The 72089-nt window shown below is 42.2% G+C and overlaps 1 protein-coding gene across 1 annotated transcript; it reads right to left on the bottom strand.

Annotated features, from left to right (window-relative positions):
• Window positions 1-13416: 13416 nt before the first annotated feature.
• On the bottom strand, window positions 13417-55986 carry SLC38A1 (solute carrier family 38 member 1). The gene is made up of 16 exons (XM_041411310.1): window positions 55784-55986; window positions 46999-47204; window positions 39050-39125; window positions 38364-38479; window positions 33370-33443; window positions 31685-31777; window positions 31310-31391; window positions 30057-30139; window positions 29085-29143; window positions 28259-28378; window positions 26030-26109; window positions 24819-24919; window positions 21549-21667; window positions 20856-20997; window positions 20649-20746; window positions 13417-19622 (listed from the first exon to the last, which is right to left on the bottom strand). The coding sequence occupies exons 2-16, from the start codon at window positions 47115-47117 to the stop codon at window positions 19521-19523; spliced, it is 1464 nt and encodes a 487-aa protein (XP_041267244.1). The 5' UTR covers window positions 47118-47204; window positions 55784-55986; the 3' UTR covers window positions 13417-19520.
• Between the last annotated feature and the right edge of the window lie 16103 nt (window positions 55987-72089).

Below are 72089 nucleotides of genomic sequence, written 5' to 3'. Positions count from 1 at the left end.
TTCTTTGCTAGTTTTTTTAAAGCATATTTCTAATTTTTAGAGGGAAAACGTGAATTTTCATTTGATTCTGAGCTAATAATTCTTGAAAATTTTAAATGGAAATAAAAACTGCATGTGCTAACCACAATTGTTTTCTCAAACTATAGTTACCTAGATAATTGTGGGAAACGATGCAAAGTCCTTTCTGAATAGGACCTCTTCCCCAGCTAAGCATTAGGATGAGCAGTTGGAAAACCCCATCAGAGAAGCTTCCTGGGGCAGGTCCTGAAAAGCTATTGAAGCAAGCAGCTATTGTATGCCTGCGGATGCAGAAGATGCCCATTAACATAACCAGCCGCATGGTGGAGCTTGGTTTGAGGAGACAGAGGAGCATCCCAGGAGATGCTCCTTCTGGCTTGGGAAGAGAGGTGCTGGCTCCCAGAGTGCTGGCAGGTTTCCTGTTTGTTGTCTTCCAGACATAAATGATAGTAGGCTTTCAAAGAGAGAGCAAACACACAGAGAAAAAGCAATTGTCAACAGGGAAGAGGTTTAGCAAGCCTTTCAGCAAAGCTAAATAGTGAGATGGAGTGCCAGTGAGCCCAGGACCCCGGCTACACACCTAACTGCTGCAGTGGAAACATAAGAATTTAATTTCCTAGACGTTGAATATCATGATTAATTTCCACCAAGAAGCCGTATTTAATCAGGATCTAAAACACAGCCTATGACTTGGAATAAGGCTGCAGTTGTTTCTGTGGACACTGCTGCTGTGACTGGGAGGTTCAACTGAGCAGTAGCATCCTGAATTTCCAGGAAAAAAAAAAAAAAAAAAAAGAAAAAAAAAAGAAGAGGATTACTGCAGCAACTCCTTTCAGACAACTTTTCTGTCCACTGCAACGAAATCAGTTCAAAATTAATTGTCATGTTAAGTATCAGTAACCACACCATTTGAAGGAGATAGGGAGTTGCTCTCTTCTGATGGAATTTCCCAGCCAGGCAGAAGAAGCTGTAGGGGGCACCATGGCACTCTGCAGGAGGGCAGGCTGGTGCTGGCCAGTTCTGACTCATAACTGAGCTGGTGGAAAGAAGCCACAGACTCAGTGGAGACACCACTTTTATGTCATGTTGCAATCTCCCTCCCTACAGCAGCTCTCCTGGCCTCTATACATTACCCATCCCTGGCTTTCCCCGCTGGATAACCACTTATTCACCCTCTTCCTTCCACCCATCACAAACACTTCATTGCACAGCACTGATACCACTGGGTTTTGCGGGAGTTTTATTCTGGTTATCCTTTTTTAGAGGGCTAAAATCTGTGATTGAGCACAATAACTCACTTAGGGAAAGGGATAACTAAAAATATTATTAGTTCCTATTAAGTGGCAATGCCAAAACTTCACAGGATCAGGTTTTATATGACCGGATATATGTAGCAATTCAGCAGTACTGTAAGTGAGGATGTGCATCATTTCCTGGGATTGTCAAACCTTTGATGGAACTCTTGGAATGCAATGAATAATATTATTACAGTACCGTACTTTCTTAGACATAGTGGGCATAGTTAAAGTCCCACCCACAGAGGTCAGATCCATCTGACTCACTATTGTTAAGAGTTAAGAGACTTCCATTTATGTTAACAATGGTTTGTTTAGAATATGAAGTCAGTGGATTTCTTGCCTTTGTAGAAGGTGTAATTTTGATATGTCAGGGACAATGTGGAATTCTGGAGTAAAGCTATAAATAGAGTACAGATGCTATTGGGTCTGGTTGTTACTTAACAAAAGTTAAATCTGGTTTGATTAAATCAATGAAATAATTATTTGCATCAGGGTATTATCTGGTCTAGTATATTTAGAATGGGTCTATACCTTTAAAGGTAGGATTGCTAAACCAATAACAGTGTATGAAACAATAACACCTTAAAAATTCAGGTTTCTCAGGTATTTTGCTTACTCCTTTCATTACAGTGAACTAGTTTAGAGAAAAAATTATATTTCTCATTTTTATGTCAGTTTTACCATCTGGAGCTTTTGCAGAAGCACAGAACTGATACACTGTGTTTGTATCAAGCATTGCATTGGGACTTTTAAGGGGATCCTATCAGGAGAAAAAGAGTTTAAACTATTATTACAAATAACAGCAGAATAATTATTAATGAAAGCCATTAGCAAAAAGCAATCTCTATATTTTAGCTGATTAGTCTATGGATTTGATAGCTGTCTGTGTAAAATTAGTTTCAGAGGTTTGCTGATATGGCCACTTAAATTCAGATCTTCAGATGTATTTCAGTTGGGAAATCCAGGGCAAGCCTGGTGCTTGTGTTTATTATTAGGAGCCTAAATAACTTTGTGGAGTTAGAGGTCCTGCTAATGGAAACACATTAATGCATACCTTGCTCTGTTACTGTGAAAAGTCTGGTTGTCAAGCTTAGAAAGAAAAACAGTGAAAACCAAAACTTCTTTTTTGCTCTTAAAATAAGGAAAGAGGGCTAAAATGTTCCATCCAGCAATAGGAACGATAACAGCAGGTAAGTGGCTTTCCACTTAGAAGCTCATGCTCCTGCAGGTGCTTTTGCAGGGTAACATACCCACGGTGCAGGGCAGTCAGCAGCTGCAGTGGGGATACAGGTGGGCACCCTCCTCACCCTCTCAGGGAAAGAGCCACAAAGTGGCAAAAAAAGCAGCAATTCCAGGCAATGCATCTTCTAGCTTTCTTAAGGCAAAGAACTGAAGCACCACAGAGACCTGACATCTGTAAAGGAGATGTTCTGTAACCCTGCAAACCCAGTCTGCTCCACTGCCCGCCACGTGTCGTCCCCATAGTTTCGCCTGAGGAAGCTTAGGGCTGGCAGTTCTTGCCCCATGTTTTTGGTTGAGCAAACCATTACCTTACTCCTGACCATATTTACTGATAACTGAATGAGGAGCAGATTTAATCAGCTGGGGCTGCAAGTACATGTTATACTACTTTTCTTACACACTTGCATGAGAGAAATACATCAGCACTTATTACTGCATGTGATACTGGTGAATGTGCTGGGTAACCAAGGCAGAAGGTGCTGGCAGCATCTGGTGGTATGAACAGCCAAGATGCAAAGGGGTAGAAGGGACAGTACTTCAAATCATTGTACAGATCTCTGCAATTTTTCTCCTCAAGCTAAAGGCAAGAAGGAAGGGTTCAACACAACACTGGAATGAATCTAGATTTCATTCATGATTGATTTTGCTGTCTTGCTTACATAACCCACCTAATCCTGCCTCCTAGCTTGGTAAGTCACAGCTTGCAGTGCTCTTCTTAGGCATCAGCCACAAGGATCATGATGAAAAGCAAATCTCATTGGCCATCAGCAGTGTAAGACATAGAAAAAGGAAAATAAAGAGAATTATAATGTTGCCACCTCAATGGAATGAGTTTTATCTTCATTTTTATCCGGTATTAATTCTCAGATACACAAATGCACTGTTCCAGGGGCGTGGTAAATGAGGTAGGAATCAGAGCACAGGATTTTCTATTTTAGAGGAGCCCAGATTTCAGGCTGAAGGTGTGGGATTAGTGGGTCAGGGGCCATGCTTATTCCAGTGTCCCCAGTTAAGCCCTCAAGTAAGTAGGCAGGATTTACAGAGATATTGAGCCTTCCAGAATAGCACTCTCACTCACATATCTTGGTCAATAATATCAATGTGAGGCACTTAAAAGTATGCTCTTATTTATTGATCTAAGCAGGAGATGAACTCTTCTTATAATTTTTTTCCCAGTGAGAAGAAAAAGTATCTGAGACATCTGACCTTGTACACCCTGCCTTGGTACTGGGGAGGTGCAGGTTTGCCTTTCATTCTTTTGTGCAAAAACAAAGAGAGTGCTGCAAATATATGGGGCAGGAGAGGAGGGTGAGGTAAGGCTGCCCCTAATTCAGTCACTTCAGTCACCGAGTTATATGGGTAACTTTGGTCTTGTTTCTTCAGACAGTTGGACTTTTATCTTACAGTAATTTGCTGAGATTGAAGAAGGATATGGCCAAACAGGCTCACAGGGAGGAAGGGGAAGGGTGAGCAGAAGAAGCACTAGGGTGGCAGTCATTCATAGGAGCCTTTCATCCTCAGTGTCTGAGAAGTGGTGCTAGTTAAATATTGGCTGTCCAACAATCTGCAGCTGGAATACTACCCTGCTGGGGAAGGGCTGAACTAGGTGTTCAAAGCAGCCCCTGCAGACCTCAAAGATGAAGTAAAGTAGGGTCTCCTAGGGACACAGCACCATCTTTCCTAGGCCCTCTTTCACTGAAAGCTGAATCCAGCCCTTGACAAATCAGGGACACAGGACCATCGCTCCAGCCTGCAAATGACAGACAGAAGCAATGCTGTCAGAGCGCACATGACCCATCTCTCTTCGACCAGTTCTGATTGGGAACCTTGTGTTTTGCAGCAGTAGCAGAACAAATGCAGTCAGGAAGGCCATGTGAAATCAATTTTATTGAATTATTCATTGCATATTTCTGTGCTGTACTGAGAAAATAATTCCAAATCCTATAGTACACAGCTACTTTCAGCTGCTTTTCTGAAGGCAAGCATGTGACTCTGGTTTCAATTGCTACTGTAAATATACAATTATTTATAAACTACCTCAGAGGGACCATATGGTCCCCTTTTGAATAAAAATGCACAGACGGAGCTGAAAGACATCAGTGAAAGAGAGGCATAGTAAATTGATATGTAGGAAACCATCTGCTTCCATGTGCGAGTGATGTTATAACAAACTGCAGGAGGCACAGTTAAGACAACTGTAGAGAGCCAACTCCTTCTTGATGTTTGCAGATCTGCTGGTCTTCTACCTTCAATTTTGTGTTGTCATTTGCTCCAGTAATACACCAGGAAAGCTATATTGGTTACCTTCTACGTGCTTGGGACTAATAACACTCTGTGGTTTCTCTTACATATGCCTATGCAGTGAACACACCTCGATTTAAATTGATCTGATTTTTGCTAAATCTATGAAACTAATCAACTGTATCACTAATCAACTGTACTAAAATTAAAATGTTTTGAACAAGGTTCTGTAAAACAGTAAGAAAAGTAAGAAATCTTATGTAGACCTAATCTATTAAAATATTTTCTAAAAAGGTCCAAAACTTACTATGACTTTGCTTGGATGATGTCATAGTAATATTTGTGTTAGGTCTCAGTTATTACAAAGGAGCTGTGAAAGCTGCAGAGATCTGGTTTGTGTCATTGCTATCATAATGTTGGGATACCATAAGTACAGGTGCCAAGTGGGAGCATTTTTGATGTCACTTGGGTTACGGTGCAGCAACGTGAACCCTTCAATGGGTTGCTGGCTCCGCAGGGAGAGGGTGGCTCAGTCCCCGCACAAGAGCGGCGTAGTTGGTTGTGGGTGTGAGCACATTGTCCCACACTTTGCTCCATTCAGTGTTAACAGGAGCTTGGCTGCTGGCAGTCCCTTGAAAGCACAAGGGCAGTGGCTGAAAGCTGAGGGTTTGTTATGGCAAGAAAAGAATGACAGGCAGGACAGCAGTCCTAGCACCCACCGCATGAGCTGGGAACAGCTCAGTGAGCCGGTCTGGCACATGCAGTGAGTTACTTTTGCTCTCCCATGGTTTGTGAACTCAGCCTCTTCCTGCCCAGCCTCTGAGAGCAGGCAGGCAGAGATTGAGGATCACCTCTGTGCAGGAGGAAAGGAAGTCTCAGGTCAGGTCTCAAATGCCCCCATGAAAATCCAACTGTGGCTACACTGCCTGGGCAAGGGGGAGATGGAAGACACCTGAAAATACTTAGGATCTTTATAAAAACACAAGAAAAATATAATTTTCTTTAAAAAGGCAAATTGAATGAACATTTAAAGAATATAAACAATGCACATTTTCTGAATTATTATAGTTATCTTAATAATGTAACAATATTATGAATGATATACACATCAGTATTACTAAAATTCATTCAAATGGCTTGTGTTTTTTGACATGGGAATTCCATCTATGGGGCAGAGACTGAGTCAGACAAAAAAGGACAGAAGTATTAAAAAGGGAATTATAAATAAACTGATTTGCCTTATTCTCTTCCCCAGTCCTCCTCAAGGCTGTCAAACACAGGACCACAGTCAAAAAAATCTTCCGGCCAACATCTCCTTGCCTGGCCAACTCTGAGGAGATGTTGAGTCTCCTGGGGGCACTTTGTTCCTTTGCAGTGTGTTTTGTGCCTCTCTTCAGAGTACATTGAACAGAGACTTCACCATCTTGACTGTGTATTGGGGGGCAGTTGGAGACTCTCTCATGAGAACCAGCAGCAAAAAATGCTGAGATGAGAGAGCAGCACATTACTAAAAATGAAAGCATGGCTCATCTAGAGACCTACATTTCCACACAAAGCTTTCTGGACTTCTGTCAATATTTCCTTACTTCAACCAGTAGTAAAATTATATATGTGCAACCTTGTCTTTTTATTCCCCTTCTAGCTTTCCAGATGAGGTGCAGCTTGCTGGAGCATCTCTTTACAGAGTTAACCAAACTTCTTTGGCTGTAAGTCAGTTCTTCTAAAAAAGATAGTCCTTCTAAAATCACTATCTTCTGACTTGAAACAGAAAAAGCTGTAGGCGTACAGTGTCTTGCAGAGAAGTTAAGGCTGTCACAAGCAATGTCAACTGGGCTACTAAATGACATGCACATTTAGTGCAGTGATATGACTATTTTTTTTTTCAGCTGTTGAAGCAAAACACGTGACTGTCTTATCCCAGCCCTAATGGTTTGAAAAATTATTCCCAGTGAGGCTTGTGATTGCTCTTCATTAACTTGGTTGGGTGAGGTGGATTTGTTTCATGGATCATCAGAAGCTTGAACATTGGAGTTTACACACACACTTCAGTTTCTATGTGTTCAGATTTAAAGCAATGGTGAAGGAGGAAATACTTTTGATGACCCAGATTCCCTGGAGCTGAGAACAGATGTATTTTCTATAGCATGCAGTATTGCTGCAAAGTGGTGAAATGCTAAACTGCTGGTGTCTGTGCCTATTTGCCTCCTGACTTGGATAAGAATGACAAATTTGTGTTAGGGATTAGTCTTCATGTGTAGCCCGCAACGGCAAATCCTATAGGCAGTGATGGTTTTGCTCTTCTGACTGTGGAGATGAGAAAAAATAGCATCAATAGCTAAGGACAGATTTATAAATATAAGTGTGTATGCAAAATAATGTTTGCCACAAGAACAGAGAGGATTTTGGTGCCTAGTTGTGCAATTCTCAGTAGCCATCACTAGCCATGTTGATTATCTCCTCACAGCTTGGGCCTTGTGCATTGGATGGTGTTTCACTGAGCTCTATTACTTGCTTGCACTTAACTTTAATTCTTTTTTTATTCTCAGTAGAGATTTGAAGTAATATTGTACTGAGAGACCTGAAGTTCATGCAACTCCAGTGAATTTTCATTCCTAAAGATATTTTCCTCAGTAGTGCTGTCTGTTCTCCTGGGTTTTTGTTGACCGTCTGCATTGTTTAGAGTCAGTTTACATACTTTTTCATTTCTTACCAAGGTTGAAACAAATCCTTGATCACCACTAAAAGATACAAAGGCTTGAAGCTTATTTAGCATTTCTTCTATCCACTTCAACTCCTCAAAGCAATTAATATAAAACTTAGTAGGAATCCATTAAGGCAGTTCTTCAGAAGAGTAAGACATTTTATCAGGTTATATAAATCTAAAACTGATTCCATTGATTGCAGTGGACCTCAATCATTTCACAGCAGGGTGTGAACCTTGGAAAGTCTGTGGAACTAGTGCCTGGAAATAGCTCTGTCTATCTAATTAGCAAATTAGTCTGGTGTGCCTACCACTTAGTAGTGCTTGCTAGTACGCTTTGTGAAATAAGCTCTGGACCAACTCAAGATGTTTGTGGCTAGATTTCTTTGCTCATAAAACTTGGCACTTGAAATTCTTGTGAGGCATTAACTAATCCTTTTTAAAATGCTCAGCATTGGTATATGGGTGCTAAATAGCTAATCTGGCCCCTTGTAACTAGGCTGTGGGCTTTCTGTCTTGGACTCATCCAGATTTTCCTGGAAGGCCTCTGGGATTGAAAATTTGCTGAGGTGATCCATAGCAAGGATATGTGAAATCTCTTTTGTGGCTTTGAGCTATGGAACGTCCCAAAGTTGGTACTTCCCAGCAAGGCAGCAGAGGTGTTACCAGCTGTGTGTTGGAACAATGCTGCCTTTGCTGGAGGTCCACTGATGCAGCACCTATAAAGGTGTGGGGCTGCAAACACTGCCTGTTCTTGTAGGTAAATGCCCTCTTCCTGTCTGTTCCATTATGAAAAGTACCTCTCAGAGCTTTGATGAATCCTGCTCTTTGTGAGTGTTTTTTCCTGTCTCGACTGTGCTAACCACGTTGTTTCCTCAAGGGTAAGTAGGTAGGTAAAGAGTGTGTTGCAAGACTTCTTCTCTAGCTATTAGTTTTGACCTGTTTTGTTTATTGGTATCTGGACTGTTTGTCCAGATGTGAGTAAAATAAAAAATACCCCAAAAAAGATGCTCTCCAATTTTAGACAACTGTTTTGAGCCCTCAGAGTGGTATTCAGTTGCCTGAAAGGAAGTATTGCTTATTTCTGCAGTAAACAGAATTAGTGGTCTCTTGTGCTTGACAGAGGTTATAATGTAAATATAGAAATGTTCTTGCTTGAATGAACTGATTTATTACTGTGCTCTCTTTTAGGATAGTGAAATTGTCCCCAGAGAGGTTAAGGTGTTGGTGATGTGCTTGCCTGAAGTGCTGAGATGGAGCCTCACTTGCTCAGTGCTTTAGCTGCCTGTGTGGGGTTTGCAGACTGCACGGGGTACATCTGCTCTGGTACACCTACTCATCATGGTACATCTAAACTCATACTCTGGTCATCCACAGGGACAAGCTTTCTCCTCCCAGTTGTCCAGAGCATGACTCCTACCAAGAGCTGAACTTGCCCTGGTGTAATTTGTAGCAGGCAGGGACATGCCAGAACACTACATGAAGGATGATAATTAGGTGGCATGCATTTATCTGAGCCCATTTCCCAGTCCTTAGAGAGCACTCTGCATCTTGGTGGGCGCTGGCAGCTTTTTGCAAATGATTTCAGGCTGGTTTTCATACTTTGGCCCAGAGCAGGGGTGAGAATATCATCCCCTCTCTGGGTGAGACTGGTCTGAATGGTACAGCCAGTAATCACATGCTACTTTAGAACATCAGCATCCTGTGTGAGGATGACACATCTGCTTTTGTAGTGATAATGAATGTGTTTTGAAGCCATCAACACAGCAAGGACTCATTTATTTTGTCTTTTTTTGTCAACTGAGTTTAATTGTTTAATAACCAGAGCTCTTTGAGAAAACAATTTCTGCATCTCCTAGTACCCACATTCCTAGGGTTTTTCCATTAACTACAGGGAATGTAGATTCTGGTTAAAATAATCTGCCTCTGGAAATGGAGAACTTGACCCTGCTTGTTCTGCACAGAAAGATGCCAATTAGTTCTCTACTCAAGTCAAAATTCAACAAAGACCTGAATGTTCCTGCGCTTGTCGCTTTACAAGATTGTTTATCAGTTTACAGGGAGGCCACGCTGCCTTTTCAAAGTGCTGCTGGAGGGCTGCCAGCAATCGTAACAGAAACTGTGCTCATTGTTTAAGTGCCACTGGATGCAGGAATGGCAGACTGATGCCTGCTTTCCTTTCATTTCGTGATGATCTAATTGCAAGAGATATATAATTCCTTGTTATGTCAGGGAAGTTGTTTCTCCAGCATCTGGTACTTCTCTTATTATCTACAGACGGTATCTGAAAATTAATAGGAAATCCAGCTATTATGTAAGAAGTGCTACAGGGAACTGCTGCCTGCACTAAGCCCAAGAAGGCTTCAGAGGCAGCAAGAACTGGCTGTGTCAGTGAACATTTTTTTTTTTTTTTTTTTTTTTTAACATCCTAGTAAATTACAGGCTTTGGTTATGGTTTGAAGAAATGTGTTCTACAAATGTTGTAGCATCTGTATGCTGCTGTTTTTACTGCAGCCATTATACAGGTCATTAATCTGATCCCACATCATAAAAATTTCTCCACCCTCTTCATGAGTTTCTTTGTTATCCTAACACTTTCCAACACCTTGACGCCTGACTCTGCTATGTTCCCTTATAATTACCTGGGGTAGAACAACAGTTTTTTTATCCTCAATGCACTTGGCTCCTGCAGTGGTACTCCTGAGCACCATGCTCACCCCATCTCTGTAACAGACTGCACATCCAGCTCCAGTGAGCTGGAACCAATGGCCAGGGAGACATCTGGGCAACAGACCCTCCTCTCTCATCCCCTTCAGCTGCTTACCAGGATGAGCTCATGACATGAGCCTGAAGAGGAGAAATGGCAGCTGCAGATACTCCCACGTCTGATACTTGGTTTTCAACCCTGTAATCACTGTCAAACAACTCTGTGCAAGGGTTGTTGCCACCCAGTGCTGTGCAAGGGGAATGGTTAAGCAAACTCTCCTAAGCAAGGTGAGGGGAGCTGGCAGGTGTGCCAGGACTGTGGGGCAGGTCTGTAGCAGGCAGTAACAAGGATGGTCCAGCTGTTGCAAAGCTTAAAGTGAGCACTGCTGGGAGAATAGTGGGGTTTGGAAAGAATAATTTTTGGGAACTTACCTGAGCATGAGTCCCAAAACGTGTCCAGGAAGCAAGACCACATGGGAGCATGTCAAGGGCATGGTCAGTACTCAGTACATTTAAGGAGTTTAGTCTGGAGGGATGATCTCCACCAAAAACTAGGTAAATTTCACCAGCTTTTCATAACTGGCAAGATGACAGTGCTTCAGGTTTGCTGTCTAATGGGCAAACATTCTCCCAAGGGTACATGTCTCCTAGGTAAGCCAAAATGCTATTGTATTCTGTATCCGTCTGTGTCCAAAACATCAGTACTGTCTGTTTACAGCCCAGCAGCACAGCCAGAACCGCAACTGTGGGATGGTCAGGGGCATGAATCCCTTAAAAAGGCTCGGGTCTGACACTGTTTTCTCTCTGTCTCCCTATTTGCAGTTGGCAGTGGGGACTGCTCTCTTGGCAGGGGGCGGTACCCTGCCAATTTGGGTGTCTCTTTGCTCCTATGGCGTTTGTGAGATTTAGCAATTGTGTATTTAGTTATTATTCACTGCTATTTTTTGCCTGTTGCTGTTTCACTTGTTAGTAACTAATTTTTTCCATTTGTATCTATTGGTATTAGTCCTTTATTGGTGGCAATTGATTGATTTGAACTAAGGGGAGGTAACTCATTTTAGAGTGTCTGCTTCTTTAAATTGTCTTAAACCAAAAAAATATTGCAGGCAGGAGGAGGGGAATCTGGTTACCTCTGGGAGAAGGACCTGACATTTTAAGCCAGATAGCATTTTTAAGGAGGGATGTGGTTCTTGTCTCTGGGGTCCATCCTGACTCATGCTGATCATACACATTCCTCCATTTTTCCAGGACAGCAGCTTCCATGGGCCCATAGCTCAGGGAATTCCCAGTGTGGCTTTATCTGCAGATTTTCTCTCAGACAGGGCTGGCCTGTGCCACCCCAGCCTTCATGGTTTACTTTCCCAGCCATATTGTCTAAGCCTCAGCTGATCAACATCAATAACCTTACATTTTTCAGGCAGTGACCTGTGACAAGGTTGAGGCACACTAAGCCAGCAGCACCATCCCTTGCCGGTGCCATGATATTTAGTAACACTGACAGCTTTAAGAGTCTCCATTTTCCATAACTGTAAGCTGAAATTCATAGCACTTATAATTTGCAAAACGCAGGTGATGCTGGGTTTCTTGAAAACTTCTGTCTAGCCACACTGGGATTTGTGTTAGGAAGTCAGTATTTCAGCCAGATATCCTTAACACAACTGACTGCAAAAAAAAAGGGTGCTGCTCTCCTGCATGGGGCTGAGAACAGGGAAGGAAGTTTCCTCACAGGAAACAAAGGCCATATTAAGTCTGTGGTCAGAAAGTCTTAGAAATGGACTTATCATTTGTGCCTCTTCCTGCCATCTCCACTTTCTCCACACTTCCTGAAGTTGGCATGAGTTCTTACTCCCAGCTCTCAGTGTAGTGGAGAATGAGGCATCTTAACAGTGGCTTGAAGACTAAATGCAATTTTACATGAATTTAAGTCAAACCAAGACCCCAGTTGAACCATATGGAAGAATGTCTTCCTTCAGATGAAAGCATTGCTTGCCTAGGAAGTAGTAATTATTCTTTTTTTTTTTTTTTTTTCCCACTCACAAACAGAGACTGGTCAGATGTACTCAAGAGATCTGGCTGACTTTGGGGATACAAGCCAAAAGTAGAAGCATGTGGCTGGAAAGGAGATTGGTGTTTTTAACTTTGGCTCTGAGGTTTTAGGTGAACTTCAGGTGAAGCTGTCAGACTGCACTGCAAAAGGCAACAGATATTTGTGGTAGTCTCTGCAAGCAAGGAGAAAAAAGAAAAGTAGTTTCTCTTTTTTCCTTTGCTCCATAAATTATGTTCCTATGTCTTATGATATGGTTATGAGAGGATTAAGTTTGGCTGGATAGAGAAGTGTGTGCAAATGTATGCCAAACAGAAGAGACTATTAGACCAGTCCAGTGCAGAAGCTTGTTCCTCTGTGCTCCCAGGTTTATGGCTTCAAGATACATCCCTGGGCTTGGGGACCAGACAACGACTTTCAAGGATCCTCTGATACACAAATGGTCTCATTGCTTCTCCTGCAGAGGAGCCTGGGGAGCTGTACTCCTCCCGTGCAGTCAGGTACGCTCTTCGGTTGTTTGGACTCTAGCCAAGAAGCCTTTTTATAGGTGGTCACTATAATCTGAACACTAGTAAAATTAGTGGTCAAAGGCAAAAAAGGTAGCACTTTCCAAACCCTTTAAAGCTTTGACAAAGGTACTTTGGCAGAAACCAGCTGCCTGAGACATTGCTGTTTTTAGGTATCCTCCTCATACATCTGCTAATGGCTTCTGCTTCCACAGCTGAGAAAAGTCTGGCAGGGGTTTAGTCACTTCAGGCACCCGTTGACATCTTAAACCCAACTTAACAGCAGCCCTTTAAGTTAAATTGCCTGATTTGACTTTGAAACAGACTGGCAAGCACTGAGACAATCTCTAGAAGCAGGCAGAAACAAGTACTGGCCTTGAGGAATGCTGTCATCTTCAGCAACTGCAGGCTGTAGTAACCATCTGTCCCAGCTTCAGGTCCCTCTAAAACTGTTTCAGAAACTTCATTTTAATGTTCCATAACTGTTTGTTGATGCTTTGTTCTATATACTGCACCAAATCTAATGTAGTTGGCTTTGCAAGAGCTGCATGCCCTAAATTCTGTGAAAATGCTTGGATAAAGAGTAAGAGAGGATTTGCTGTTCACGCCATTAAAATGATACATCATCATCCCTTTGGAAGAATGAGTATGGTCCCAACATTAATTTCGATACCAATTTTAATGTTTAAAAACTAAGAGGTAACAAAGAGATCATAGAACTTGGTAAGATTTTATTTACACATAGAAACTGAAAAACTGTGTTGTTTATTTGGATATGAGCAGCACAAAGTTAACAGGTGATGTTAAAAGGAGCAAAATATTACCAATGACTCACTTCAACAATCTATTAGACATGAGTTTGTATGAAGCATACATTGTTCAAACAACATTGTTTATACTGGATCTGTGTGAGCCTTAGCATATGTTGGGACACTAAAACCAGGCTTCTATAAACAATGTAAAGTTCAAGTCTAGTGGAAAAATACCTTTTCAGTTTATATTTTGTTGGCTATAACACTGAAAACAAAACATACACTGGTATTAATTTGAAAAGCTCTGTAGAACTGACAGTATATAGGGTTTTCCCCTCAAATTTGTGCTCATGATAAAAGCAAATGTTATTTCAAGTTTCATTTTCATCCAAGCCCATAAAGTAAACATGGAAAAAACCACAATTATTTTTAGATGCATTTCTTAACCTCCATTTTTCAGCAGTCCTGAAAAAACATTTCCATGCTTTACCAGTGAGAAAGTCTATGCAAGGCCTCTGATGGATGCACTCTTAGGACATACTCAGCCCTCACCCCTGGACACAGCTATCCAAGGACCTCTGCCTGTTCACAGAGTGGGATGTGCAAGCAGTCCCTGGCCAGGAAGGCTCTTGGCAGCCTCAGGTGCCAGCATTTTGGTCGCATGAGAGCAGCAGGGTCTGAGGCGGAGCAGCCACACGACGCTGCAGGAAGGGAGGGGGCTGGAAATGGCACCAATTGCTCTGGTTGCTGCTGACCCCTGACTTGTCATACTTTTTCTTTCTGAACTACTGGCGTTTCTGATGGCTGAAAATGGAAATGCAGAAGCTCTGCCCTGACTTGTGTTTGCACAAGTTGGGTAAATACATGCCTGGATACAACACGGCATAATGCTAGGTCAAATTGCTGGCTGCAGTTTGCCATGGTTTCTTCCATAAACCCTTCTCGGCACTTCACTCCCAACTGACCCCAGAGAGAAGGTGAGAGGTATCTGGGTGCCAAAGGGGCCCTTTAACAAGGGAGATATTTTACCCAACAGGAAGACTGGCAGACTTGCTGTTGAGAAAACTGGGAGTCATGAACTGGAATTAATCCTAAAAATTTAACTGGACCTTTTGTTTCTCTTTTTACTTTAGGGATGTAATTATAATTTCAAGTTTAGGATTTAACTTGTGAACTCTTGGGAGAAAGAAAAGGATATATATTTTGCTAAGAAGCTAAAGTGTTTGTATTTCTATTAAAATTATTCTTAATATGCAGAGCCTATCTCAACACTTCTATTCATAGGGGATAACCACCTGCAAAAATATACAGCATCCTATTTATTTACAATATATATGTACATAAAAATGAAATTTCCTACAATACAACACAACTGCATAGATTTGTCTTCAGAAACATAGGTATGTGTACAATTTGTGAATTCTAGACTTTCCAGCCCTGTACCTTTTATTAATTCATTATCTTTTTTTTTTTTTTTCACAGTTTGTTACAGAAATCCTTACATTAGATACAAATAAAACATTCTTTGCTGTACGTTACAGGAAATAAGGATTTTCTGATGCCAAGGGCTCTGGGGATTTGTTTATGAAAGCACCATGGTGCCAGCTGATAAAGCTGCATGGAGCTGCTGATGGAGCTGAGTACATTCTGTGGTGCCTTTCTCCTACAGGCACTGGGGTGGGGCAGTAGGACTGGAGGTGGGACACCACCACATGAAAAGTTTTGTTTTGACCAAGGTGCTCTTTAGCCTTAATGTAAGGTTCAAGCAAAGAAATGTATAAATTTAAAGATAAACTAGACATACCATTAATTGTTACTGTTCAAAACTCAGTATCAGAGAGCTGTGTTGCGCTTATGTATTGTAAGGCAGATGTACAGACAAAAACCACACACCATCCAACCCACATTTGCATGTGTGACCTATTGCAGGTGGAGCACAGGCTTTGGGTTCATATGTGGCTCAGAAGAGCAGCCCTCGGAGTGGATGAGCATCCCCATCCCTGACCTCGCAGGATGACACCAGCTCTTGTGCCCTAGGCTTGCACATGTGCCAGGCACCCCTTGGTCCGTGTCAGCTCTACAAAAGGTCTGTGCTGGGGCACAGATTTGGCACTGGCCTTCTGACAAGGAGCACGCATCACCCAGAGAGGTCACTGCCCCGAGATATTGTTCCTAAATAACAATTTACTGTGTTTCACTACCTAGGCATGTTTGCCGTTGGACAGAGAAGGGCAGTTGTATTACGGTTGCTGTAAGCCCATAACTATTTTCTTTGCAATGTGCTGTGGACTAGGAGAGGCAGCAAGGCTGTCTTTTAAGTGTAGGATTAACTCTTGCAATCTTATTAGTAATCCCTGCTTCTAATTAGTCCTTCCTTGTCCCTCACCACACAATTGTTGCTACTACAAAAATGAGAATTTAAAAGTTTTTTGTTGCAGTTATTAGGAGCAATTGTGCATCCAGTCTATGACACTTGCAGTGCTCACAATAGTGATAAACTCTCTATGAAAAGAAAGCATGCTATCACCTACTAAGTAGATATGGTACTCTGGATCCTATTAATTTTACAACAGAGAAACTCCTACAGCATTTCACTGTGCTCTTAAAATCCTAACTAAAATGTGGGACTCATACAGTCGTGACTACAGGTTCACTATTCCAAATGAACTGAATAACAGCAGTACATTTTACAGATAACCTCATACAAATATTGTCATCCATCACTGATGTTGACAGTTACAGCAGGGTCTATTGCATTCTGTTAAGAATGTATAAACCTGATGAGAAAACAAAAAGCACGTTATTTCACGTTCATTACCACAGACATCAAAAAACACATGATTCCTTTCCATAAATATCTATAAATATGATGCCAGTAAATCAGTCTAAGTAAAATTCCCTCTTCTTTTTTTTCTATTTTAATTTTTTTTTTTTACTTTTACGAGACCCAGAAACAAAGTCTGTTTAAAGACTTAATACTTTGGGTATCTATTTTTCAGTATATAAGACATGCTTTGGTGGTTCAGTACCTTGGGTAATTTCACATCTATGCACACTCAGCTCATTCTCCCTATTTATTCAGTAAAACTCCAGTATACAAATAAACTGGGGAAAAGGAGAAGGCAGAATAGCAAAGAGGAGAGAGAGGAATAGTGATAGAGGAGATTTAGGAAGATGAACAATCAGTGACCCAACAGCCTTTCAAGTCGAAGGAAGTTGGGTGCCAAAACTCAATGGTTCGTATTTCAAACAGCAGACTACAGACTATTTGGGGGGGAGGGGGGAGGAAGGAGGAGGGAGATGTCACATATGTGACCCTGCTGGAATCCTGTGCAGCAGATCAGACCTCTAGCTCCTACCTGGATACTTGAAAATCTTTACCAGGATCTTGTCTCTCACAACCCCCCAGTGCACAGCGCTGTGCTGCTCATTAATCAGTAGTAGAAGAAAGACAAAGGGGGAGGAAAGCAGAAGAGCCTGGTAGCATCTTAAGGATAACACTGCACAGCATTCTCAGGTCTGAGTTAGGTTTTTAGGATAAGATCCAGAGAGATTATAAGGCACCTCAAAACCTGAAATGCAACCTTAGCAAGCTGAGTCAGAGAATGGAGTGAGATGCTGGGCTTCTGCTGCAGTGACCACTGAGGGTTGGGTGCCTGCGAAAGGAAAACCACAAATTTACATCCCAGGCTGAGAAGATGCCTGGAATGAGGTGCAAAGAGATAGGAACAAAGCACAGGCTCTTCTCCCAAGCGCTTGCCTAACACCTGCTCTTGTAGGCTATGGTATGGACTTCTCTGTGAATAAGGGCAGGGATCACTCCCATAAGGGGACAGCGCAGAAGGAACGGGTGACCTGCACCATCACAGATAAGGGTCTGAGACCACCCACAGGAAAGTACAAGGGACCTTAGTGCAGGGGTCCCAGGTAGCTCAGCAGTTTGTATGTTAAAGGCTGGGCTAGGGGATGCTTGGGAGAAAGGATGATGCATCAGAGACCTTGCTGGGAGGTTTCCAGTTTTTTTCTTGCTACTGGGCTACTCCAAGTACTTTGGAAGCTTGTGGAATCCACTCTGCCTTATTTCTGGATCACTGTGAAGTAGCATCAGAGGCAAGCACCTCACTGTCTATGCTGAGGTACAGATCTGGCAGTCTGGGCTTAGTAGGCTTAGTTTCTGCAGCATGAACAATCTGCATCTCAATGCCCAAATTTCTAGGAAGGCCCCAAACTAACCTCTCTGGATGTTATCTTTAGAAACCAACTTTCAGGGTCCTGAGATGTATTCTATGATCTCAACTCTTAGTGACTTCAAGCAATGGTAAGGTGTTACATTACAAGGTAATGGCAACTGAGGCAATTCAGTAGCTTACAGAAATCCCAAGATCCCAAGATACTCTATCCCTAACCTTAAAAAGAGTAAGTTGCAATGACAGGTTCCTCACAGCTGATGACAGTCTGCTTCCACAGTTAGAAAGGGAGCTGTCAATGAGAGGGTCACTGCACACTGACAGGTATGGCTCGATCATACCAAGGGCACCACAGCCCTTGGGCATGAAGCGGGGCTCCCTCTAGCCATCAGTTCTTTCAGTGGGAGCCATGTTCACATTCTGACACACTCTTTAGCTCACATGGTGAATGACATAAAGTGAACACGTTTATGCTCCTGGCAGTGCACTAATAGAAGATCCCTGCTCAGGATGGTGAGTGATCACCTACTTAGTTTTTGAATCTCTAAATGTGGTTCTCTACACCAGCTATAAGGCATTAGGCAAATGCTTATTCTGTGGACAATTGTTGCAAGTTACTGTGTTTCTGCTAGTAGAATATCTTGTAATTGTTATGCAGAACTAATGAAAAATGTAAATGAAATCTTTTAAATACACAAAGTATTTCTGTTCGTTTAAAGAAATGTTGCAGATTTCAATTTCCATTAGAAATCTAGTAGTTTTGGCAGAGTGAGTCAAATCCTGCTCCCACTGCTGTCAAAGACCCCACTGACTTCAGTGGGAGGAGGGTAAGATATAAGAGAGGAGCCAGTCCCTACAAGGTATGGAAAAGGCATGAGGTATGATTAAATGCGTAGGTTTTGATAAAACTGGAGCTTGGTATTTTTTTTCTGAGACCAATGGGGCATTACTAAACAGTTTAATGCCGAAGAAAATGCAGACTTCTTATGGAAATCTCCAAATGTCTGCTTCTCTTCAGACTCAAGTACTCATGGTTTGGGGTCAAGTTCTGGTCAACCTCCAACTCAAGTGTGCCAGAGGAATAGTGGCTGGTGGTGGTGGCTGTCCTTCTCCTGCTCCCTGCTCCACATCACAAAGACACACACACAGACACACACAGTCTGTTCCGCAGAGCCATGAATGGGCCAAGCCCTGGGCCTGGTTTGCCCCCCAAAATATCAGAGAGAAGCACCGGATTTAGGACCCACGCTTACACAGCACTCAGCTACGCTCTTGTGGTGCTTTTCATGCCTGTATCCAGAATGCTACATTTAACCCAGTGAGGAAAATGGTGCCTGGAACAGCAACAGAACAAACAAACAAACCAACAAACCAGATGCATACAATTAGAGAGCAGAGTTTTGGCTAAAAGAGGGGGGAAGGATGTGAACGGACAACACTCCAGTTGGAACTGACAGCAACAGGCACTGCTGCCTTAAAGGAGCAGAGCTTGTGGCTGGAGGTCTAAGGAAAATAATGGAACAATGCAATTCATGGGTGGAAGAGGGGAAACTAATTGTGATGAATGTCTATAAGTGATGCTCTATATAATCTCATGGACAATTAACACAGACTTTTTGCTGATCAGAGAGTGATAACACCTGCTGGAAGAATGGGTCTGTTTTCAGCAAGAAAATACTCCCATGACAGTATTTTCAGTACTGGATAATCATTATTTGGATTTGATTGAGTAAACTCACAAAAGGTGGAATAGATAACAGAACGGATGGTTGCGATTTTGGTGTGTAGCAAACAGGGGTATCTTCTTTTGAGAAGAAGGTGAACTTCAGTGGCCTTCGGCACTGCCTCCTGATTGTACCCAGTCATAGATGACCAAGGGAATGCTCACTAGGGAAAACAATACCCCCAGTGCCAAAAAAAGAGAAGCCTGGAAAAAAAGGAGAGAAGATTAATGAATAAAAAGAAAAGACAATTAATTCAAGTATGTTAACTTCTCTTAAGGAGATATACAAGATGATGTATTAAAGTTATCAGAGCTAGCACTTCTGGTAAAGACAAGACCAACAGATAATTAAACAGATTAGCGTCATTAATAATTACTCTCTGAACACCAAACTATTTTTTTTCCTTTCAATTCACTTCTTAAACCCTGATCTCCTCTAAAGATGATTAAGCGAGTCTGTTTTTAGGACTGATCAGCTCTGCTCTTTCCAAAGTCTCACAGAAATCAGTATATTCTTCCCACTGGATATGTGTTCATCTAAGTTCAGCCCTTTTGTCGTGGGACCTGTGGATGCAGCCAAAGTGAAACATGTTTTCTACCTGTCTGCTCAGAGAAGAAAGGTCTAACTGTACAATGCTTCCAGTGCATGCCCCGTTAGACAGGGAATACCCAGGAGTGCTGCATCTTTCAGCTGCAGCATTCTCTGGGGCTCAAAGGAAATCTTTCCAAGGTTCATCCCTATTTGCTCATGCATGCCAAATGGCTAACATAGCACTTCAGCTGGCTGCTTCATGTGGAACCACCCTAAGTCTGACTCAGGTCCATTAAAACAATAAGGAATACTGCAAACGGAGCACTTTGCGTGCTTTCTGGATCAACACACAGAAGCAGAGAGAGCTTGCTGCGCTGAAAGGCTTGTTGAAGTGGGCTGGAGGGCTTCCCGTAGCCTGCTGACAGCTGCTGCTGCTTGCCAGCCAGGGAAGTACCTCATCCCACAGAGAAGGGCCTCCCCAAAACACAAGATGCTGTGCATGGCTTGGCCCCTCCACCAGGGGACTCCCAGGGTAAGCAAAGGAGAAGGTCAAGCACAGCCGCCAGCTGTCTGAAGTACAGAGGGAATGTAATGTAAAGGAGCTCCCACACACGTTCAGATTAGGTCTGCTTCGCACCCAGCACATTAAAGAGAACGACAAGATGGAGGAGTTGCATTGATGGGAATGGAATGCATACCCAAATCCTCTGAGTCAACTTGGATCCATCCTGCTGTGTAATTTTTAAATACAAGGATGAAGGAAGAATGAAGATCAGCATATTGGCAGAAGTGACCCCTGCAAAATTCAAATGAAAGAGTTTTGTTAACTGTCAGCAACAGCTAATTATTGTGTTGCTGATTAGCAACTGTTTTTTCATTAGTAGTACAAAACCAGGATACTCTACCTACAACTCCAAAAATATCCTTCATGGATGGGATAAAAATGACTAACAGGTTGATGATAACCAAAAGAACAAAAGTAACCAAAACATGACGGCATAAGTCAAATTTCGTTTTTCTGGCCATCTCGAATAATGATGAACGCACCTGTAGGGGGAGAGAGAGAGAGGCAGTTTTCTGTCAAAAATAGTCTGTGGGCCAATTCAAAGCTTCCTGTGTTTATTTTAATTGGTTCTTCATGTGACAAATGCAGCATAGATCTGTCAGAAATTTTGGGTTGCCTGAAGTAATGTCCTTTGAAATACTCCTTAAAATTAATTTGTTATTTCAGAACTGTAGGTACACGTGCATGTGCAGCAGGATAGTCCTCTCTTTTTAACATGCTTTTTTGAATCCTTCTGCACTTTAAAAAGAAGTTCACCTCTGAGCCTGCTCCACTAAAGTGATATGATGTAAGAAAGGACCCTTGTGGATTCAATTTAAAACAGATTTAAGATCAAAAGTGATTTATTTATTTATTTATTTATTTACTGTATAGAGAACTTCTCCAGAAGTTAGTGGGCACTTGGCCCGAGAAAAGACTAATCCAAGCTCAAGCTCTCAAGCTGTAGTCTCAGCCACCATTGGATTGTGGTTTGAAGAAATGTGCTGTGCACAGCTGTTATCAACTTCCAAACCATGCAGACCTTTTTACTTACAGTGAAAAACAGCACTGGCACGGTGAGAATCACCGCCACGATCACAGCCAAGCGCACGGTCAGGATCAGGATGTCATCTTTGCTCTGGTATTTGTGAAGCAGATCTGACTGCACATTCTCTATGGGAAAGACAGTAAGGTAAGTGCTCTGGCAAAAAGGCAATTAGTCCACAAAAATCATTGCTTAACAACAGCCTTCTTGAACAACAAGTGATTTATCTGTAAACAAAAGAGTATGGAATGAAACATCCTTGAGTTAAAACAGCACTTTGAACAAAATCCTAATGATCCCATTATTCCAGATTAATCCTTTGGAGGCCTGATTTAGGAATGCATCTCAATTCATGACAGCACATGCCTAAGTCTAAGGTAATTTTCACTGTAGAAAAGACAACAGTGAGACATACACAAAAGCTTGCTTACATATATACATTTATACAAAAATAGGTAAAGTGAAATCGGCTATTTTTAATTGGTTCTGTGGACTTTTTTGGAATTTCCAAATGATATAAAAATAAACACAATGCACTGCAATGGCTGAACTTAATATAAACTGCAAGGTCTTGAGCTAAATTCATCTAAACAGCAAATAAACTTCTAGCAAAAAGCAGTGCCCCTGCTCTCAACTGAGAACAAAGCCTATCTCGGGTCAGCTCTCAGCAGGACGCTCTGACATTTACACTCAAATCCTTCAGCAGCTCCTCTGAGGACTGCCAGCAGAGCCTGCAGCTCAGCTCCACGCTGGCCAGCAGCCCCAACAGCCAAGACAAATCACAGGGGGTGCTTAACAGGGAGGTGCTGGCAATATTTTAATACAACCTCCTGCCAAAATGTTTCCTTGAAGCTGTGATAAATACTGCAGAGCAGGTCTGCATGTACTAACCAGCAGGAAAACCAAGTTGCTGAGGGACCTACATGTTTGCTTTGTAATTTTTAAATATCCAGGAGCAATAACCTAAAGGGGTGGCTGTTAAGCATGCCACCAAATACGCTTGCTGCCCCTTTTTAGGCCCATGCTTTGTTTCTGCCTGCTAATCTTAGAAAGCTGGTGGTAAAACATAACAGCTCTTACAGGGAACTCAGTGGCCACGTCTAATTTACCATCTTTGGCACTTGGGAAAACCTCATGTATTCCTGGAGGCAGAGGGATCTGTCCTGTAGCAAAATGCCTGTACTCCCCCCAGGGTGCCCTTCTGGGTAGAGACCACAGGTCAACACCACCTACACAGTGCCTGAATCCCCACCAGGAGAAAGAAAACACTCTCCCACCTCCCTGCAGATCAGGAGTGGGGTTTTCAAGCCGGGCACATGCACAGCTTCTGCAACACAGAGCTTACTCTGCTCCTGCAAGCACAGACTGCAACTTCTGTACCGCTCACGGGCTGCAGCCAGGTAGGAAGTGAAGGGCAAGGCTTACAGTTGAAGGTCTGTTTTCCTTTCAGCTAGATACACCACAGAGCCCAACCACACTGTGACCTTTTAGGGGAAGAAAAACACCTCTTTTCTGTAATTCTGCAATGTAAATATAGTCATCACTGCAACACTTTTGAGAACACAGCAAACAGACAAGTACTATTGGTGTAAAGAAGAAATGGTCACAATAAAAATACTGTTCTTACCCAGGTAAGGGTAGAGAAGAGGGTTAGAACACTGTAAGTGAACATATGAAAGGTAAGGTCTTTTCGGTCTCAAGGGGAAGAATGAAGGAATTTTATGGAGGAATTCTATATTCCCTCAGTGTCTTTTTTGCAGCCTGTCACTGCACTGACACTGCAGAAGCCCCAGCAGAGCTCTCCACAGCTCCCACCTGTGGGCTGTCAGTGCTGGAGAGCAGGGATGCCTAATGTGGGGAGAGGCACACAAGACACCCCAGGGATTCCTCCGCCATTCCCCCTCAGGAGGGCCAGAAGGACGCAGCCCCTACCTCCTCCATGGACTCCAGACCCTCGTCCTTGAGGGATGTGGGAGATTCCCAGAGAGGAGCGCCACAGATCTGCCTCCTCAGATCCCTGGGGCAATCACATCAGAATCTCCTCCCTGCCAAAGCGAAGGGGTCCATGCTGATTTACACCCACTTGCTCCCTGGGGCTGCTAATTTGATGCATCTCTACAAAAATGTGTTAGATGGGAGCAGCTGGATGAGAACGGCTGATGCTGTTGTCACTTGCAGCCTATTTGTGGGTTTATTGGGAAAATTAGAACAGATGACCTCAAGTTACTTCAACACATGTATACTCAAGGCCTCATAATCAGAATGAGAATTTGAGAAAGCAAATATGAGATAGTACACCTTTGAAAAAAAAAGCCACATTTCATATTTACTTATTTTTTTTCTCTTGCATTTGGTGGCTCACAAGGGACATTATCATGAATGAGGAGGTTGTAACAAAAATGCCATTTAGAATAGGTGAAGACTGATGGGTGACCCTGAGGTAAAAGGCAAACATCAGCTTTGTCACCTGTCTTGTAACCCCTTAACAGTCCATGGAAAAAGACACTACTTTTCAACATTCTCATGATATTGGAATATGGGAGTTCCATGAGCAACATTCCTGGGAGTTCCTGGGCAACATTCATATTTTATCCTACTTTACTTGACAATTGTGCCTTTAGGGCATACATATTGTATCCTTTAGTGATACAACATAATTTGTTAACTGAATTGATGTGCATGGAAAGAGACAGGGTGGGAGTCTCAAACACTGAGATAATCATCCTTTGGTGTCTGAGCTGGCACAACACTCAAAGCTTCCCCATCTTCACTGCCAGTTTGTTTAACCAAGACCTAAAGAGGTCAGCTCTAGGGACACAGGGAAAACATTTGATCTGTTGCCTCTATGATGAAAGTGTTACTAAGAAAGTGAAAAAGCTGTGATGGCCAATTTGTTACTCATTTCCTAGGACCTGCTCTCAAATCTGTCTCAATTTTTGCAAATATGCATGCTTCAGCCATTACCAATGCACACATCATTCAGGTGAGGACCTTGGAATAAAATCTTAGTGGGGCCCAGCTAATCCCCAGTTCTGTAAAACAAATCTCTGCCTCATATATTGAAAATGCTTTTTACAAATAATACTTCCTTTCTGTGCTTTTCATCCACAGGGGAAAAGGAGGAAAGGATTTATACCTTCAATATGAGAACTACAAGGAAAATTATTTGGAAAAGTATTTTAATATAAGTGGATGGATTCTTCCTTTCCAGCTGGGATACACTATTGATTTTACATGTATCCCCTTTCTACTCCAATCAGTAAAGAACTGCATACTTACCGTAGAAAGTCAAATAGCCAAATATGGCAGTCATAAAGTACATCAGAAACATGGCAAAAAATGAGATATTTGAAACCAACTGCATTTTTTTCTGTGAACGGCTGGAGAAAGAACAAGAAAAGAACACATAAGAATGGTTGGGCTGGATTTTTCCATAGCTGTTTCAAAATGTATTAGGTGTTTGCATAAGCATAGTAATTCTGGGGAGACTCATGAATGCATTTTCATTTAAAACAGAACCTCACTGACAGCTACACAAGGACGAAAAGGACTGGGGAAAAGGACCCTTCTTGGGGCTTGAGTGAAAAAATAGTGGGTGTGACCTGTGGGTCTGCTCCATGTCTGTACCTGCTTAAACAGTAAAGCCATGTGGAGAGAGGATGACCCTGAAACACTTTGATAATTAAATTAAATTAAAAGGTCAAAATGAAGGAAGCATAAAATTATACAGAGAGAAAAAAACAACCCAACACGTTCTAAATGACTGCCAAGAAATATTTGTGTCCCCATGGGCAGAAAATACTGGATTTATGCTAACCTGTAAAATAGGTTAAGTGTAAACATTTAATGTTTAGATATTTATTCTGAAATATTCACACTCCAGTACCTAAACTCGGACTTTTAAATCCACACAAGGTTGCTCTAATAGGTACCTGGGAACCTGCTCAAGTCACTTGAAACTTAAAGCACCCAGCAAGTGTCTGAGGGCAGTCATGGGTCTGACTGACCCTGACCTCTCCCCTGGGGCTTCCCCATGTCCCAGGACCCCACTGCAGCTGCCCAGGGCTGTCAGCAGTGTCACAATCTAAAGGTCTTTTAGTATCAGTAAGGCTGAAAGCACTTTTATTCTCCTGGTACTGCAACAGACTTTTAGTTGCACGAATGCTGTGGAACAAACACTGCTAGCGGAACACACGCCTCTCCTACGCCAAATATCAACCAGCAGAACTTGGCTCTCCCCCGGCTGCTGTGTACTTCCAGGGAAAACTCCCAAGTATTGCATTATTCTCCACCTCCCTCGCCCCTGCTCCAGGGGCACAGCACGCCTGGGAGGCCAGATTTCCTAGCTGAGAGCCACGCTTGATGAGTGTTACTAAAGCCCACCTCTGAATGGTACAAATGACTCAGAGCACCTCTGAGCTAACACTTTCCATGTAAAACGGTTCAAAACAATAAACTATTAAAAAAAAAAAAAGAAAAGAAGGGCTTACTCTTTAAGTTCGCTGTAAATCGGGAGGACTGATGGGTGGCACACAAATGCAAAAGCAATGGTGGGCAAAGCGTACACGGTCTGTTCAGAGAGAATTTCAGAAAATAAGTTAAGAAGTATTTTCCCCAGTGGTCTGAAGAAATGTTCCATGTTCAACTACCTCAGCTCCAAGCTCTTCAACCAAACACTGAGAGCCTTTCTGAGAAGGCAGAAGACCTGTCAATTAGCATGTGTTTAATGAAATGTGGAAACCAGCGCGCTTTCAACAGGAGGACAAAGTCTTGCGCTGGCGGCATGAGCGCAGCAGTGACTGTGCTCGCAGAGCACAGAGCTGGATGCCATGCTGCTGCTGGCTTTGCCCCCTGGGATGGGTTTGCCTGCCAGCTACTGCCACCGTTACTAGCACAGTGTCACGTGTGAAAGGGACGTGTGGTGGGTCACCGCTACGCTACCCTGCCTTGGCATGGAGAGGGGTGCGCACCCATGGTGCTAAGGCTGAAGTCCTGAAGAGGAAGCCCGTATCCAGACTGTAAGAAAAGAGAACAGGAATGCAGAACTTACAAAGAAATGGATATTTCAAGGTACCAGACTGAATCCCTTAATTTCCCAGGCCATCAAAAGGACTAGGAGGGCTGTGGAAGGAGCATGCTTTTTCTTGGGGAAAGAGAAAGACCATTACGTCACCAGAAAGGGCAGGAGGCCTCCAAGTGGGACCTCAGCCCCTGAACTTGGGTGGGTTTCAGTCCTCAGGCAAACTTCAAAAATGGTATCAGTGCTCAGGCACTTCCATTCTCCTGAGGGAACAGCTATGAGCAGAGGTCACATATCTGAAATTATAGGTAATTATAGGTCATCCTCTAAGGACAACATGAGTCTATTCTACATGCAGCTCTGTCCTGCCCTCTGAGATCTGCTTGTGCTGGTCACAGGCATCCCACACAAGACATCCTGGTGCAACCCAGGCCTGACAGACTCAGTAAATGTGCTGGTTGCTCTCCAGAGGTCCTTCCTTGCCCAGGCCTTTGCCACCCCTCCCTCACTCACAGCACAGTACTGTTGTGGTGTCTCCATCTGTAGGGATATTCAGAAGTTGCCTGGACAAAATGCTGGGGGGCCTTGCTTCAGCACAGAGGTTCGACCAGGTGATCTCCAGGTCTCTGGCAACCTCAGATATCCTTCTGTTCTGTGAAACTGTCCTGTCTCTCCTCTCACACAATGAAGTTGCTAAAATGACTGGCAAACTGTTGGCCCATAGGGCAAGCCTCTGGAGTTCAGCTCCAGTGTGCCTAATTCAGAGGGACCGACCCTTCTGAGGTGCCTCTATTGGCTCTGAGGCAAATGCTGACATTCACTGCCGAAAAAGACTACTCTTTAATGCTTTCTGAAATATACCTACACCTAAGCTGCCATGGCACAAGTTAACTAATTCTTGGTCCATCATGACTGATCTGGGGTGATGGTTACCCCCGACCAAAGAAAAGTGCTTCACTTGGCTTCTTCAATTGAAGCTGGTGGTTTAAATTTTAAAAAAATACTTTTTGCACAGCTCTGCTATAAATGTGCATTCCCTATGAAAGTGACTAAGGCCCTGAGGACCATGCCCTGAGGGATAAGGTGCTGTTTCACTGAGAGCATTGCATCCCAGTGCACTGACAGGAGCCATTCTCCTGCTCCTACAGTGAGAGAAGCTGCCCTCTCACATTCTCTTAGACCAACATTTTCTGCAGCTGTGTGGTGATGAAGGGAATCATCCAGCTGAAAGGCAGCCAAATTTTTGCTGGATTATCTTGCAACCATATCCTTTTCACAATCCAGTCCACCGCATGGCTACAGAAACGTGTATCCTGTTAGGCAGAAGTGGTTTTTGTGCACAAGGACAGAGGTTATGGGCTTCGGATGCAGATGTGGCCGACAGCCTCTACTGAGCAACAGCCTAAAGGCACAGTTGCAGCACAGATAGTAAGCAGCAGTGGAAAGGAAAAATCTCCTGAAGAGAGCAGTCATTGTCCTTAACACATCTACTACCAGGGCAAGACAAGACTGCAAGGAGACACATTCACCATGGCATCTCTGTAAGAGCGGGCAAGGACACCCGTTGTGCATTAACCACTGGATCATGAGCGGAACCATGGAGAATCAGGCCCTTTGTGGTGCTGATCACAATAAGTATATGGGGTGTAGGTGCATATATTATGTGAATTAAAAGTAAGTATTATAAAAAGAAACATACCTTGGAATTAAAGATAACATACTTTGGCTTACACGTATGTTCTGAGCTATTTGATAGGATAGATGATGTTGCATTTAGCCCTTGTCCATCACAGGGAATTTGAAACTTCTTGTAAATAACCTAGAATAAGAGGAGAAGATAGCTAATTGCTAAAATAATAATGAAAAGCAAATTAGAATTAAAATATCAGTGGAATTGTGGGCATCCTGGCCTGTATCAGCACTAGTGTGGCCAGCAGGACTAGGGAAATGATCATTACCCTGTACTCAACACTGCTGAGGTTTTCCCTCAAGTGCTGTTTCCAGTTCTGGGCCTCTCACTACAAGAAGGACATTGAGGTGCTGCAGCATATCCAGAGAAGGGCAACACAGCTGGTAAAGGGCCTAGAGTGAGTCGTAAGAGGAGCTGCTGAGGAAGCTGGGGATGTTTAGCCTGGAAAAAGAGGCTAAGCAGGGACTTTACTACTCTCTACAGCTGCCTGACAGGAGGCTGTAGCCAGGTGGAGCTCAGCCTCTTCTTCCAGGTAACAAGTGACAGGACGAGAGGAAATGACCTTAAGTTGCACCAAGGGGCATTCAAACTGGACATTAAGAATTTTTTTTTTTTAATGGAAATAGCATTGGAAAGATTGCCCAGGGAATTGGTGGAGTCACTATCCCTAAAAGTATTCAAAAACACACAAGTGGATGTTTCACTTGAGGACAGAGTTTAGTGGTGAACAATGTGCTTGGTGGACAGTTGGACTTTTCCAGTCTCTTCATCGCCAACACCTTAACAATTCTGATTCCAAGTGATTCATCCAACAAAGAAAGCAAGCTGAACTTACCACTACCAGGAAAAATACCATGCAGCTTAATGAAAATCCACTGGTATAACCAAGGTATCCTGAAAGAAATTAAGAGGAAGTCTCATACAGAATAATTTTATTTGTCTTATCTTGGTTTTTTTTGCTTTTTGCTCCTTCATGAAAAGTTCAACTGTATTAAACATTTAATATGTATTGTGAACTTCTGGGCAGGACAAAAGCATGTCCTGTTGGTGTGGGAGTCTCCCTAAGTCTTTCAAGTCTCCTTGCTTTTGGGCAAGCCTAAGCCTTGCTCTGACCTGTTGTGACTTCCTCAGGGTCACCTTTACAACAGTTTAACTAACTTTACTTTTAAAAGAAGCTGTGATAATTGAAAAAACATGCAAGTGTGCAATTGAAATCTGAATGTGACCCAGGTTCCTTGAGTCATGTCAGCTGAGTTTGGGTTTTTGTTTCAAAAAGGAAGATCCCAAATGGACTTTGATGCCAAATGTTGTTACCAGCATGGTTTTAAAAAAATACACTGTATACCTGCTGGCATTGGAGTTGGATTCAAACACATCTGAAAATGCAATTCTCTGTACATATCTTACTTCAAAGTCCAATTCTTCCAATTAACCTCACCAGTAAAACTTTTCATGCAGATAGAAAAGTAACATTTTTTCTAATGTCACCATTTGTGAACTGGATTTTATGGGCCATACATAAACTTGAATTACCTTATGAAATGAAGACCCTCTTAGCTGTAATTTGTAAAATCAATTTCCACAATTGTAGGGATAAAGCTGCTTAATACTGAGCTCAATCACTGTGATAATTTAGGCCTACTTGTTTCAAAATGCTCAGAACACAGATTATTTCTGGATCAGGAATGCTGCTTGGATAAAAATGAGAGCATATTTTTCTTATTATAGTTGAATTGTCAGTTTGGCCATCAGTGGCACAATATCTTGGTTCCTCTTTTTCATTCTTGTGGTGGTATTTTCATCTTACCTAAGTTCTTCAGGAGACATAAAGGGAGGATTATGCAAAACGTCACTGTGACAACAAGAATCCGCCCATCCACGTACCATTCCCTGTATAAAACATTAAAAAAACCATACCATGAGCACATCCTAAACATTTTCTGGTTTTTCTTACTCATCCTCTTTGATTGCTATACTTACAGAACTATCTTTGGTCTCCTTACCCTACAAGTTCCTAAAAAAGGAGAGAAAGGATCATATCTTGGCTTTGTAGCCCCACTAGGTGGGTGTGGCACTGCTCTCACTCAGGTAGGGCAGATTTCCAGAGTTACCAAAGTATTACCCTACCATGGAGATCAGTGCATGGGTCTGAGAGGCACAACCACCACCTCTGTAACCTGATACAAGCCACCCTGCCAGGACAATGAAAGATCACACAATGGGCCACAGAGCACAGTGGGGCTGGGGGGCCACCACGAGTCATTTGCCACACGACCCACGCACTGGAGCTGCAAACAGGCTCCAGCAGGCTGGCATGCACAAGCTACCCCAAGTCTGCATCTCCTCTACCAAAGCGTTTTGCATCCTACTATAAAGAAAGAAAGAGGAGAAGGGGCAGTGTTAGTGATGTTCTGTGTGACCTATTTCCATTGATTGGCCCAGAATAGTAGGAAATGCTAAGAATGGAATCTCTATGATCTTCTCCTACACTGCAGCACACCACATAATCCAGTGCAAGGCGTATTTACTGGCATAAAAAAATGCCACCCCTCTACTAAAGTAGCTGGTAAATGCCAAAGAGAGATAAGGGCAGAAATCTTATTTATATAAATATTCTGCAGTGGTCATTTGCTAGTAGCAAAGAATTTCACTCTGTAGACATTGTTTCAGGGGCAAAATCACGTAAGAGGCTGAGAACTCAGGAAAACACATAGTATCTTTAACTTGCATTGTTCCCAATATTTCAAGGGTTGCCTAACACTGTAAAATACTGGATTTTATGATAAGAATTTCGTATATAACAAAATTCTTCATGAGAACTTGGTGTGCAAAAAGGGTAACTAAAGTTTCATTTCATCTTCTCCTTCCCAAATTTGTCTTGTCTTTTATTAACGCAATGAGATAGTCCTGTGAAAATCCACTTTGACAAACCTAAAGGGTATCCAATACTTCAGAGCTTTTGTAAACATATTAAAAAAAGCTTAAACTTAAATTAAAGCTTAAACTTTACTATACAATGTTAAATTCCACAGTCTAAGTACCAGAACTAATTCAACTTACGAAAAAGTTTCTTCTTTTCCCATTAGAAACTTTATGGCAGAAGGCAGCTCATTTTTGACTATGAAGAGATAGCTCAACATTGCTGGAGGAAGAAGAAGATAATTTTAGAAAATGGGTAAAATAGTTTGTGGAACTCAAAGTTTTCCCACATCAGTGTGAGATGATAGAAGACCCCAAACTATGACTGACTATAAATTACTGATCACTCAGTAATGCAGTATTTTTAAAGGGCTGCATGCAAAGTGATAGCCACATATATTGAGGAGCATGAAGGTCCCTGGATGTCATGGAGAGAAGTAACCTGACTTGTTTGCAGCTGTAAAATTACTGAGATATTCCTGGGCTTTGTTTTTCAATATTCCTTATTTCCTTTACCTCCAACATTCTGAAGAGATGTAGATCCAAAGACAATCATTTTCCCTGGGGTACCAAAGATCTGCTCACCAAGCTTTTCATACACCATGCAGCCTGCATGAGAAGAAGAGGAGGAAGGTAACAAACATTCTACTGAAAGCTGTTGAGTCAAAGCATTTACGATTCCTTTTCAGCCAAACACCTATCGATGCAGCCAAACCTGCCATTTCCAAGTAAATAGGGAGCTCTCTTCAGCCCTGGAAAGAGAGCTTGTTGGCTACCAGTCACTTCTGAAATGGGAGCTCTTAATGAGAGTATGACACGCCTTTAATGAGTCTGTCTATAGTCACACATTAAGCTCTGGTATCCTCATCCCAGCATATTAAGTTTTGCACCTGCAATGAGAGTAATGTAGAAAGGCTCCTCTCCAGACGAAACCCAGCACAGCAGGATCCACAAGTCAGCTCTGGCAGCCTGGACACACACTACTGCCATTCTGCAGTTCTGCTTGCCTTGACTGAATGATCAAATGAGGACAGCCACTGGTTTAGGGGATCATTTATGGCTTCTAATGACAAAGCCTCAACTTGTGAATTCTCAGTATTGTATGTTTTTGGTAAAGCAGGCAAAGGTGTAAAAGATAACTAAAATTTACTTTCAAATATCTGTCAAACTTGTGAAACTCCTCTATTAATTGGTTTGTTTTTATGTTACTTTTTTTTTCCCACTTTGCTGTGATGTAGGCTGATAAAAAGAGTGGACATTGTGAAGATGGTGAGATACATAGGAACAGAAAGAGAAATACTGCAGATCTTGTACGGGGCAGATGATTTTTAAAATGTATCCCATTATCTGGTTTTCTCTATATTACCTTACAGATGACATTTCTGCTTTAAAGTTTGTGTAAAAAGTAAGTTTGAGCTTAAATGTACCAGCAACATAGCAAACAGGACTTAGATTTTGAGAGTAATGTGGCTCAAATGTATCCACATTGAGGAAGATGTACCTAGTTGAAAGAGGCAGTTGCTGACACTATACATACTATAACAGTAATCACAAGTTGTTAAATTGCATATTTAAATATTACAGTATTCTTAGGCACAGATTATTTTTTAAACATGGCTTTAGACATTGTTAACAAGGAAAGACGCTCTTGGACTTCAGAACACAGTGTCATTTGACATAATACTGTAGGCAACTTCTAATTTCTGTGTTTAGATAGTGTATCTGTGTTACAGTTACACTTCTCTCTGTGAAGGAACTGTTCCCTTTTATTTTATTCTAAGAAAACTCCACCACAAAAATTATCAGGAGTTTTACACTAACCACTAAGGACAAACTGTATTTCCAGGTAAGCTTCACCATAGGCAAAGATTCATTACATTTCATTTGCAATTTGATTTGTAATGCAAAGAAACTATATGATATGTTCCTTCTAGCTCACTGAAGATAACATTTCTGGGCAGCAGAATTAATTCTTTGTCATAAATATTTCTCTTTATAGTGATGTTGTTCTCCATTGCCATGCCATAAAATCTTCAAATTCTTGTTAGTTCTAGGCTTCAGACCCAAAGTGTGTCAGGCCTTCCTATTGTGTCAGCAAAGTGATAGAAACTCCCATCTTACACAAAGCACCTGGCCTCATTTGAACGCTTGTCACCTCTTGATTTTTACATTCTACTGCATGGTGTAGCGTCTTAAATTACCTGTTTCCTTTGAACACACCAACAGGAGATGTATTGAATAAATAGACAGCAGTGTGACCGAAACCAAAAGCAGCCTAAAAAAGAATGGAAAATAAAGTTTACCATATGAGATGAGGTCTGACATTGCAATATTTCATGTCAGATCATGTTCCTATTGACTCTGAGAAAATTTTTTATTCTCCTGACAATGCAGTAAGCCCTAAAATACATGTGATTCACATCCTGCTTGCAGTTCTACCATGGAGGTAGAAAATTCTGCATGTAGAGGGATACAACCAAAAAAGACTTAGCAGAGCTGCAGAGTTACATCTCCTCATATTGAAAAAAGCAAGAATAAAGATGTTTTATCAGATAGGAATGAAGATTTATCAGAGCACAGAAAAGCCACATATGTCACTCAAAATTCATTTTAAGGTGCCTTTTTTTTTTTTTTCCTGGATGCAGAGTGAAAATTTAAAGCAAAGTCCTTTATTTAAGGACTTCCATACCAAATGGAAACATCTTTTCTATCTTTTCCAAACATGTTTCATATGCTACCACAGGAGTGCCCAAATGGCTTTTTATGTACCTCACATAGCCCAAGGAGGAGGAAGATGGCGGGAGTTTAGGCTAGACTGGCTTCCCTTGGGAATAAAGACTGCAACCAAAGGCTTGTATTTTGTCCAGGTAGAGGTTCATGTTCCCTCATTGATGTCAGTCCTGGTCTGACCATATTATGATCCATAATTTAACTTCACACAGAAGAATTGCAGGAAGTAATGACCAAACTGTTTGTGTAGGGAACTTGCTGGCACAGATGATGATTAGTCAGTGCTGGGGGCCAAGTGCATAAAAGCACATTTTCTCATTGCTCAATGTCTTTAATCCATGCACCATGTGTGCCTTCCCCTCCAACACTCTGACACACAAAGACCTGATGATGTTTTCATGATGTGTGCGAAGAGTATTCAGACAATCTGTTGGCAATTCCTCCCTTCATTATGTCAACTACCCTCCGGACACCGAGAAAAACAAGGCTAAAATTCAGGAGAAAACAAACTGCTGCCATAGATAGGCAGCAACACATCTTTTTCATAGGAATACATAGAAAGAACAGAATGAGAAGCCTCCTCCCCCCACTTTTTTATTAGTTTAGACTGGAAATACTTTCGTGCCAAATGATGACCGACTAGTTTCTTGGGGCCCGAGGAGCAGGGAGAAACATAAAGAGGTGACAGGAGGAACTGTCCTTTCGCCAGCAAAGAATGATGGTTGACAGTAACAACACACTCTTTGTATAGCCCTAAGGGTGTTTCTCCTTGAGAAGGTGGAGAAGGAAAGGAAGACTGTACTAGCTGAGGTCACCCTGGTCCATTTTTTATGGATTTGCTAAGCCCGTGTTCCCTGCCGAGCCGTTCCGCCCCTGTCTGCCTGCAGACACGACGCTCAGCCCCAGTGCTCAGCTGCTGGGGCTGACTCACTCCCAGCCCCAAATGGCTACAGCTCCGCATGCCAGCATCCAGTCTGTCTTAATATTAAAAGCTTCTGTTTTTCAGGCACTGAGCTCATGGAGCCTTTGCCGTGGTAAAAATAACACTCCCAAGCAGCCAGGTATTTATCTGATCTGTTGTCCTTAGCTCCCCATAGAGTTCCTACAGACACTTGGCATTTTCATTAGCACTGTATGAAAAACTTGTTTGTGCTAGGACTGTGGTATGGACAGGAATATTCGTGCCAGAACCACCCCTTGGAAAGGAATGAAAATGTCCATGCCACTCGCTCTGCACAAATTCAAAACAGAAGCAGGGGATCTTGCACTGCAGTCCCAAAAGCACTCCTCTACTTTTTATTTTGTCTGCTTTCAAAGAAGAGCTGGTAGCTACGGAAGCCAACAGCAGATACGAAAGTTACCTTCCCCCAAAAGAACAAACAGTTTAGGCTAGGGGACTGATACAGTTTTGGGAAGAGCAAAGTGCTTCTGTGATGCCTTCTGCTGTCTTCCCCCAGATGTCACATTTACCAGGTAAACTGAAACCTGTGCTGTCCCTCCCCTCTGTCAAGTCCCAGGCTTTGGGGCCAGGAGACCTGTGAGGCTTATGAAGTCACAAGAATTATTTCACTGAGTAGTTCTGAACCATCAAAAGGTGCAGAGGATGGAAGAGCACAGGGTTTGCTCTCGTACAGCCTCCCTGCAGGTCTGCCAGCCTGCCCTAAAACACTGCAGGAGTTACACTGTGGCTTCCTGGCCCCTTCCAGACACACCCAGCAGAAGTGGCTGCAGTATGAAACTTCAGCTGCAGTCTCATACTATTCCCCACCTAACAAGCCCCTCTGCCTCAGCAAGGTGTTTCAGCTCACGTGCAGTGCTGGGTTAAATGCAGGCTGAAAATGCCTTGTCCTTGGCCACCCCTATTTCTCTGCAACATGATCCATCACTTTGGTCCTGGCTCCCCAGGATGAAACCACAAGCAATAGCAACTGCTCCTGCCCTCCCCAGGTAGACCAGCTCATCTCGAGCTTTCCAAACTTTTACTGTTATCTTTCTACAGCAAAGTTTTCTCTCCTTTTGCGTACTGGAAATGATGCTCTCTTTTGGTCTAGGCAGTAGTTATCAATAACACCAGGATTAAGTTCCTCTGAGTTCCCACCCTCAGTAATTTTGCCTAGAAAAGTACAATGCTTTGTTATGGCACAGTTAAGCAAATAAGATGTGTCATTGCCACGTTTATTTTGCACATCTTTTGCTTAGGATATCGGATCTGAATTGATCCACATATTCATGGCAGTACACACTTCACACTGCAAGAGCCCAAAATTTGTGAGAGTGGAAATCAGGCTGGGTCTGCTTTGTTAGTGCTGAAAATGCTCCCTTTATTTTTCTGCATCTGCAGAATTTTCAGCGATAGTGCATGCCAATACCGGATAAAGCAACCTAGAACCTTTCCAGAACTGTGCTACTCAAAACTAGTGAATTTAACATCTTTCTCATGTGCAAAAAGCAGTGAAAGTATTGCTAGGATTCTAATCACCTGCAAAGCAGAAATGATCTACCTGTGACAATGACAGCAGAACTATACACTTATGGGAAAAATTAACTGAACTAGCATGTAAGAAAAAAATCTACGACTAATGGACGATGTTTAATGCTGAGATTATGGCATGGGAGCAGAACATTTAAAGCAGTTCAACTTTAAGCCTAACTACAACATGTTAGGATCCTGCATCTCCAGGCTTCCAAGGGGGAAGCTCTAACAGCCTGCTCAGGTAGGTCCTGCTGACTTACTTCCTTTGATCTCAGCTGGCTGCTCTATCTCAAGGCCAACAGCTCTAAAGGCATCATAAAGCTAACAAAAACTATTATCCACTTTTGAATACACACAGTTAATTTTATGGAGAAAAATGCTGTCATTTACTGAATGAGATCCTCGCATTCATGTTTGGAAGTTTTTTGCACAATGTGCTGGTACAGATCTACACACTCGCTACTCGAGTCATCAACACACCTTGCTAGAAGTTTCTCTGGTGTTCAGGTCACCTGCCTGATCTATGTCACTTAAAAGAAACTGCATTTTTACATCCTTTAGAACAAACACAAGTCACTTAACTCTCATAAAAACTGCTGAAAGAATGAGAAGAGGACGGGATTATAAAAAACTAAAGCAGTAAGGACAAACTGAGGCTGCTGCTTTGCTGAGAGCCTGTTAATCAGCCTGCATCTGGTGACATGCCTGAAAAGATGCAACTTCTTTTTCTCTCCTTACAGTGATGACTTTTCAGGACTACCTGAAAACAGAGGCCTAAGTCATCATCAGCAGTTATTGCAACCACCAGTTTGTACTCTCAGAGATGGAGCATGGGTGGAATATTACATGCAGGTTAGAATGCTGGGCAAAAATAAAATAAACTCTGTCACTCTGCTAATGAAGGATGTAAATAACAGTCCAGCCTAGCTTAGTGGCAACACAATAATGAAATGTTCTACACTCTTAAAGTGAATGGATTAACTCCTTTGATTACTCCTAGATTTTACACACAAATGCTAACAAACTCTAAGCTAGCAGCATGGATCTAGCTATCCTGGCACAAAACTCCGGAGCAGATGGCTATATGTACCACTTTGGCCATCTACTCTGCTTTATACTAGGCTCAAATTAAGTATTTTCCAAAATCCTAAGAAATGACAAAACTTCTATATTTTTAGATTTGACATTCAAGAAATGAATCTTGAATCTGTAAACTGAATAACTATGTTGAATTGTTTTCCAATATTGTAAATTATTGTATTTCTTCCCTCAATGAACATTTATCATTGAAATCTGCAAACAATTCCCAACTGATTTCTTAACAATCATTTTTCAAAATGAAACATCTCATACTGAGATCCAGAATAACACTGTCTTAGTCATTCAGTGGCACTGCTTCATTTCTAAACTATGAAATTCTCCTTTATAAAAAGTCTCTTCTTGTTTTGTATTTTTTTTCTGGAGTTAAGTAGTCTACCTCAGTTCTTTTCTATACTAAAATCTTGCCTATATTTATGTTGGCTTTCAAGGACTCTCATTGAAGAAACTGTGGGAGTGTGATGAAAATATTGCATGTAACATATAAAGGAAATAAATATTCGTAGTTTAAAAAACATGTTTTTTGCACCATGCTTTGAAGAAAGCTCTGGAAATCTTGTGACACAAGTAAGAACTAGGTACTAACTCACTTCAACTATTACTACTGAATATTTTTGATGTCTATGTAGCTTGCAGAACACAGGAAAAATCCCTGTCTAGGACTGTAGTAAATAACACGGACCTAATTTTCTCTAGCACTACAAGTAGTGTTTTTTTCCGAAAAACATTTGACTGAAAAAAAGATGTCTGAAACTTGTAGCTAATATTTTCGGGCTTGAATGCTATACTTGATTACATGTGGACTATAAATCCCTCCACTTGCTGGCAGTGCACGCATTCTTTAAACACAGTGAAATTCCATGGAGATCAGCTACTCACCACATGAATACTTACAGAAAAAGGAGAATTCCTGTGTTGGCCAAGGCAAAAGCAAGACCCAAAATCCCACTGCCCATAATCGCATTGCTAAGGTTGAAGACGGACATTCCCAGTGAAGTAGTTCCTGGGATCTGGAGAAATAAAGACAGAGATGTGTCAGCAACAGGCTGGAATAGAGCAGGGAAATGCACCTCTGCTTCAAACCCCATGTTTTGTGATGTATCAGACATAAGTAACTACTGCTATGAAAACCATTTAATAAAAATTGTGTGAAAGAGGAGAAAGTGTCACTGAACTCTGTCACAGCTACGCAGCTCGCTGTCCAATAGGTTTTGTAAGCTGAGCTAAATGGTACAGGCAACACACAGCTCATACTGCACTTTCAGTTTTAAACCCCACCTTCCACTACACCTGAGAAACATCCTGGATGTGTAATTTATATATGGTAAAGCCATAAGGAAACACCACAATTTCCTGCCCAACAGAGGCCAGAGGGATTCCCTTGCCTCAACCCAACCAATATGCTTGGGGGTTTTGTTTTGGGTTTTATTTAAGTGCTGATCCCAGGCAGTTCCTACTGGAAATTGAATTCAGTTACAGTTGTGTGTGCCCAGCACTTTAGAAGACAACATCTAAAGGCCTTTCATATACACAACATGCAGTTCCTTTTGACAGACAACAGAGCAGTGAGAAAGACTTACATATTCATCGCATTTCTTCTTCTCGAGGTGGCTGTTTGTGAGACTTCTTCTGCTTTCTCGATCCGAAATAAACTTGCTGAAAGAAGTCAGAGGATTTATTTCCAGCAAGTGCTTAGAAATTATGAACACAAGGTTCTGTGAAGCAAGTACAACAAGAAACCAAACAGACTTCTTCTTCCCCTCCCTATCAACCTCAAGACTCCTGGGTACCAGCTCAATTACTTCCTGCGTTGCCAGGCTGGAAGGTCCCAGGCAAACGGCCCAGCAGGCAGCGGTGATGACCCCTCCAGAGAAGAGGAAAGCATAACAGTATCCTGGGCACTGAGTATAAAATCAAGCAGTTACAAGTCCTAAGTGGGGAACTTGGGACTGCAGCTGCCACTGGCCAGAGACAACCCCCTGTCCTCTGCATCCTCCATGGATTATGGCAGAAGCTTATATTCTTTTACATGATTTTTGAGTACAGATTATGATTGCGTACTGATACAACAAACCACAGATTAAGATCGGACCCTATCTGCTGAGGATCCAGTTGACTAGAAACTGTAAGTCAAATTGTACTCTAAATTCTGTATTATGCTACATATAGATTGCACTGCATTGATCCTGCTTGTTGAAATCCTGTGCCATTCTAATCATAAATTCTGTGCTACACTAATCATAAACACCCTACTAAAAAATAAACCTTTAATCATAACTAGGAATTACTGCCATCATCATGCTGCCAAGGATCCCTAAAAGATTTCACCTGTTCCCTCGCTTTGAGGTGGCACTGCAAAACCCTACACTGCCACTGAAACCTTAAGCTGCCTGTCCTGGTTTAGGGCAAATTTGGGAGAAAACCTCCAAAGGGGTGCCTCTAGAAAGCAAATTCAAGTGGGCCCTCCCCTAACTGGTTCAGGAAAAGATTTCCTTGGAGCAAAGTGGAAAAAACTGTTTATTTAACAGGCAAAGCATTCATCAGCACAGAAAATGAACAATATTAAACAATAAAACCTCTTGTCAATCTGAAGAGATGACAAACTCAGAAAGTCCTTTTCATGGGCTGTAGCTCAGCTCACCAGTCCATTAACAATCCCTCCGGCACTGGAAATGCCGTGGCCCAAGCCCAGCCCAGTGAGCCCCAGGTGCGAGCTGCCAGTGCTCTTCAGGGTGTTCAGTCCACAGCAGGTTTAAACAGCTCCAAGAAAAAGAAAAACCACAGTCCAGGGAACTTCTCTGCCTCAGCTACCTAAAAACTAACTAAAAACAAAGGAGAGCTCTGTCTTGCAATCTGTCCATCTGCAGACAACACAGTCCAGGAGAAGGATGCAGGGGAGTGAGTGCAGTTTGATAACAAACTCTGTGCTTCTTCTCTCCCCTGCCCTTCGCTCTCAGAACCAGTCTTAAAGATGCAAAACTTATTTCTGGGCTAAACAGACAAATGGGGACAAGCATCATAAAGACGCCTCAGGACACTACCACACAGGGTTGGTATGGCTAGAGTTAAGAGGAGGAAGATGTGACACACATGCCACTGCTGGTTGGACAATCCTGAAGCAGGCAACCTGCTCAGTTGGTACACTGTTCTGGGCTACTGGATTTTCATGTAAGTGTCTTTCAAAACTCAATGCTGAATTCATCATACTGCAAAATTAAACACTTCTGTGCAGGGAAACATAGAATAAACAGCTTTTCTTTCTCTTTACCCTTTACTTGTTCTGTGTCCTTGATGTATCCACATTTAGGAACTTACTGTCCCCTGTGGCAGTGTTGGCATCCTTGAGATTTGCGACACTTCTGATTTGGATGTGCTGTTATTTTCTCACAGATCTTCTCTTCAGCAAACATGTTAGTTTGTATAAAGCATTCTTTCAGCTTTTCATCTTTTGAAGGTTTATGCACAATTAAGTCCCTGGCATCTTTGCTAATCCACAGATGGTTCTTAGTCTGCACTGGCTAATGCCTCAGCCATGGTAGACGTCACATACCTAACCAGGGGCTGTCACCAAGTGTCAGAGCCCATTTAAGCTGTAGCTACATTAAGCTGGCTCTTCTTAAATTGAAACAGACAAACAACTGAACACAAACAGCAGCACTGCTGGTGCTTTCCCACAGTGGGAAATATCTACTGGCCAGGGATGTATAGTTCAAACTGTGACTGAAAACTTTGCATCATCTCAGTACATCCAGCAGTATCCAGGCTGGTAATAAATCCATGAACTTGTAAAGGCAGAGCTTGAGCAAACTTCCCTAGTGCCCCAGTTGTGGCCTAATTACTAGTGATATGTATGCTAGCACAGCTTCTAAGGCTATGCCAAAATCATGCAGCTATAATGCTGCTGACTTGGCTTCCACAGCTGACACACTGGGCCTTGTGTCTTTAACATTTTGTGTATATGCCTTAAATCCAGGCATATATGGCAAAATGCAAGTACTATTTTAACTGGGTTTTTTGCAATTTTGACTCCTGCCCATTGGTCTGCTTTGATTTCCTCTAAATCAATAAAAAAGAACTACAGGGTTCTCCTGCATTTTCTAAATACTAACTTCAGCAACTAATTTGCTGCAAAATATAGATGTGATGTCAGATTTAGCAGCTCTAACACAGTTGGAATAGATGGCTGAACCTCCCCCACCATTTTATGAAGTGAAAAGCAACCACTTCTAAGACAGACTGGTCTGAAATTAACTTTCCAAAGCTCACCTTGTAGGTATTTCATCCTTGTGGAATAAAATCTCAGCCTGATTCAGAGCATGTGCTTTTTCTCTTTCATGTCTGTTTAAAGCCCATCTCTTGAACACAGGCAGCAGAGTGTGAACGGCTTGAAAAAGACATTCCAGCTCTCTCGAAACACCCTGCAGGCAATTTGTACAGGCAGGAGCACAGAGAAAAGTTTTGTCTCTTTTGGATTTGTAACTGCTGCTGGGAACATCTGCGGACTTTGCCTTCTTCTGTCATTTATGGAGATCATGTGTCATTTTAGATTTTGTCAAGAGTTATGACAGAAGTCACTAGTCTGCTCCCCCCAGTTCTGCTCATCCCCCTGCAGCCAGTTCCCCCTTAATAATTACAGAAATAACAAATTTGTGCACACTATTATTATTGCCTTCTGGTATTAAACTTCCATGAAAATTATTGTTAAAAAACTAATACGGGATAAAGACAACACGAGCAACATTGCTTGAATATAGAAGTGACCACGGGACTTTCCCTTAGAATACATCTGACAGAATGAACAGCTTCTGCACAGCTGGTATCTTCCACAGCCAACAAACGTGTTATTTCCTCCTGGATACAACTTTGAGAGAACTAGTCTGATTTGACAAATTGATCCAAACTACTTTCTTCTGAGTTAGTTCTAGAGTAAAAATGGAGCTGGTCTGCTGCCCAGCTGAGCTCCTCATCCACCCCACATTCCCCACGTCACACTGCGCTTTTCTCCTGTGTGATGCGTAGAGGAGAGCAGAGTCAGACATGGGAATGAGGGTACTGGGACCCCAAACCATGAGGTACACAGCACTGAGCCCAGCTTTCTTATGGGGGACTCCCCAGCCCTGCCCCAGGATGGCTCGCCCAGGCAGCCCAGCAGCAATGCAGTACAGGAGGCTGGGGGCTCTGTCTGTGCTGCATTTGCTGTTGCAGGCAACTTAACCTGCAAGTCCAGAGCAGAGGTGTGCCTTGGGACAATGCTTGGTGCGGCCATACCATATGCCAGACAAGTCTTCCACAAAGGAAAAATATTACTGATCTTAAAAGAAATAAAAAGGAAAAAAAAAAAAAAAAAAAGTAGGGTGGAAGGTAATCCAATGAATTCAACAGAAACAAATTTTATCAAGTTATTGCTTTTTATCAACTATTTTTTTTTTTTTATTTCAGGGTGGTTTTTCTCCCTTAGAGCATATGAAAGGAAACACATGCTGGAGTACCAGAATTTCTAGTTAAACTGTGCCATGCATCCACTCTGCTTAATAGACGTGCTTAGAAAACAAGCCATTCATTGTCACAGAATGTTGTATTTTTGACCTTTATGAATGTGACACAAATCAAGTGAAATGCCTGTTTAGGCCAGCCTCTCCCAGCCCTCCCAAGGATCAGAGGCCAACTGTGAGAGGTGCTGTGGCAATGCACTGTAGGACTGTCTGTGCCATCAAAGCCTTGAGACTCCCTGACAAGCATGAAATCCACTTGCATCCTTTTGTTGTCTTAATTTCAAATGCTCTACCCATCACTGAAAGACATAACCTGTTCTTACACATTTCTGCTTTCCTGTTGTGTTTCCTGTATCATAGGTGAGCATGGACAGACTGCAAAACTTTTCTGATATATTAATGAAATATCCTGGCCAAGATATAATGAGCTCCTCCTTGTGAGGCATGAAGCCTCACAGCTGGCCTGGAAAGAATATCTTAATCTAATTATTTTCCTGGTTTGATTTAGTGCAAAGTAGAAACTTAGCCTTATTGATAAAGTGGTTTAAAAAGGATGATGTTTAACTATGGTTTCCAAATTTAATTTATTTAAGGACTTCAATGAGAAATGTTTGATTAAGGTGATACCCCCAAGCTAACCACTTTGGCTAAGCAGAGTTAGCCAAAAACCATTTAGCCATCTCAGATACGTTTAAACATAATTAAATTAAAATGGTATTTTACAATGCCTTAAACATTTGTTAGGGAAAGCTAGTTTTGCCAAGATGACAGAACTTTGTCCTTAGGCAGCTTCTTAAACTGCTAAATGCTAACTTGAGCAGTGGCAAAGATTTCCAGGGCAGGCATGAACAAGAAACGCAGAGGAAAGTTTGATCTGACTTACACTATGAAACTTGGACCAGATCTTAGCATACCTACTAACAACCTTAACAACTGAACAAGGGGTGCTGATGACTTACTAGCAGCTGTAAACCAAGACAGGCATTTTTCAGATATCAGCTTCCTGAGAGCATCGTCATAGTTATAGCTAAGGAGTAAGTTATCTAAATACCTTTTTTTATTTACAATTACTTTTTTTTTTGATTTACAATTATGTGCAGAGATGGCAGAGTTCTATAGCCAGGAGACATAGTTAAAAGTCACAAAATCCATGTCTGGGTTTCATGCAAATCTCTGAACTGACATTTTCAGAAGACATTCCCATTCAACATCTGCATACAAAGAAAAACCCCTCTTAGTACAGCCTCTTCAAATCAACATCCCCTCCCTAGATGTATTTAGAGCCAGAAAAGGCTGGAAAGCCAAAGGAACATATAGGATTCTTTTCCAAGATCAAGAAATATTTGGAGTTTACAGCCAGCTTTGGAATCAGCTTGTGCCTGGTGTACCATCTCCAACCCTTTTTAAGGTTGCTCTACATTGAGAGCTTAAAAAGGTTGCTCTACATTGAGCTTGACAAAACTACGTCCTGAGAGAAAAAAAAAAAAAAATACGGAGTGCAAAATCAAACAGGTTGAAACAACAAAAAAGTAAGTTGGTTGAAAATTACAGATCTAATCTAAAGCTCAAACGAAATCAACAGAAAAGGTCCCACTGATTTTGATGGATGGGCATTTTACAAGGCCTCACATCACGTGGCAGGCAGCACAAAATGTGTTGCTCCCTATGCCTGTTAACCTCTTACTCCATGGAAAAAAAGGTGTTTGCCAAAATAGTTATAGGAAGGGACTAACCACATCCTTTCAGGATGCACGGGTGCAGAGCAGGATATGCCTGCCTGCTTGTCACAGGGGATGGCATGGAGGTGCTTGCACAGGGCAGCAGCTGTGGGTGGCTCAGTGACAGCCTCAGCCCCAGGGCATGCTGGCAGGGCTGCACTGGTGCCAAGGTGCTGCTGCACTGGAAGCTGTGGTCAGTGAGAGCTGCCTGGAAACCCTTGGACGTGGAGGGGGACATGAACAAACTGGGATATACAGGGCAAAATAGTCATGTATGCGTTGCAAGCAGCTGTCCCATGAGTACCTGGGCAGAGGGCTAAGAGAACCATAACAGGCTATATCCTATAGCCAAATGATAGATCCTACTTCGGCAGAGGAAGCAAGTTCTCCAGAAAGGAACAGAAAATTGTGAAATATGTTAACCTGCCCTAAGAGCCAGAACAGTAATCACAAATTCTGCCTCTGAGTTTCTGACCCTATTTCCTCACTCCACTTTTCTTCCTTCTTTTGCAGGCAGTCCGGATCCAGCCCAGATCTTGCCACACTTGCTATGCCTTAGCTCCACAGAGCACGTTGTGACCACAGCCGACCAGGCACATACAGCACACTCCTTCCCCACCCTCCATAAACATCCACTGACAATGAATCGCCAGCAGGGTTTTTCCCCATAACAGTTACTGATGGCATCAGCCAAAGTGCTGGGGAGGCACAGCCAGCCCGGTATAGCCACTCCTTGTCTCAAGGATATAAATCCTCAACAGCCTCCAGGGAGTGAATTTACCACTGTCAGCCCCTAAGCTCCTCTCCTTACAACATGAACCAGCAGGAAAGCAAGCAGGTTCATACTGGAACTGTTTTGTTTTGGCACACTTGGAGGGTTTTTTTGTCTTTCTCTTGCCTTCTTTTTTTTTTTTTAACAGAAGTGGTTTGTGTTTCGTTTTGGCACTTTCCATCAAAGCAGTTGCATCAGAAAATTCCTGACCAGCTCTAATCTTCATCAGCGCAGCTGCGCTGCGGTCTCGGCACCTCCCGCTCTGCTGGTGACGGCCCCAGGACTTCCCCAGGGCTGGCGGCAGGGACAGGCTGGCACCCTCCTGCCCCCACCCCCGCCACCAGCCGGGCCCTGCTCTGTCCCACAGTACGGCTGGCTGGTTTTGCTGCTTGAATGGTGTGGACAATGCCGGGTGCTTGCTCCCACACCTGTCACCGTGATCCTTGTCCACCCATGCGGTTGCGAGTCTCACAACTGACTCTAACCTCACCTGGGAAAAAACAGCTCTGAATTTCGTTTTAACACTAGAAAGTGAGTTTCTCACGTAGCTGGAGAGGATGCTGCCAACAGCAAGAAAAGGCAAGAGAAGAAGATTTTAAAGATCATAAAATAGGTGGTGGCAGCCCCGCAGAAGGGATCACAACAATGTGCTGGCACAGGCTTCCCAGCAGGGCTGGATCCCTGTGCAGGCACTGACTGGCCCCGTGCTCCACCTTGGTTTGCAATATTTGAACAGGAAGTTTGATCAAAACAGAGCTTCCTATTTTACAGCTCACAAAATACAAACAGGGTCTGTCAGCAGGTCTTTGCTGTAAACTGGATGGCTCAGCACCTGTTGGAGGCTGGCAGGAAGGGCTGGAGAATTGCTCTCTGGAGAAAAGGCAGCTCTTCAGAAATGACTGTAAGCTTATAGAAAAACTCAACAGCCTAACAATCGCATTGATAATAATTGTAACTAATAATTTCCACCAATATTGATGCATTTTTTTAACCTTGATCTGAGTAAGGTGTAAGACACTGTTTTACCATCTTCTTGCCATCTCTGCCTCAAGGGAGCAAACTGCTGCCCAGTTTATCTCGACAAATTGCAAATACAGACTGGAACTACAGTTGCTGCAAATCACACCAGCTGTTAACTCCCCAGAAGTTTGGATACATGGAGGTGGCCAGACAAGCTAAAATTGTCATACCAGAGAATAAAAGTCAACTAAGAGACTTCCCCAAAATTATGCCATTGTATTGTTTTTACTTCTTTGCTGTGAGGAAGCAGACATCTAAAAATTTTGGCTTTTTGCTGCATTATGTGTTTATGGATTTTATTAGACTAATTTGAAAGATTCAAAATGATGAATAAATTGCAACTCCGTTTGCTTTATCTGCTACTGCAGCCTATGCCCAACAGATGTAACGTATGAAATTCAAATTACATCTTCAAATGGAGCATGACTTGGTAATGAATAATTCAAGATATATATACTGAAAATTAGAATGCTGTTTTTAAACAGTGTGTTTCCTAGCAGAGGCAACGTCAGTGGAAAAATACTCACCTATTTATCTGGCCATTTTCCACCTCTGTGAAATCGTTTGAATCATTGCTGATGTTATCATCTTCAGGGACAGTCATATTCTGCAATTCAGTCAGTTCTAATCCAGCTTTGAAAGGCATGCTGGGTGAGGAGCTGTGCCTATCCAAGTGGTTCTTCAAATACTAGTGTTTGGTTGGTATCTTGTGAGTAAACTGCAGCCACAGTGCCTAAATAAAACAAAAGGAAAAAATCCAAGATGTATACCACCAACAGCAGGCAATATCACCAGAGAAACCTGTACAGAGGGACATCCATACCAACCAATTTTGTACTGTTAGATGGACCTCAGGTTATTATCTAAATACATTGCAGAACAGTAGTAACCTTGTATGTGTTAACGAGATCAACCTCACTAACCTTATAAATTTACCCTGTCCTGTAATCTATTGCTGAAGACAGCAAATTTTTTTAAACTTGGGAGCAAACCCAGCCTGTTTGTTTCAGAAAAAAAGATTAACCTCAAATTAAGGAATAAAAACTATTTGGTTATCCAAGTCCTAATTCAATATCTGGTGTTTGTCTTCTGTATGCTCTCCATTCTTTCTTAAAAATATAAAATACATGTCCATGCTGATATAAGTGGGATACAAAGAGGGATAGTTATTCCAGTACTCTGTTCTACTAACACATACATTCCAGCCTGTTAAAGATTTTTGGGAAAGCACAGATGCAGTGGATACTGTGTTTAAATTTTTGGATGGTTACACTCATTACGAACAAGGAAAGAAACAGAAAAAACCAAAATCCCTAAGCTCATGTATCATAGAAAGAAAGAGCAATGTATACCTTGTGTCAAGCAGTTATTCTCTGGAGACAAGGTGATCTCTCTTCCGATAGATGTGTTCCATAAAAGCACAGAGGAGAAGACCAAAGGCAGATCACAGAAGTCTGCTACAGTGACATACTTCCTCATCAGCAATGCAAATTAACTGAAACACCAATATTTTCCGGAGCCCAACCACTCTCGGCCGAGCTACAACTCCAGCGTGGTAGTGAGGCAACAGTATGTTACTCACAAACAAGCCCCTGCACCACAACTCTCTCAATCCCATTTTGTGAATGAATTTCCTGCAGTATTGCCAAATAACTATTCAGCCTGGGGTACGTGGTGAACCCTCAGACACCAGATTAATTTGGGGATATTTTAAAATTCTCAGGGCTACCTCAAAGCCATCAAACTGCATGCAACCAAAGAGGCACGAGCATCCCCAGGCTCTTGCAGGGCGAGACAGGAGGATGTAGTTCACTCGTTCAGTTATGACATCTGCCTGTTTCAAATTAAGTTTACAGAAGCCAGTACTTCTGTTTTATACCACATCCCCACCACACAGACGATAGCCTTGCAAATGAGCAGTTTTTTTCCCTGTAAATACTTTCTCAGAAATGCCATTTTCAATTCCTCAAGAGCCCACCCTGTCCAAAGTTCAGGTGCCAAGTTTAAAAGCTACCCTCGAGGCTAACAGCAGCATCCCTTCCCTTCAACTGAAAGAGCAGCTAAACATTTTATTATAGTGGCAAACACTGCCTGGTGCAAGGGTAGTTTGGGGTGTGTGAGCTGGGTACTTTTCAACTCCTCTGCAAAAGAGATTTCCACTACAGATACCAGGAGAAAACTGCTCAGGTATTAAAATGTTGGCACAATAAAATATTTTAAAAAAAAAATTGATTTAGGCTGCTGATAAATAAATGCAGTCTGGCAAGCAGAGGGTGGTTTTAGCATTCTGGAACAGTCTTCCCGGAGGCTGCAGGGATAAAATAGTCTACCTATTTTGGAAGAGAAGCACAATCTTTTTATAAAAGGATAAAGCCACAGGAGACAGCGACTGCTGAGGTAGCAAGGACCAAGCCCACTGAATTCCGAAGTTTCTTGTGACCATGAGTTCCTAAAATAATTTCTTAAGAGACCTGGCAACCTCTGTACCAGGATCTGGGTCCCCTGGCATTTTAAAGCCTGTGTAAAGGTTCAGCTGAGATTCAAGCAGAGAAGTTTTTCCTTTGGGCACTGTTTTGCATCATGATGCCCAGGAGGATTTTCAGAACTGCCTTGACATTGTCTGTGCTTAAAAAAATCGCCATTAAGTGTTTCAAAAGCAGGTGCTGAAATTAGCAGCAGTGTGAGGTAAGCAGCGCACTGGAGAGCCGGCTGCACAGCTCACTGACGTGTGGCTCCAGCTTCACCTTCTGCCCCTCTGTCACTGAAACACTACAGCTCCAGACTGGCAGGAACACAGCTCCCTGCTCATTCTCAAGGAATCTGCAGCACAAAAGTGACAAGTTTTGTCTGTTTCAACCAAAACCCTGCTTCTACAGAAAACTAATTGAATGAAGACTCTTCACAAGGGCATGTAGAGATAGGACAAAGGGGAATGGCTTTAAACTGAAAGAGGACAGGTTTAAGTTAGATATTAGGAGGAAAGTATTCATTGTGAGGGTGGTGAGGCACTGGAACAGGTTGCTCAGAGAAGCTGTGGATCTCCCATCTCTGGAGCTGTTCAAGGTCAGGTTGGATAGGGCTTTGTACAACCCGGTGTAGTGGAAGGTGTCCTTGCCCATGGCAGAGGGGTTGGAACAAGATGATCTTGAAGGTCTTTTCCAACCCAAACCCTTCTATGATTCTATAGGACAGAGCAAAATCTTAGGGCAAGCTGAAGCACCAGCAACCATTTCAGCAGACTCCATGTTTCAGACAGACAAGTGGCTCCTGAAGCATCATGACAGTGGGCATGCCTCTGAATATGGGTCAGATTCTTGCTAGGGTAAGTGATTTACTAAAGAAACACCAAAACAAAATCCTGAAACAAACAAACAAAACAATCTTGAATGACATAATGCATAGCACTTCCAAGTATGAGAAAACCTGATCTCAGCATCAAAACATGAGGTGGGTGAGGAGAGAGTGGTGGGGCTGGGAACTGAAGTTTTCATTGCCATGGCATGAACTCATCACAGATCTTTGGCAAAGTAAAACCAACATGTCCTCGGCATCTCCACCGATAAAACTAAGATGATAATAGTGACACTAGCACTCAGTTTGTGAAGAGCTTGAAGATTCAGAGACACAGGGTGGTACAACTGTGATACCTGGAATAAAAAAACACTATGCAAATCACAAAATTTTTGCAAAGATAAGTTTATCTCAGAGATATACAGAGAAAACCTTTTGTCACTGCTAATTACTCTGGGCACTCTCCACAGTCAACGGAGTATAGGTGGTCATATGAATTTCACCCCCAAATCACCTACGAAACTTCAAGCTCACCCATGTGACAAATCACAGAGTCTAAAAATCTAAAATCCCAAAAGGTTAGGGTTCATGTCAACTAGCTTAATTCCCCACAAATCAAGTGTCCACTCCAGACCTGTCACTTGGCCTCTACAGCAGAGCCTGGTGCTGCTGGAGGACAACCCTCTGACCCATGGGAAGGGTCTGCAGTCACACTGAGCTGTTCCCTGAAATTGCAATAGCCTTGCTCCCAAAAGGAGAATCAATGCTGGGATAGCTGAGCAAGTTGCCACCTCAGGTGTATGTGCCACTAGTGCTGTGAGAAAAAAAACCCAAACTGCTTCAACCAATAAAAATTCACCATATGTTGATACTGGGCTATATTGGAAGCAGCAGGGTAATATTTGTACTTTTACAGCCTTTTCATTCAAGAAATGTCTTAAAAGAAGCGCAAATAAAAATGCTATGTTGGCAAGTTCTTAGGCTGAGCTTTACTCCTAATTCACATTGAAAGACAGTAAATAATCACGTGAATACTGACTGTTCTCCAATCACCTCAGTCACTGTGCCTACTACTCTGTCCTACTACTCAGCCTTAAACCTCTCAAAAGGAAAACTTCCAGAGACGTGCCATCAAACCTTTCCTTCCAGACAGACACTTAGTAAATTATAAAGGACAAATCAGAATTTTGCTCTTTCTTCAAATTTTTCTATTTAGATGGGCAAGCACTCCTTCTTAAAGAAGGCATCACCTCAAGAGAAAACCAGCAAAGATCTAATGACTCTTCAAAACAAACCTCAAGGATCTGTGTTTGGTAGCTGACCCAGCTCCTCTGTTTATTAGAAAAAGCATTGCTCTGGCCTAGCAGCTTAACTTTCTCCTTAAATATCCCATTACATGTCTTGTAAAAGCCATTACAGATAATTTATTCGTTGTGTGCTCCTTGCAGAATATGGGAAAGATTACAACTGGTCACAACTTGAAGAGGACTATGAGATGACACAAGAAGATAAAATGAGTTTATTATTTTCAAGGACACCGAGACCTTCACAAGCCATTAAAACATATTCCAAGAACTGTAGTAATTTTTTCTGTTGACTTATGAAACATAAAAGAAAAAAATCCCTGCAACTCCAGTTTCCTGGACTGTTAAATATCCACAAGAGCAGTAATGGGATCAAAGACTTTATGTTTTAAAAAAAGTATGATAACACAGACAATCCATTTCTTCTGGTTTATGCATGAATCCTTTCTAGGCTGTACATGGAAGAGGTACAATCCCAGAAAACACTTTGCCAGAAGCTGTGTTTCTAAAAAGAACACCATCACTCCTGGTAGTAATCACAACGGCTTAATTCACGTGCCATATTTTTTTCATATCCTATAAATGACACAGTTCCTAAAGTGTCAAGTTAAGGCACATGGCTGCTCAAAAGCTGACCCAGTATGTGAGAGGCATTTGGGTAAGTGGTCAATCTGGACAACATCTAGTCCACCTCTGTGTACGGTTTTTTGCAATATGCCCTTTCAGTGGGCACTTCATTCACTGCGCACTTCCCGCAGTCAAAGGTCTTGGGGCTGGTAAATATCCAAGACACACTAAGCACTTTTAACTATGGAAATCAAGATCATTTGCTCACAAGACAAAACGTGACTCAACTTTCTTCTCAAAGAGTTTTGCCAAGAAAAACTTGGTTGGTTATAAGTCATTAGAACTCTTGAGTTTCATACAAGCTGGTTTTATTCCTGCAAAGCCTGAGATGGGATACATCTTTCTTTGCTCATACTTTTGAAAGCTCTTTCAAAGAAGAGCAATATGACCAGTAAGACACCATGGATATAAATAATGAAACACGGAGACTGAAACTCTGTGTACAGACTATTCACTTAAATGACAGAAAGCAAGAATAGGCTTTATACGTAACAGTATCACACACTGGGAGGCAGGGAAAAAACTATCACCTTTTTGTTCTGCATTGGTGACACCTGACAGGAGGGACATAAAGCTCCAGACTTACTCCTCATCTACAGAAAGGACAAAATGGAGAGATTAGAGAAGAGCCACTGAGATAACAAAGAGCTTGGAAATTAGACTGACTCATATCCACTGAGCAAACATCTGCAGTGCTTGAAATGTCATTGCCTCCAGCTCCTCAGCTCTGCCCCTCTGCAGTAGGCTGCAGACACAGGAGCAGTGGAAGGAAGCAGGTTCACCTCAGCACCAGTGGTGTCCCAGCTGGGCTCAGGTGCCACAGAGAACCAGCAGGATGCTGGCACACGCCTGTCCTGCCCATCAGGGCGGTGCCAGGATGAGGGCAGCGTGGTGCCCAGAAGGCCTTGGCGCTGCTGCAGCCATTTGCTTGGTGTCTGCAAGCCACCACTTCTCATCCCCAGGCTCCTCTCTCTCATAGCCCCATGGCATGCAGGATGGAAACAGTTAAAAGATAAGATGGGGGGTGGGAAAACAAGTGGCAGAAGTCTTGGGAAGGAAGTTCAGAAAAGGGTGCCATAAAACAGAGGAGATGAGAACAAACGTGGATCGTCAGCCTTTCTCTTGGTAGTGCCCAACCTTGTGCTGCAACAGGAAAATGTTCCTGCTCTGCCCCATCACTTTCCACACTGCCCTTCCATGCTGCCATGAAGAAAGGGAAGACAGTCCCAAATTAAGTTTCGACAGGCTACTCAGCTGATCAAAGGCAGGCAAATAAGAAACCATAAAATCCCAGTCTGATTCACCAAGTGATTCATTACTTTAGGCAAAACACTTAAAGATGAGCCATAAAGGAAAATGGTTTTAAGCACATTTTTGTTTTGAGCCCTTCCCAGTCAATTTAGGAAAGGCATTTGGCAAAGGAATATAGTCACATTTTTTCCTAATTATATTTCTTTGTGAAATCCTCTCAACAGTCTTGGTTTTCAGAAGAGATCCCACAACACACCGCCACAAATAAATGCGCTCTTGTCTTCCACAGAAAGTGGAAATGCTGTATGAGTGGGGCTTTATGGGTCACTGCAACAAAACACACTATCCAGATGTATTTCTAAGGGTTAAACAGCAGCTCTAAAATTCCCATTTAAATAAACTTTTGTACTACAGAAGGAAGAATCCTTCATATAAATTCATGTGTAACTCACTTTTCCTCTGCTCCAGTTTACAAGTAATTCCTCTGCCTCAGTTTTCTTGACTGTAAGAGACTCAAAGCAATATTTACCTGATAAGCTTGGGCAAATATTGTAAGAGCTAACTGCAAAACATGTAAAAGCTGCCATTTTTCCCAAGAGCAGCTGCTCAAACTTCTTGGATTGGATTAAGGTCACAGCAGTAAGTATCCATCAGAAAGAAAATTGAATTCAGGCTATTTAAATATTTCCACAACATTCACTTGTCTTCACCATACAAACTTGTAAGTGATGGTTATTATCATGTTACTTGCTATGCAGATCCAAACAGAAATTAACAAGATGCTAAAAAGAGAGAGAAGAGCACAGGAGAGAGTTCCATTTCTGCTCGGTCACCACTCTCACACTGCTAAGAACAAGCTCCCAAAACAGCAAACACAGACAAAATGTAGGACAGAGACCCAGGATGAACAGCCTCCAAGCAGGAAGGCCAAGAGAGCACTGCTTCCCCTTCCATCCTTTAAAACCCTCGTAAAAAGCAGGACTTGGGCACGAAGGACAATTGATCCTCCACATTTTACAGCAGTCTGCAGAAAGCCTCAAGCTCAGGGGATAAGCCTCTTCACATGGGTATGTGCAGCTCGGTGCTCACTGCCAACAACCGTCTCCCATCCTCACCCAGCCTGGAGAGCCCAGTTGGTCCAGCTACAGCATAAATAGTCTCAAGTGACAAGACAGAGGATGCTGCAGTGTGCTTCAGTGAAGTGCTCTCTCTGTGGTGCCTCTTGAAAAGAAAAAAGCCGACCTTCCGAAAGGCAAAGTCAAATAGGAGTCATTGTGCATGACAGTGGAGCAGATCCCGTTTTAGTCAGTGAATTTCCACCGAGCCTCAGCAGAAGGCCTCTGCTCACCAGCAATATGGCAGTTCAGAGATTTCACGCAGGTTTTGCAAAGCAGATTTCAGCGCCATTTCGGCAGGGACTCCTAGCCTGGAAAGGACAGTTATTGATACCTATATCCTTCAGGAACAGATGGAATTTCCTTTTAGAGGCATTTTTAACAAAGTTGGTGTTTGGTAGCAAATAAAGTAAAATTTAAATGGAGGATGCTGTTTCTTTCTCCCCCTGTAGCTGTTTTTACTTCTGATCTATGAAGACTAGTCTCAGAATGTAGGGGATTTTTGCTCTGTTTTGTTTTTTATTCCTGCAATATATTTTATTAACTAACACATATCTTTTTGTTACACTTTACTTCTAGGACAATATCTGTTCTATGTTATTTTGCCTTTCAAGCACAAGTAAAAGCAAAACAAACCTGAAGGTGAATGAAGCACAGCACAGATTCCTATTTATAATCTGGACTAGAGGTTGGCAGAAATGCCCCACAGCAGTCTGGGACTCTGAATAGCCTACGGACACGAGGTGAGTTCAGCTGGTGGCACAAGGAAAACTATAGCTTCTCCTTCCATAAAACCAGCTGCCAGGTCCAGGGTTTATTTCATTCCTTGCAATGTCACATAAACAAAGCACGGCTTTACACACCTCATCGTCTCCTCCCTCACAAGGAAACAGACACATCCTAGCTACAGGTTGCATTACGAACTCCGCAAAACAATGGAACAAGCCCCCTGCCACAGCAGCGAGCTGGACGTGGACACACGTGAGCCAAGGCACCCCCGGGCATTCGCTCGGGCTTCTTTTTGTTCTCGCCTTTGCTCAGGAAAAGCGACCACCTCAGCTGTTACTATGTATTTACGGGCACCACGCACACGCGTGCGCGCCGTGGGCCCAGCCTGCATTTTCCGAATACCGTAAAACTTGCACTGACCCCATGGCAGCGCTGGGTTTAAGGGAAAGGCAGGAACGTTCCCGGGGCACGGCTCCACCGCGGCCGCGCACCCTGCGGGGGCTGCGGCACCCGCCACCCGGCCGTCACAAGGGGCAAACTCATTTATTATTACTACATTTTTTTCGCTGCCAGCGGAAGCCCGTAGCCGCAGACTGCCACGTTTTTGTTTTATTTCTGCGGGTTTTGTTTGTTTGTGGTTTTTTTCCGTGCCCGCCACGGCAGCCGGCGATGCTCGCCTCCCGCCTCCGGCGCGGCAGCGCGCCCCAGCCGCGGGAGATGCCGCATGGCCGCCCCGTCCCCGCGTCCCCTCCGCCCCGCCGGGCTCCCCCAGCCCCGCCCGGCTCGCTGCTTGCATTTTTAGGGTTTGTACTGGGCAGCAGCGGCGGGGAGCAGACACGTTTTGCGGGGGATGGGGGGAGGGCTGCGGGGACGGCGGGGACAAAGCGCGGGCGGCGGCGGCGGGCTCCGGGCTCCGGCCCGCGCTGCGCGGAGACAAAGGGTGCGCGGGGAGCCGCGGCCCCATCCCTCCGACTGCATTAGCTGCTGCTGCCTACCTTCCCCAGGAGCCGCGGGAACCCTCTGGGAAGCGATCCACCTTTTCCGCCGGGATCCGAATGGAGAACGCCGACAAATAATTACAGTGATAAAAATAAAATAAAACTTAATTAAAAAAAAAAGAAAAATAAGAAGAAGAAGGGGGGAGAAGGGGGTTAAATGAAACTGGCGAAAGGAAAACGACGAGAAAGATGTCCTTCCTGCTCCCGCCGCGGGTGTGTGCATGTGGAGGTGGGCGGGCTGGCGGGAGCGCGCCGGGCGCGCGCCGCGCGGGGCTGGCGCCGGGGCCGCGCCATCAGGTGCTGCGGGGCGCGGAGACTCACACGTGTCCGGGCAGGGACCGCGGCCCCCGACACGCCCAGCTCCCCGGCCGCATGGACTTCCAGCACCTTTCCTTAAAAAAAAAAACCAAAAAACAAAAAAAAAAAAAAAAAAAAAAACCACACCAAAAAACCCACACCAAATAATTACAATTTAAATCAAATAATGGTTGAAGTAACTTGTAAAAAAAAAACCAAAAAACAAAAAAAAAAAAAAAAAACACCAAAAAACCCACACCAAATAAATTTTTACTCTTTTCACAAAAGACAATAATTTTTTTTCACTCCAAGGCTAGCCACAGGAGAACCCCTCCTGGCAGGCAAAGCTGGATTTTTGTGACTTGAAATGGCTACGGAAGATCCGGCGCTATTGTGTGAGCCGATTTCCTGTTCTGTCATGCAAAGGTATATATGCTGAAAATGCTGCCATTTGTGCAAGAGGTTGGAGCATTTCCTGCTGGGGCAAGACACCTTCCTCAAAATGAACGGGGAATTCAATTGCTGTAGCTTGTTATTTCCATCCTAATATCTAGAAAGCATTGCATGAGGTTTTGGCTTGGAAAAAACTTTTCAAGAACTAACCCGATGGTATTGCAGCTGTCCTTGGCTTCCCCCCCACCCCCGAACACATGACTTGCATGGGATATCACAAGGCAAAGAATGAAAGGGTGATGGAGCCTGTGGGCTTGGGTGCAGTTTGCCTGGCTACCCATGGAGGGTAATGGTTTCTGGGAAGCTTTCATGGCCACTCTTTCAGAAGCTTCTTTAGGTGCTTGCTCTAGAATTTCCACTGCTGAGTCTCCTAAATGTCAAGCCAAAAAGGCAGATGACACACATGAAGAACTGTGGTTTTCAAATTACTGACTTTGCATATATAAATTGGATTCCTGTTTTGGTGCTTTCATCACATTTTTTTTTTCCTGGTAGGGCAGTTCACAGAATCGTAGAACAGTTTGGGTTGGAAGGACCTTTAAAAGTCATCTAGTGCAACCCCCAGCAATGAACAGGGATAACCTCAACTACATCAAGTTCTCAGAACCCCATCCAGCCTGCCTTTGAATATTTTCAGGGATCCACCACCCCTCTGGGCAACCTCTTTCAGTGTTTCACCACCCTCATTTTCCTTATATCTAATCTAAATTGTCCCTCCTTAGTTTAGACCCTTGTCCTGTTGCAACAGGCCCTTCTAAAAAGGTTGTCACTCTCTTTCTTATAGGTCCCCTTTAGGTGCTGAAAGGCCACAGCAAGGTCTCCTTGGAGCCTTCTTTTCCCCAGGCTGAAAAACACCAACACTTTCACCCTTTTCTCATGGGAGAAGGGCTCCATACCTGTGATCATCACCGTAACCCTACTGCTCAAACAGCCCCATGTGTCTCCTGTGCTGAGGACCCCAGAGTTCTCTGAATGTGAAGTGCTGTGCAAACAGTAATTTAATTAACACCTATTGCACCCTGCTAGGACAAGAGCCGTGTCATCCCAGTATTGAGAGTGAAGCCTGAGGAAGAGCTAGCTGAACAAGGGCATTAAGGCAAGGGCTGATCTTTCAACCTTCCTCATGTGATTAAACCTCTCTCACTTCAGAATCATATGCAGTTCCAGAGAAATTTAAGATTGAAAAACATGTGGGACTAGATTTCAAGGCAGAGGCTTCACTCCCCACCCTCAGTGCAAGGTACCATGCCTGAAAGCAGAGAAGCATGTATTTGCAATTCACTCTGACTCAATTAAACTTATATATGGTAAACTGAAAATCAATCCCTCCCCTAGATTATTGAATAAAAATGTGTATTATATAGTGGATGAGGTCAGGTGGTGTTACTGTAGGGAACAAGAGGAAAATACTTTGTTTCTTTAAAACAAAATATGTATCAGGCTATCAGGTGAATGAACATTGATTTGATGTGCTCTGCTACCTCTTTTCCTTTCATAGTTACAAAGGCAAGCTATTTGATTCTTACCTTGTCATGTGCATTCTTAGAATGGAGGTAATTATTTTTCATAGAATTTTAAAAAAATCTTTTTCTTTCATTTTTAAGAGCTCCAAAAAAATAAATGATAGTACTTCTCAGGAATGGAAACTATTTTACTTTGCATCCTTAGTATATCAAATTTCTCCAATCTCCCTCTCAATATCTCTGTTTTTTTTTTTTTTTTTTATCACTGTTGGTTCTGTTTGCCTTGATATGCTGTGAAACTTTGATGCTTGTGGCAAGTATCTTCTAGTTCTAGTTTGATTGTTTCTTGTAAGCTTTTTTCCGACAGATTTTTATGGCAGTCACTCCTTATTGACCCTATTCACTCCTCCTGTGTCTTTCTCTTTATTCTTTTCATTTATTATCTTGTTTCTATTTCTGGTTTAGAGATATACCACAAAGATTCAGGAATTTACTGTAATATTTTTCTTTCTGTTGCCCATATTAAACTGGAATGAGATGGGAATCCATCTCAAATCTCTTCTTGGATGCCTTTCAATGCACTTTTATCTAGTCAAAATGGATCCTCTTTTCTTTCCTGAGCCTTTCTCTGTTTGTGGTATCACCATTCTCATCCTGCTTTTGTTCAGACTTGCAACTTCCAAATATCCTTTAGATTATATTTTGCCTGCCTAAAATGAATCACAGCCATGTTCATTTTCAGAACTACCCTCTGAAGTGCAATGTTCTTCCAGAGTCTGGAAAATTCCCTTCTGTACTGTCCTTCAAAAATTTATGTTTATTGACTAACTTATACTTACTAATGGAAACTGCTGGTATGCAACAAAAAACATATCTACATAATAAAAGTGATCTTAAAAGACACCAAATACTTCTTTGGTTGACTAAATTATTGCATCTGTGAACATTTGGCAATTTTCTTCATACAGTTTCAGAATGCTGTTTGATTTGGCATGCATTTCATTGAAAGTGGGGCTTGTTTGGCTTTTTTGTTGTCTTTTGCTTCCAAATTGCAGCAAAGACTACCAGACATTCCAGACACAATTCTTGCACCTGAAACAAAGCTGATGACAGAGCGTCATTAATTTTGTATGATTATCCTTTCAACTATTTTACCCTCAGGCCAATATGTGACTACAGCCCAGGGGAATGGAGTTGCTGGAGCTGGAGGTGGCTGTGCCTGGGGCAGAGGAATTCACGGCTGATGTGCTGAGGCTGACAGGTGGAGCTGGAGGTGCTTACAGAGCTCTCTTCACCTCTATTTTAGTACATCCGTCACTGGCATGCTTGAGCTCATGTGTTAGTGCTTGCGTGAAAGAAAGGAGAATAAAAGGGAACAGATCAGAAGTGTGAAGCCAGCTGAAGGAGAAAATCCTGTGTTTTTTTTTTTTTCAGAGAAGGTGCTTGCTGCCAGAAAGTGACCTTGAACCTCTTTAGATTCTCTGACTGCAGTTCAAGAATAGTGATGAAGCAAAGGGTGTAAGCCATGGCTATTTTTTGCACCTCAGTGCTACATCTAAATCAAGTTGAACTAAAATGCACGTAGAATTTCGTGATTTTTTTTTTCACTGTTTTTGTTTTTTTGGAAAGAGGAATTTATGTCCATTTCTTGCAGAGAGACAAGAAGCTTAGGTTTGATAATACAGTGTCTTAGCCATGGGGCTGCTCACAGGAGGGGGCAGTACTGGTCCTCTTAAAGGAAATAATTAGACGGAGATCCCTTTCTCACCAAGGCTTCACGGAGACTGTGCTCGAAAAGTCTTGGAGATGTGCTGCAAGGACAAACACAATACTGGCACTTACTTGGGCTGGGTGTGGTTCAAGCCCAAACACATCATGGGGCTTGCTGAAGTGCCTGAAGGCTTGCAAGGTGAAACAGTAAGCTATTTACTTCACAGTGCAAATTTATTCTTGGAAATAAACAAAATGTTTCAACAAAAATATATGGATTCTCTAGTGCTGCGGTGCCAGTATTTGCTAGCAAATAAAAATATAGGTTTGGGGGATATCTGTCACGATATTAAAAGCCTTCTGGTGCTAGCAGGGTCCTGACACTGAGTCTGTGACATTAGCAGAGGAGGATATTTTGCCTAGCAGCTGGGCAAGGCAGAACATCATTGACTGTGCTGCATAATGTACGATCTGTACATGACTGGTCTTGCGTGATACTCCGAAAAGAACTGCCCGCACATGTCACAGATTTCGTGAACACTGATAGCATCAACTGTGTTTAAACATGTGTTCAGCTGCCTCCAACTCTGCATGTTGAGACAATCAGTTTTCCAGGTCTGTGAAATCTTGCATGCATGTCTGTAATGCTGTGACCATGAGATGTTATCACTCGTTAGTTTCCTGGCCAAAGTATGGTACAGGACTGATGATGAGTAATCCTGGTTTAATAGGAGTTGTCCTCTGCTCTTCCTCTTTAGATTCAGGAATTCACACAACGAACCAGGTAGTTGTGCTTTTTCTCCTTAACTCCTGATCATCTGCTCTAACTCTTTTTTTTGGTCAGAACAAATGTTTTACTGTGATACAAAGTTTTCAAACTTCTTGCATGAGGCTAAGGAAATAGCAGTGACTAAAATAAGAGATTTACGATATGATAGATGCCTGCAGTGATAGTAGAAGTTTCATTTAATCACATTTTAAAAGTAGCTGTAACAAGATGCTCTTTTATTTACTTGCCTTTAAGGTGTTGGTTCTTGACGTCAGTTTATGGCACTATAGACCAATTTATATGGTCTGAGTAGACCATAAAACTTTGATCTTTTTGAAATGAGTAAATTCAGATTTTTTGGTGACCAGGATACTGAGTTGTGTTACAGCATAAAGATGATGTCCTCTCTTCTTTTTCCCCGAAAAGAATGGGTTTTGCCATTCCATTTGTGTAGAGTAACTTCAGGGGCTTGCTTAGTATTTTGAGAGATAATACCTGGGAAGTCATGTTGTCAGAAATTGTCCTGGCAAATTGCAGCATCTACAGCATAGCTATTGAGAATAGGATGTGTCTAGAAACATGAGATAATTGATAACTGTTGTGAATTAAATTATACTAAAAATACTTAGTTATGTATTGTATTAAATTATACTAAACATAATTTGTTTAATCTATGACTGGCCTGCTAGTGCAGAGTCCAGTAATTGAATTCTCCTCTTTTAAAGAAGATAGATTAAAAGGTAGATAGATAGATAGATATAGATATATGTAAATATATGAAAGAAAAAAAATGAAAACATACTTGAGAATTTAGGTGCCAAATATTATATATCTGATGCCATAACACTAAGAAAAAGCTTTTGAAGTTGATGAGCAAATCTCACTGCTGCTTAAATCCATGGGCATTGGGGAAATCGGTTTCTTTAGAAAGCAGAATGCTCGTTTACCTGACTATGTGTGAAATTAGGTGCTGAATTGTAAGTATCCAGGTTGTACGTACTGATCTTAGTGTAACCCTGCAATGATGTCATCTGCTGACCTCATGGTATCATGAAACATCATGAAATGGGAGACTTTGGAAAAAAGGAAAGAAATTTTTTGGACAATTCCTATGTAATAAGATGACGTAAGATTTTCAGGATGGTAGAAAAATGATGAATTCTTTAAATCACCACAGTAAACAAACAACAAATAAAGCTTAGATTTACACACAAGAAATTCAGACTCAGGGAGAAGAGGACTAGGTTAAAATGAAGTCCGTTGAGAACACTTTGATGGCCAATATTTTTTAAAAGAAAAAAACAAAACAAAGCTATTGACATGCCTGAGGGCATTTCAGGAAGTGTGGCTGGAATCTGGCAGAAGTAGCCAGTTTATTTAAAATCTGATGTTATTAACACATCTGTAAGACCAGACAGATGCCTCACGTGGTACTCCCAGACTTCTTCGGGTAATTACATTACCTTTTTCAATTCTGTAAAATACAAACAAATTCAATATTCATTAAACATAAATTAAATCAGTGAAAGCAGAATTTATCCCATCATTTACAAGGCTTTGGGTATTGCATATTCCATGCAAGTCCTAGATTGTGACAGTGCTATCGGCCAAGGCCATGCTATGTGCATATATGTTCAGTGTTTATTAAGTGTGCATGTCTTTAGTTATGTGTTTATGGAGGAGTAAAGTTCCATAGAAAAAGCATTAAACTAATCAAATTAAACACACTGGAATTTCATGGTATAAATGTAGCAAGACTTCCTGATCTGTCCAAGACAGGGAAGTTTCAAGCCTTGCTGGTGTGGCTGCTCCCCCTGAACCTCCCCTGTGGCAGGGAGCTGCGCAACACCGCTGTGCCTCACAGACAGGCTGTTGAGCTCGACCTGCAGATGGGGAGAAAAGGCAAATAGCAGACAAAAATGTCAGAGTATTCAGCTCTATTAGCAGTCATGCTTAAACACATTCTGAGGTACCTGTGTGGTAACCTATTTCTCTCTCTGGTTTTGGGCTTCGTGTAGCAGCTGTCATTACAGTAATGAAGTGATTAGATCTGCTCTGTTGCCTAATTACAGGACTAGAAATGGCATGCGTTCCTGCAATCTAGTTAAGTACTCTATATCTGAATCCTCTGATTTCAAGGATAGTGTTTGGGAAATTATCTTTAGAGCACATAATTTTTTTTTTTTAAGTGCACTTGATTGAAGCGAGGAGTCTGTCATATTGTAGAATTATTGATTACATTAAGTAGTTTGAACTTACACAGTGTTTTTCATCTCAACATCTCTTAGTATTTTGCTACAAGGGGCAAGTATTATTAGTCCCATTGCAAATTGAAAACTTGGGGAAAAAAGGAGAATACATTATTCATTTAGGACTCCCATCAAATGTTACAGCAAGACTAGCTAGTTCAAGACTAGATACTCTTTTCTTTAATGTCCTCGAGAGGATGCAAGAGACCTTTTGTTGCAGTTCTTTTGGATAAAAGGACCTTCCGTGCAGGTCCTGGTGCTGTAGGTTTTGGGTACAAAATGGGACTGCTCAGAGTCTCCAGCTAGATACAGGACCAGCAACTTTTATTTCCCAGAACAGTTCCCCACTCTTCATACACTTCTATACAGTCATATTAATGATAGAAGCACAGTGTTACAAGAGAGAAGACTTCACGTCTCCCTTAATTACTGATATTTGCCTCTCAGAAAGGCTGCTTTCGTACCAGCTCCTGACATCTTTGGGATGGAAAACTAAACCTGCTCCTTACCAGCATCTGCTGTATTGTCTTCCAGCAGCTGTATATTTGCCCACCTAAAATGTATGTCAACATTGTGGGCTTAAATCCCTCTCCTGACTGGGCTTACATCCCTCAGTGTCCTATGTGGGACAGTTGGTGTGACCAGAAGTTGAACATTTGAGTGAAGACTACCTGCCTTGTCCTGCAGCCTCTTCTGACAAATGTGTACTAGCAGAAGATGCTGTTCACTTAGCAATGCTTACAACTAAGTGTGTACCCTCTTACAGAAACAAGATGATCATTGTCAGTGGAACATACACAACTCAAGCTTTGGCAGAGGCTCTTCACACTGGAAAAGGGATTCAGTAGTTTTGATTCCCACTGCTTTCACTCATCTACAGGTCCCTCCTGTTTCACCATCTGTTTCACGTTGCTTAGTCAGAAGATGAAGAAAACAGGTAACAGTAACATTTTAACAAGACTGTGTCAGAGGTAAAATGCAATAAAATTTCAAAGACTCATGTAAGAGTCTAAATGTTGGTTTAAAAAATGTATCCTGAGGAAACTGATATAGAAAAAGTTCTTAGAAGGTCAGAGTGTGACAAATGCTTTGCCAGTAGATCTGGTGTATAAAGTTCTGAGTAACCAGAACACAAAAGATATATTACAATATGTAGGATATATAAATTTACATTATTATTTTATAGCTAAAATTTAGAGGTATCTAATGTATAATCTACATTATCTGATGCTACTATAGCTCTTATAATAAATATATTTTTTAAAAAATCCTGAGTATGGGTTTAGAACTCGTATTTCATTCCGGAGCTTGACTGTAATTTGCTAAGTATACCTAGTTCAAAACGGCCATTTGAAAATGCTGGCTTCCTAAAGCCTTGCCTTGGCAGAAAGCCACAGTCTGATCCTGCAAATTTTGTGCATTCAGTACTGAAGTCACATTGGAAATATTGTTATGGGCTAGTGTACAAAGCCCAGTGTGTTTTTAGTATTATCATTATGGCTTAATGCAGATATAAAAGGAAGGCATAACTGCATTTTGCAAATGTGTTCTGAAATATTCATGTTCATCACAAATGCTACCTGGTTCAGGTTGTGGATAGTTTTCTAGAAGATTGTAGTCCAAAACTGCTGTTTTCAAAAAGAGTTGTGGTGCCAGTTTTGCAGAGTCCATCACCCCTCTATGCATGGGCAGAGGGGCTGTGAGAAGTGACCTCTTAGGCAATCTCAGTTAGGGTTAGGGCTGGCCAGAAGCTTCCTGAAGATAATGAAGGCAGGGAGACGCATAAAACAAATGCTGTGCTGAAGCACTTTCTGAAATTTGGTTCATAATGGAGAGTCCAGAATGTAGTGGTGTAAATAATTTCTCGGAAGTTACAAGGGCCTAGGGGCAAGGAGCAGCCCATGCAGGAGCATGCCTTCCTACTAGGCTGTGGTTGCAGAGACATCTCATTTCCTTCCATCCAGGCTGGGGCACATCCTGGTCAGCAACAACATCATCCCGAGCCTTGAGCTCAGATCTGTTCACAGAAGAGCCGTTGCAAAGGCAGAAATGGGCAGGTGGTGCACAGGGAGCTTTGCTTCCCTGAAGCCTGAGCTAGCACTTTTATCTCATGAGAGCTGTCCACAACAACTTGTCTGGGACCTGACTTCCCACTGGAAGAGTTAGAACAAGAGATTTTTAGTCCCACCTCTTCTGTCCCCTTCGCAGACTGGGTGTTTGAGAGTCCCCACTGCACTGCTGTTTCCCTTCTCCAGAGCAGGACCCTCCCTGGGCCCCAGGCAGCCTCGGGGGGCACACCATGGCCGGGGCAGCACCGGGGTGCTTAGGATCAGAGCAGGGAAAAGTGCTGTCAGACCTGGTGAGGGCTGCCTTGTAACATGGGGGAACAGGCTGGTGATGCTGGCGTTGTGTAAGACTCAGAAAGGATGCTCTGTATGCTGACCTGGAGGGAACAGGGCAGCTCACTGCAGCTCCCTGCAGCAGCAACCACAGCCCTGCAGGAGCTACACAGCTCTCTGGGTTATAAACTGTATTTATATAAACTGTATTTATATTTTATATAAAACTGTATTTATTCCTGCATTCCAGGTAAATGGCACTGTTCTGCAATTTTGCTTGGGTTTTGCACTTTTTGGTTTTTGCATTAAAGTCTGTGGCTTAGTGCAAAGTCAGAATTGGGAAAATCTTGATGTTAAGTGGCAGATTTTTGACAGAGAAAAGTAGCCAAGCCCAGCCACAAACTCTTCTCCTCTCTTTTTAGTTGAGACAAGACAAATCCAGTCCCACAACTCCCCCCAAAGCCACCTAGTGCTTGGAGCATGCCCGGCAGAGGAAATTTGATCAAAATTGCAATCAAGATTTGATTGCAATTTTAAGAGTCTCAAATCAGGCCCTTAAATGAAAGAAGGGATGGACTTTGAGGCATGCCCACTGCCCCAGACACAACCAGCAGCCTGTATTACAGGGAACCAGGAAACTAAAAATATGGTATATCAGAACTTGACTCACATGCATAATTCTGTTTGAAAATGTTTTGGGTTTAACCAGGGGAGTGACTGATTGTCAGTTGCTGAGAACCTCACCCTGTGCTCAGTAAATATTCTGCAGGCAGAGATGCAGTGTCCGTAAACGATCAAGAAGCTCTCGAAGCTTAAAGCACTATGCAGTTATTACAGTCTGAGCATTTTTTAAGCAGAGCAAATATTTGCTTTCAATTTCACAGGTAGCTGTTGCTGGCGACACACATGCCTTCTATGGGCACAAGCACTCACTGGCTCATTGTTTGCCTTTTTGTTTCTGTCAGAAGAAGGGTTTGGTGCCAACGAGTAGTATTAGAAATACAAAATTATTTGCTCTTCTCTGACGTTCATCTAGTTTGAAATGGCTACTGATGCTTTTAATGTAATTCCTCACATGGATTAAACAAATATTTAATTTCTCATGTGGATTAAACAAACATTTGCCACTCACAACAAACCTTTCTGTTCATGACTCATTAAGCTGTGCTTCCTAACCAGGTAATCAATTGCCTGAAAATGTTGCGACAACAGAGTTGATGACCTGTGTAATGTGAAAACGAGGGTAACACAACCAAGGGCTGCCTTCTTCAGGCCTTTTGCACACAACAGTGCTGTGTTGGGACTTCTAAAAGTGGATGGATTTTTTCCTCATCATTTTAATATCATGCTTGGAAAATTTTTGAAGTGAAATTTATGTTTTTCCCCCTGCCATTTTCCTTACCCTCTCTCCCTTTATTTAGGCTAACTTGCACCATAAATAACATTATGGCATGTACATAATGAGAAAGGTGGAGCACCAATGTCACTAATTAGGGACAGACAAAACTTTCCCTTTTACAATACCTTCAGTCCATATCTCTTTGCTAATTAAAAGACCACACTTTCAGCTCACCTGCATTGCCCCATACACTGATCCAGACCTCATCTCAGTATGTCCCATGGACACAGGGCCAGTAAGCACACCCTGTACCTTCCCACATTTTTATGATAATACGAAAAATCTAGGTGGTCTATCTGGGGCTGTTTGAGTATGGATACTTACTGTGTGCTCTCTTAGAGTTTTGGAGTCCACACTGCATATTTGGATAATGAAATTAAATTTTAAAAAATAATTATATATATATATATAGGTACAACTATTTATTTATTTATTTATATAACTATTTTTATATATACTTATAAATAACATCTAGTGTTGAACTGTTCTTGGAAAATATTAATCTACTAACAAAAGTGACTGCCATCCCCCTGCATTCATCTGGTCTAAAAATAGTGTGCCATACAGAATTCACTCATATTTCATTCGTGAGTCTATAATTTTCTCTAAGAATTTATTTCTTGCTGTGGAAGTGTTTCTTTTCTCCTATGCCAATGACGCTAGTGCTTGAAGTGTTTATGTCATCGTCAAGATGCTGCAGTGAAACTTGCCCTTGTTTTTCTTCTCATCTGGATTATTCTGTGTTAGCACATCATGAGAGATGGCAACAAACCAGTACACAATTCATGGAGATGGGATGCACTAACACACTCTGGCAAGAAGAGGTTTGCACACTGAGTAAGGCAAACTTTTGAGTATGCATGGCCATCTCTGGTAGGACGTAGAAGCAAACTTCAAAGCTTGGCAGAAATAGAGGGAAGCTGCTCTAAGACAAATTGGGTGTATGTAAGTTTGGCCACACAGCAGAAAAGGTAGCTGGTACTTGCTCAGCAAAATGGAGAGATTTGATGAGTTTATTCCTTGAAGGGTGGGGAAGGGTAATGTATCACCTGCCAGATGTGAGAATGGGAAAGGAGCAGTCAGAGATGTGCAGTGAAACTTAGTTTCATAGCAAACTTTGGTTTGCTGCTTCTATTTCAGATCTATACAAGAGCTTGTGTTCATGCCAGCTTTTTTTCTTTCTATTTTTTTTTAAATTACACCAATTCATTTAACAAAAGATGTAACCCCTACTTACCAAACCTGTCTTGTTTATTTCTTATGCCTTTTGGCTACAGTGATGCTACATCTTTTGATAAAAATATGTATTGAATACAACTTATTTTGATATATTTGACAGCATATTCTCATCTGTCATTTTACATCATTCAAAGGAGACGGTATATTCTTGTGAAAGGGTTTATGGAGGGAAGACACAAAATTAAATTGTGATTCCTATGATTTTAAAAGGGACTTTTCTGAGAATATGTGTTCCTCTGCTACACTGCAGTTTTTCCACAGTCCTGTTTGAAATGTACAGAAAGATTTCAATGTTACTTCTTTGACATCTAAATTGAACAGTCTTCAGTTTACTTCTGTTTCCCCTGTATTTGGTTTTGGATATATAGATTTGTCTCTTGTCTCTTTTGCTGTTCCAGGAGATAGGTATGCACCTTTCAGACAAGTGGGAAGTGATTTATCTTTGATAGAAATATGGTATTACATATAATGCTCTTATTGATCTATCATGCCTTTATCCTCAGATGTGCTTTCCTTGCAGAACTGTTTTCTATGTTAAAGAAATGAGCAGCTGAAATTCTGATAATCCCAAGCTAAATCTGAATCAAACTCATAAATCTAAATATAAAACTAATAGCGAGATGTGATCAGAGTTTGCGTATGTCAGCTTCATTTGCAAAATCAAATTCTGACAGGAAATGGAAAACAAGAAAATCATCCTCAAGAGGATCCTAATAATCTCCAAATTTGAGTATTTTTGTCTTTATTCCTTTGATCCTCTTTAAGTATTGATACAGTACATCAGGATGGTGCTTCCTATGCAGGAAACTTAAGAGACAGAACATAATGTCAAAAGGTCTTGTATTACACCACAATGAACAAGAGGAGAATGAGAAGTGAATTTAAAGGAAATAGGTGCTGTTTCATAACCCTGCTACTTAGCAGCAGCAGGCAGGAATTTTCCTAATTTTCCCCGAAGTATGGGTCCCTAAGCAGTCAATGGGAAGGAAACACAGCAATATTGTTCTGTGTGCTCTCATATGACTCAGCCCAGCGGAAAAAGGCGGCTTTGCCTGCCTGCCTGAGGGGCCAGGGGAAGCTGCGGTGTCTGCAGCATCGCCGCTGCCCGCTGCTCCACCGCCGCTCCGTCAGCGCAGGACACGAGGCTGCAAAGCATTCCCACAGCAGCAACACAGCATTCCCACTGCAGCAGCAAAGCATTCCCACAGCAGCAGCAAAGCATTCCCACAGCAGCAACACAGCATTCCCACAGCAGCCACCTTGAGCCAGCTATCGTCATCTGCCTGATTCTCCTGCTGAGAGGTCTCCTTCCAAAAGTGGCCATGGCTTCCCCGAAACACCTTTGGGTCCATTAGCTGAGAAGTTCCTTGAAACATTTACTGTGAAAGGATATCTGTGAGAAATTCCTTGACTGGTGCAGCTGAAGGAATGTCTGGGCATATTTATAAGAGCCCATTAAGTTGAAAAAAATGGTGTGTTCAGAGGCCAAATTCCTGGAAAATGCATCCTGGTGGGCAGTTTGTTTTTGCCATGCTGGGCCTTCCTGGCCATGCTGACACTCTCTTAGGGGTGCCATGTCTGATGAAACACAAGCAGGTATTTCAGCCTGGAAAATATCATGAGAACAGTTTTGGTAAGGGTTTAGCAGAGTTTGTAATCGGATTCGGTATCCACAGCAGACCCGGGAGCTGGGGTAACTCTCCCCATGCTGCAGGGATTCTCCCTGTCACCTTCTTCAGCACATGTCCCAGTTACTTGCTTGTTTCAGTGCAAAGTCTGAGCTCCAATTTCTTTCTTTAGTTTCCAAATTAATTCTGTATAGGAGGTCTTGAGAAAAAAAACCAGCTTGTTTTAGGCTTGAGTCCAAACCTACTTTAGAATAAGCATTAGTAAGTGAGACCGTTCCAGCTACTTAAAGCATATACTTAATTTGGGTCCCCAGAACCTCAGGCACGGTGCAAGGAAGACCAACTTTGTCTTTATGTTCAGGCAAGGCTGGAGCAAGGGCTGCTCCTCTCCTCCAGCAGCATTGCTGGACGTGGAGTACAGCTGCTTATGATCCTGCAATAAAAGCAACCTTAGGAGTGTAATAATGATGCTGTCAGGCTTGAAGATGGTTTCAATAATTTCCAGGCATTCTTCTGTGTAGAAAATTTGATTAGAAGATAAGTAAAGACCTTCACTGGATTTTGGAGTGGATTTGCAGCTCTCCTTCTGTTTGTGCCTCAATTAATCCTTCTTAACTTTGTGGTTGGTTTAAAAAGAGTGAAGGTAAATGTGTCATAACTAGTACCAATATCACATGAGATCACCATTGTTAAAACTATAAATCTCTTCAAAGCAAAGAATTTGTCTATTTTTGTGTCTTCCAGATAAGCGTACAATTTGGCAACAGCAACATGATCCAAATTAATTATTCAAAATCTAAACTTCTTGCAATTTCTCTGCTGCTATGATCTTTAAAATAATTCACCCCTGTCATGTTCCTTTGATACAGCCAGCTATAAAGAAAAATGAAAATTTTCCTCACATTCCATTAACATACTTCTTCACCTTGTTATTCTTTTCAGTAGACAAAGCTATCCTTCCTCAAAACACAGGCATAGTTCAGGCCATCTATTTTGTTCCACAAAGGCTGTTTTTAAATCCCCAAGAACAAAGATAATTTCCTATGAGTCAGGAAAGGCAAATTCCTCCCTTCAAATGTGAGTATCACCATCAATCTTTTGGCCAGAAAAAATACTTACTCTCTTTTCCTTCCTATCTGGTTCCTGGAAAATTGCATCATTTCTACCATTAAAAAAAAAAAAAAAAATCAGGAAGTGACGTTTCTAACTCAAGGCCAGAACCTTGTTTACGACTTTGCAATTTTTATGACATCCTTGTGATTCAAAACATTGTAATTGACTGTGAGTAGAAAAGCCTGCAGCATCACTGGTATGTTTTGGTACAGAGTGACAATCTCAGGATCCCTCAAATACATGGATCAGGCTCACTATTTTCCTAGGGAAAATACATTTTATATTTGTAGCACCAAAACACAGCAGTATAAAAGCTTTTTACAAAGCAAGAGAGCCCTTTTCTGGAGAGAGGCACACACATGCCTGTGTATTTGCTCTGCAGCTGCTTGGGAGAAGGAGGAACGCTCTGCCTGCAGTTTGCCTGTAGGGCTGTTGTGGGGCTGCCCCAGCTGCTGCTGCCCAGCACATCTTGGCTGCCCTGAGACACCTGGCTGTGCCAGGAACCAGTGCTTCTTTGTTTTCCAGGATTGGTTTCCTCATTGCCACCTTGAAAACCAGAACAGGAAAAGGTTTATGTATTTTTTGTCTAACAGTTAGAAACGAGTAAAGTCTGAAAAAACTTAGTCATCCATTTCTGGCTTATTTGTGAGTTATCCACTCTAAGAATCTCTGTTTAAATGGTGATGTGGACCTGTATGCTACTCCAATAAGCTACCCCCTTGATTTCACTGAGCATATAAATACTGGTAACTGCTCACAGTCAGCAGGAAAGGTTCTGGCTTACAGTGATTTATTTTATTGCTTATGTTAATGTGCCAGTGGGATAGAAGATAGCCTTGTGGGCACAAATTAACAACAGTTAAGTAATGATTCAGGTTGCCCTTGGAGACTGTCAACACATACTGCTTTCTCCACTATTTTTTTCACATGATTTCGAAATAATTCCAAATTATTACGAATACTTATTAACTGAGCTGCTTTACAGGCTGGGGTGGCTGATTTTCAGTTTTTCACACTTTCTGTTATATGTACCTCATCCAGGATTATTTCCACAAAGTCCTATTCCCCTTTCTGTTCAGGGAATGCAAAGACAGAAACAAATAACCATGAAATCACTTTGGGATTTCTGATATTTTGCACAGGCATTCTTCTCATCTCCTTTTTTATTTGTTAGTTAGTCTACTTTCTGTCTTCTTCACCGTTATGAAATCATTCTCCTTTTCTGTTTCTCTCCAGGCCTCTTTTCTCTCCTGTGTTTCTTCTGGTTGCTTTCCTCCCTTGTGACTTGTTCTTCAGGGACTCCCATTGCCAACTCCAAAAATGCAGTTGTTGTCTACATTTTCACTCCTGCTCGTGGGAGCCCTCAGTGACATTGACCTGACTGTGAACATGCTGGGGATGGTGAGAAGAAAACCTGAGGGACCAGCAGACCCCACTGTGATGCGTGCTTGGCAAATGGCTGTGAATCCTTTGTCTGTGTGGGATAACTGGCTGCTGGCAGCTCGCATCCCACCCTTCAACCACCATGATCAAGCAACCCTTTAGGTAGTACACACTTGAGTTTTTGTCTTGGACACCTTTCTCTTTTGGGCAGCAGCCAGCTCAGTGGCCTGATCACTTCTTTGCCCCTGCATCTGTCAGCTT

This window comes from Onychostruthus taczanowskii, unplaced genomic scaffold, assembly GCF_017590055.1.
Source record: "Onychostruthus taczanowskii isolate IOZ18803 unplaced genomic scaffold, ASM1759005v1 scaffold35, whole genome shotgun sequence".
In the NCBI taxonomy this organism is placed as follows: domain Eukaryota; kingdom Metazoa; phylum Chordata; class Aves; order Passeriformes; family Passeridae; genus Onychostruthus; species Onychostruthus taczanowskii.
Note: the sequence above shows the minus strand (reverse complement) of the source record. Positions and strands in the feature narration are given on the sequence as shown.

What these genes read in the sequence shown, in the direction of transcription:
- SLC38A1 (XM_041411310.1), bottom strand. Translation starts at nt 47,117, where the DNA reads ATGCCTTTCAAAGCTGGATTAGAACTGACTGAATTGCAGAATATGACT. An exon ending in ATGTTATCTTTAATTCCAAG is followed by an intron (nt 26,110 to 28,258) that starts GTATGTTTCTTT and finishes CTCTCTGAACAG; the next exon opens with ACCGTGTACGCTTTGCCCAC. An exon ending in AGTTGACTCAGAGGATTTGG is followed by an intron (nt 19,623 to 20,648) that starts GTATGCATTCCA and finishes CTTTTTTTCCAG; the next exon opens with GCTTCTCTTTTTTTGGCACT.